Source organism: Rutidosis leptorrhynchoides, chromosome 2 (genome assembly GCF_046630445.1).
Source record: "Rutidosis leptorrhynchoides isolate AG116_Rl617_1_P2 chromosome 2, CSIRO_AGI_Rlap_v1, whole genome shotgun sequence".
Taxonomy (NCBI): domain Eukaryota; kingdom Viridiplantae; phylum Streptophyta; class Magnoliopsida; order Asterales; family Asteraceae; genus Rutidosis; species Rutidosis leptorrhynchoides.
The window spans coordinates 445,233,056-445,305,144 of NC_092334.1; the positions used below are offsets into that span (position 1 = coordinate 445,233,056).

A 72,089-nucleotide genomic window follows, 5' to 3' on the forward strand; every position below is an offset into this window, starting at 1 on the left:
TAGAAATGTGAGATTACAAAAGAATTTAAAAATAAAACAGTGGCTTTCATTGATTTTCTAATTGAATATATTATAATTTTCTCTTGATCATTTCCCTTTACTTATTATTATTATTATTATTATTATTTTATTTTATTTTTTATTTTTTATTTTTTGTTTTTTTTTGAATCAATATAAAGTCAAGTCAAAGTTAGCAAAAGAATCATTATTAATTAATGCATATATTATTTATTTATTATCTATATCTATAATCTATCTATAATATCTTTAATATATAATAATATACGTAGTATAAAATATATGCATGTGCATGTGAAGTAGAGACGAAAATGATTAGATCAATATGAGGATCCAAGTTGACATAGATTTGGTTTTATGATAACACAACGTAAATATCGTGTTGTGTTTCTTTCACACTCTATCTTTAAAGACGTCAATATTATTATATTAAATAATTATTTATATTATATATATTCTTTATTAATGGCATTTTTGGAGGAAAACAACATTATAATCATGCTAAAATACTTACTTCACGGTAATATAATAATAATAATAAAAATAAAAATAATAATATTGTCAAGCCCGGCGGTCGTTAATCTCGGATGAGTTGGTTGGTTCTATTACCGGGGTCGTTAATCTCTTTCTAGCTAGAAGGTGCCCTATGGAATTAGGAGAGTATATAGCTAGTGCTCCCCTCACACCGCTTGTCAAGCCCGGCGGTGGTCTTCGTCCTGTAGCTGTGGGTACTGTTTGGCGACGTCTTGTTTCGAAGGTTGGCGATGCTATGGTTGGCCAGTCTTTGGGAAGTTACTTCGATGGTCTTCAATTTGGTGTTGGTGTTTCTTCAGGTGGTGAGGCAATTCTTCATGCTGTGAATCGGTTGATTGAGGATCGTGGCTCTGATGTTGGCCTCTCTATGTTAATAGTTGATTTTCAAAATGTCACGTCTCCTTAATTTTCTCCGTAATTCACGGGATCTTTGGAAGTATGTATAGATATTCTATATAAAATTAGAATATCATTCGATATTTTAAAATCATTTCATATCAAAACCCTTTAACTGGTCGTGAGAGATGGATCTTACACCTAACCTGGATTCCATTAGTTCCGGAAGCGATTTCGAGATGTATATTGAAGCAGACTCCGAAATCAATGAACCAGAAGTGCCTCAACCATTTAGTTATTTTTCTTTCTGGAGGAGATAGGGGTGGGTTCGAGATTTACTCACTCGATGGAGAAATGAAGAAGGCGAGCCCTACCGCGAACTAAACTTACCTCCTAACATCGGAGAAAACGATGTACTCACCGGTGAACCTATGCGCAACACTGTATTCACCCTTCTTGCTAAAGTTTTCCACCTCGAAGGTCGCATTACTGCAATTTCAGAAAATATTCAACCTCTACTTCCGAATACCAATCGAAGGGGAATATTAGAAGAAGTTAGGGAACTTCGAATTGATAATCAAGATCTATCGAATCAGATAAGTGGATGGATAGAAATGATAGAGGGTAGAATAGAAAACCTGACCAGAATGGTGCGTGATCTACAAGCCATATTTACTACACCAACATCATCACCAACCTCAGCACCAACAACACTTGTAGCACCGACAGCAACAGTACCACCATCAGCAGCACCAGCAGCATAATCAGTACCAACCACAGCAACATCATCACACGTCTCAATCTCGCAGTCTATACCTCAAGCATAATCATCGTTCTACATAAACTATCTTCGTCCTTCATGGCGATTATGTAATCTCTAATGTTTTAGAAATTATGTACTCCAGTTCTAGCCGTAAATCTGATGAGTTTAATATCACATTGACTCATTAAATCCATGATTACATCTGAAGAAAATATATATGTATGTATGCTTTCATAAAGATTGTAATTAAAAATTCTTTCGTACAAACTGTTAATGGTGAAAATATTTTAACGGGTAGGTATTATCCGAGGAATATTTAGATTTCACATTAATAAGTTATATTGTGCATTCTTCGAATCTGATTCATGTGAAGACCCGTCCTAATCCATCCAGAAGAAATCCATATCGATTATAAACGATTCACAACAGTTGATTACATCGCGAGGTATTTGACCTCTATATGACACATTTTACAAGCATTGCATTCAATTTTAAAAGACATTCTTTCTTTACAACGAAAATTGACGGCATGCATACCATTTCAGAATATATCCAACTATAATTGACTTAATAATAATCTTGATGAACTCGACGACTCGAATGCAACGTCTTTTGAAATATGCCATGAATGACTCCAAGTAATGTTTCTAAAATGAGCAAATGCACAGCGGAAGATTTCTTTCATACCTGAGAATAAACATGCTTTCAATTGTCAACCAAAAGGTTGGTGAGTTCATTAGTTTATCATAAATAATGATTTCATAATTTTAATAGACCACAAGATTTCATATTTCCATTTCTCATAAACATACGTCCCATGCATAGAGACAAAAATATCATTCATATGGATTGAACACCTGGTAACCGACATTCACAATATGCATATAAGAATATCCCCATCATTCCGGGATCCTCCTTCGGACATGATATAAATTTCGAAGTACTAAAGCATCCGGTACTTTGGATGGGGCTTGTTGGGCCCGATAGATCTATCTTTAGTGTTCGCGTCAATTAGGGTGTATGTTCCCTAATTCTTAGATTACCAGACTTAATAAAAAGGGGCATACTCAGTTTCGATCATTCAAACGTATAATGTAGTTTCAATTACTTGTGTCTATTTCGTAAAATAGTTATAAAAATAGCGCATGTATTCTCAGTCCCAAATATATATATTGCAAAAGCATTTAAAAGGGGATTAATGAAACTCACCTAATTTATTTTGTAGTAAAAATACATATGACTATATTGAACAATGCAAGGTTGGCCTCGGATTCACGAACCTATATCAATTGTATATTTATTAAAACATATAATCGTAATCGAGCAAGTTTATATATATTATTATTAATAATATACTTGTTATATTTCATGTTATTTGGATCATTTTAATATATTTAATTTATATATTTTATATAGTTAATATTTATCATTATTTATATTATACATATATATGTAAGGTTTTATATATGATAACAATATATATTTGTGTATTAACTGATACATTTTATATATATAATTTAGTAATTATCATTTTAATAATAACCATATAATGATACGTAATATTAATATTATTGTAATGTATTGTTGTATAAAATATCTATTTGTAATAATACCAGTATTGACAAGAATGATAATAGTAATGATAATAATAATAGTAATAATATTAGTAGTAATAGTATCTATTTTAATGTATATGGTAATCTTAATAAAAATGCTAATTTTGATAATTTTAATTAAAATGATACTTTTAGTAAATGATAATAATATCAGTGCTAATAATACATATCAGATTTATCCTAAGTTTCTTATAATTTCTAAACTTATGACTACAGTTTCTATAACTTAAATTTGTAATCGTATTCATAATTGTACCTATATTCAAATAATTATGACCATTTTTCATAATTTTTATCGTATCACTTTTATTATTAATTTTGTAACATGAATGTTGTTAATATGTTCATGATCATCTTAATGACGATAATCATAATATTACAATAATAATCTTATCATAATAATATTAATAATAATAATAATAATACTAATACTAGTAATAATAATAATAATAATAATATAGTGATAATAATAATAATAATAATAATAATAATAATAATACTTAATGATAATATTAGTAATAATAATAATGATAATACTATTAATTAGATAAATGATAATAATAATAATTATACTTTAATTCTTAGGAACTAATAACACTTATCTTAATAATAACCATAATCAATAATAATGATAACAATAATAATAATAATAATAATAATAATAATAATAATAATAATAATAATAATAATAATAATAATAATAATAATAATAATAATAATAATGATAATGATAATAATAATAATAATAATTATAATAATAATGAAGTAATAACAACAACAATAAAAGACTACTACCTTACAAGAATAGGTTCCAAAAAGAATATAATTGCCCTTGCCCGGACTCGAACCCGAGACCTCTCGGATACACACAAACAACCTTAACCAACTGATCCATTCGATTTTTACTGATTATAACTCTTCTAAATATTATTTAACCTATTAACTTCTGTTTCCCTTTCATCTTCTCTTCAAACATATAAATCGGCCAAGACAGTTTTAAATTGTCCCAATTAAGATATTTTAAAACATTTGTAAATAATAGAAATCAGATGTTAGCATTAAAAGGAAAACGAGAAAAAAAAATAAAAAATAAAAAAATAAAAATAAAAACTGCTACTGCAGTCTCGACGCATACAGAAAAAAAAAATCTTGATTTTTAATTAGAGATCGTTTTAACAAAAACTTACTTCATGAAATAGGTTGCAAAACCCCTTTAGAAACTATCTGTGTACCTAATTGAATCTGAAACATCGAATTAAAAATGAATTTTGAGAAGAACTATTATTTTGACTTTTGAAAATATATCTTTGACTTCGAAATTCGACTTTGATTTTATGAATTAAGAACTGAAACTTTATATATAGATTAAATGAAGGATTTCTAACAATCCTCCATTTATAGATTTTTAAATGCGACACAGAATCGTGATTTGGCTCAAAAGTTGAAGAACGGGTTTTGCAGTCTGTTTAAAAAAAATATTATTAATTTAACTAATTTAACAGTATTGGGTTGTTGAAATTGATATTGGAAATGGAAGGTAGTTCGAATGGATCCAATATTACAATGAATTAGTCAATCTTATAATGGAATCAGTCGACAGCCAGTACAAATATAACAGGAATTAAATAAGAAAAAAATATATAAAAGCAGATTACGTTATCTATTGAGTTTGGATGTTTTCTATTGATTGAATCACAATAGGGGACAGAAACAAGATAATGCTACAGATTGAGAGCTACTGATAACAGATCCTTATTCCAAATGAGTACGTTCTATAATATAATGTATATTAATATATTAATTATTAGTAATTATAATTAATTAAAATCTTATTAATAATTGAATTAATAATAATAATAGTAATAATAATAATAATGTTAATATTATCAAATAATACTAAAAATGATATCAATAATAATTTATAATAATAATAATACTAATTATTAATGGTAATAATAATATCCAATAATAATACTAATATTAATCATAAATACTAAAATTAAAATTTTATTATTAGTTATAATACTAATGATATTAATAATCTTAATAAAGATAATAATAATACATAACCATTTATAGTAATTAAAATTATAATCTTACAACTAATTATGATATGAATAATGATAACAATAATACTAATAACACTAATATTAATAGTAGTTATGTAACAATTCAGTTGTATCAATTTCATATTTATGTAATATACAAAATATTAATAATAACTTTGTTATTAATATTAACTACATATTCTAATAATAGTAGTGAAAGTAATATTAATATTAGTAAAGGTAACAACTTAATTGCATTAGATTTCTTATCTATATCTATTATCTATAACAGTATAACTAATACTGATATTAATTATTAATATTAATATTAGTATTAATAATAATAATGAAAGTAATAAAATCTTATTTAATTTGTTTAATAATATATTGTTAATTATGTAATATTTAATAATCATATAATATATTATATAGTAACTTTTACTGAATCTTTATCATTTAACTATATATATTATTTAATAATATACATAAATCTCATATGTCTATATATTCATTTTAAATTTTACTTATTTTGTATCTTATTTAACATATCTAATTACAATGTTTAAATTATATTTTATAATTTTAAATTACTGCACATATTTATATTTACATATATATATGTACAATTTTATTTACAAACAATGGTTCGTGAATCATCGGAATTAGTCAGAGAGTAATTGATTACGTGACTATAGTTCCAAAACTTTTGAGGTTAAAAATTACAGACTTTGCTTATCGTGTCGGAAACATATAAAGATAAAGTTTAAATTTAGTCAGAAATTCCTGGGTCGTCACAGTACCTACCCGTTAAAGAAATTACGTCCCGAAATTTGAGTATGGTCGTCATGGTTAACAATAAAAATGTTTTCCTGACGCATATGAGTTGATAAATAGAGTTTTATCATTATTGATTAATACAGAAAAAATAATTCGATTATTCGAAGAGCACGAATGAAGCTATCACAATAAAGTGAAATGAATAAATGAAGTTTCGTTTTAACTTTTGACGTTGCCTGGGTTGAATTCCGGAATTCTTGGAAATCTATAAGATCTTATTCTTCGGCGAATAAGGAAATTAAGATCTCTCTAATTAAATACGATGATCTGCTTCGATTACTCTATCTGATATTTCCATTATAAATTAAACTCTTCCGTTCCATTATTTTCACCATTCCTATACTTTCCTTCTTGTTTCATACATCCAAAAGATTCTGAAAGTGCTTAATCCAGTTTCGATCCTTGTCATTATCCTTTCTATCGCAGCAATCATACTCCTTTTCCAACTTTCACCAGAGGAATCTGCTTTCTTCTACTTCGCCCTTGGGGTTATAGTGTTTTTAATTCTCCCGTGTCTTTATGTTGCGATAAACATCGACATACACGGTTTGTAATTTCGGTGTTGTTGTTGGGCTTTATATTTTCCCCTATGTATTGGAGCTTCATACTTTTGTTTTCTCTTCCCGACTTTAAGTCAAGCGAATAATGGTCCAGAATTCGTAGATATGAATTTCGAAATGAACATAGTTAATGTTCTAAGATAGAAATGGTAATAGCACGATCTTGATTCGTCAAATTACCAGAATATCCAGGAAAGATAGAACTATCAAGAAAAATATGTTCTTGATATGTTTATAGATTAGACAGAACGTAAGAGTCATGTAACATAGCACATGATGACGTTGTAATCTGTGAATCATCACATTCCATTTAGAAACTCAGCATGACTTACTGTAATATAATCAGGTTGATCAAGTGTCATTATATTATACTAACTCATGCATCAGTTCCCAACACTACTTCAAAAACATTCATATTTTAAATTCGAAAGTTTACAGAATATAGAAACTAACAGTTTCTATATGATGTAACACTGATAGCACGAAGAGATTAATGATTTCAGATAAGAATAGTTATGAAAATATATTCAGAAATATCAAGGATATTTATAATGAAAGATACGATAATATCTCGGAATATCTAAGATCAGAGGATGATAGAAACTATTGTCCGCAAGGGTTTAGAGTAAGGAGCGTGATATTCACTAAAGACTTTAGCAGACATTGAATCATTTGGATTCTTTGAAGTCAAACTTATTCTTTGTGATTTTTCCACGGCTTTCTTCATAGTTTCGCATAATCTGCTTTTCGGTACTAAATTTTTCTATTGAATGTTTCCAATATAATGACACACAGGAAGCACGAAGAGGTATATAATTTCGGATGAGAATATTTATGAAAATATCCTCAGAAATATCGAAGATATTGATGATGATATTTTGGAATTTCTAAGTTCGATGGTTGATGGAGAAAGATTTCCGCAAGATTTTAACATGACTCCGGAGCAAGATATTCTCTAAAGATTTCAACGGATCCAGAATTACCTGAATCCTTTGAATATAGGGTTTGGTCCTTGTATTTGTCCTTGGTCTCCTTCATGGGTAGCTCAATCTGTTTTTCAATACCCAATTTCGAGCATTCCTAACACTCCTTTCTTTATCATCAAACTTTTGGCCGTTTAGACCATCTACCATTATTCTGTTTCTTCTGCATTTAATGCTATGATATCTGAATCATCGGTTATTAATCCGAGGTGGTTTCAGGAAAATTATGTTTTTAGATGATTAAACGCTGATGGTAATATGGTGGAATATCAAAGGTTCCCTGTTAACAATAAAAGAGCACTCGTATATATCAACGTTATAATAAGGTTGTTTCGTACGAAAAGTCGAAGTTGTCTTGCTGGAGCTGTGGCAAAATTTGGTTATTTTGAAGAAGAACTGCAAAGTTATTTTGGGTAATAATAACACTAAAGAAATTAGCACAGTTATGTATTGAACGTTTACTCAGTTTCCGAGAGTCTTTCAAGTGCATTACTATATGCATCAATCTTTTCTTCCGTAAATGAAGTGCGGTTGGTTCATCCTCTCGATTGAGGTGTTTTCAAGAATCATGAAAGGTTTGAACGCAGAATGTAATCGTGAAGATACAAATGTTGTTTAAGGCGAAATCAAGTGGCAAATTGAAGAATTGTTTAGTTTCATATATTATAATCAATATTTTAATTCATTTTAATTGTCCAATGTTATTAGTCCACAGTCGATAGTCCACAATTGACAGTCCAATAATTCATATATAGTTTAATATATAATATTCGTATTAATTAATACGTGTCGTGACCCGTATACGTCTCAGACTCGATCACAACTCAAACTATATATATTATTGTAGAATCAACCTCAACCCTGTATAGAGAACTCGATCATTACTGCATATAGAGTGTCTATGGTGATTCCAAATAATATATATAGATGCGTCGATATGATATGTCAAAATCTTGTATAGGTGTCCCGATATTTAAAGTGCGTAAAATATATAACAGAAAATTAAATAACGATAAATAAAGTGCGTAAAGTAAATAACAGAAATTTAATGACGATAAATAAAATTGCGAGAATGTAAATTGCGATAAAATAAATTGCGATAAATAAAATGTAATCAGTTAGCTAGGATTTTGTTAGCGTGGATTCTTAACAAAATTTCTCATAGTTAATTTGTTTGTTTCTAACAAATTTTATTTTGTCCAATATTTTCTTCATTATGCCACTTGTCAGATTCTGATAGGTCAAAATCCAAATATGAAATTGAATGAAAATGGTTATTCTGTGATGAACGGATTCGTATAGCTGTGGTTGCAAGTAGGATAGTAAATGACTGTTGAATCAGATTCGAAGAATGTACAGTGTAACTTATTAATGCGAAATCTAAATATTCCTCGGGTATTACCTACCCGTTAAAATATTTTCACCATTAACAGTTTGTACAATAAAAATTTTAATTACAATCTTTATGAAAACATATATACATATATATTTTCTTCAGACGTAATTATGAATTTAATGAGTCAATATGATATTGATTTACCGTTAGAATAAGAATATATAATCTCTAAAACATTAGAGATTACCTAATCACCATGTCGAACGAAGATAAATGATGTAGAACGATTCGTAGAACGATGATTATACTCGAGGTACAGAATGAGATGTTGAGGCATGGATTGTTGAAACTTGGGTTGTTGGTTGTATTGGTCCCATTGGTGCTGAGGCTGGTGATGGTACTGGTGTTGGTGATACAGCTGGTGCTTGCAAATTGTATATCGTGCTCTCTAAAGTTAATACTCGAGCTCGGAGTTCTATAACTTCTTCTACTAACCCTGGTTGATTATTAGTGTGAGGTAGTGGTCGGATATCTTCTTTAGTTCCGTTAATGGTAGATTCAAGACGAAAAATTCTTGCAAAATAGGGTATAAACGGTGTTGCGAACGGGTTCGTCGGTGAGCGGGTCAAGTACTCCAAGGTTAGGTGGTAGATTCGATTCATGATATGGAGTACCTTCTTCCCTTCTCCATAGGGTGAGTATGTCGCGAACCCACCCCCATTTTCTCCAGTAATCACGGTAGTTGATTGGTTGGTGTGCTCCTGTCACGCTGTCTTCGGAGTCAGAGGAACTTGTTGATTCGTAGAGGCCATCTTACGCGATCTCAGGAAAGATTTTTGGTATGAAGAGTTTAGTGACAGCAATTTATAGTTGGATGGTATTCTCAATGCATAATTTGCATAGATATATATAGTACCAGGATCCCTTAAATTAAGGAGAAATTTACGAGAGATATCAGGCAAGGTCTACAGTAACAGATACGCTAAGATATGAATTGTCAGATACGCTAAGATATGAATTTTTTCTATACACTATTCATGCAGTCAATGCAGCAAGACGTGTCTAGACTAAGAATGATAAGCAGATAATTTTCGACACAAAATGATAAGCAAAACTTTTTGACATGCAGACACGGTCGAAGTCCAGACTTACTAATGCATCCTAACGACTTATCAGTTAGACACACTAATGCAAACCTGGTTCGCTAAGACCTCTGCTCTGATACCAACTGTGAAGACCCGTCCTAATCCATCCGGACGAAATCCATATCGATTATAAACGATTCACAACAGTTGATTACATCGCGAGGTATTTGACCTCTATATGACACATTTTACAAGCATTGCATTCAATTTTAAAAGACATTCTTTCTTTACAATGAAAATTGACGGCATGCATACCATTTCAGAATATATCCAACTATAATTGACTTAATAATAATCTTGATGAACTCGACGACTCGAATGCAACGTCTTTTGAAATATGCCATGAATGACTCCAAGTAATGTTTCTAAAATGAGCAAATGCACAGCGGAAGATTTCTTTCATACCTGAGAATAAACATGCTTTCAATTGTCAACCAAAAGGTTGGTGAGTTCATTAGTTTATCATAAATAATGATTTCATAATTTTAATAGACCACAAGATTTCATATTTCCATTTCTCATAAACATACGTCCCATGCATAGAGACAAAAATATCATTCATATGGATTGAACACCTGGTAACCGACATTCACAATATGCATATAAGAATATCCCCATCATTCCGGGATCCTCCTTTGGACATGATATAAATTTCGAAGTACTAAAGCATCCGGTACTTTGGATGGGGCTTGTTGGGCCCGATAGATCTATCTTTAGAGTTCGCGTCAATTAGGGTATCTGTTCCCTAATTCTTAGATTACCAGACTTAATAAAAAGGGGCATACTCAGTTTCGATCATTCAACCGTATAATGTAGTTTCAATTACTTGTGTCTATTTCGTAAAATAGTTATAAAAACAGCGCATGTATTCTCAGTCCCAAATATATATATATTGCAAAAGCATTTAAAAAGGGATTAATGAAACTCACCTAATTTATTTTGTAGTAAAAATACATATGACTATATTGAACAATGCAGGGTTGGCCTCGGATTCACGAACCTATATCAATTGTATATTTATTAAAACATATAATCGTAATCGAGCAAGTTTATATATATTATTATTAATAATATACTTGTTATATTTCATGTTATTTGGATCATTTTAATATATTTAATTTATATATTTTATATAGTTAATATTTATCATTATTTATATTATACATATATATGTAAGGTTTTATATATGATAACAATATATATTTGTGTATTAACTGATACATTTTATATATATAATTTAGTAATTATCATTTTAATAATAACCATATAATGATACGTAATATTAATATTATTGTAATGTATTGTTGTATAAAATATCTATTTGTAATAATACCAGTATTGACAAGAATGATAATAGTAATGATAATAATAATAGTAATAATATTAGTAGTAATAGTATCTATTTTAATGTATATGGCAATCTTAATAAAAATGCTAATTTTGATAATTTTAATTAAAATGATACTTTTAGTAAATGATAATAATATCAGTGCTAATAATACATATCAGATTTATCCTAAGTTTCTTATAATTTCTAAACTTATGACTACAGTTTCTATAACTTAAATTTGTAATCGTATTCATAATTGTACCTATATTCAAATAATTATGACCATTTTTCATAATTTTTATCGTATCACTTTTATTATTAATTTTGTAACATGAATGTTGTTAATATGTTCATAATCATCTTAATGACGATAATCATAATATTACAATAATAATCATATCATAATAATATTAATAATAATAATAATACTAATACTAATACTAGTAATAATAATAATAATAATAATATAGTGATAATAATAATAATAATAATAATACTTAATGATAATATTAGTAATAATAATAATGATAATACTATTAATTAGATAAATGATAATAATAATAATTATACTTTAATTCTTAGGAACTAATAACACTTATCTTAATAATAACCATAATCAATAATAATAATAATAATAATAATAATAATAATAATAATAATAATAATAATAATAATAATAATAATAATAATAATAATAATAATAATAATAATAATAATAATAATAATGATAATAATAATAATAATAATAATAATTATAATAATAATGAAGTAATAACAACAACAATAAAAGACTACTACCTTACAAGAATAGGTTCCAAAAAGAATATAATTGCCCTTGCTCGGACTCGAACCCGAGACCTCTCGGATACACACAAACAACCTTAACCAACTGATCCATTCGATTTTTACTGATTATAACTCTTCTAAATATTATTTAACCTATTAACTTCTGTTTCCCTTTCATCTTCTCTTCAAACATATAAATCGGCCAAGACAGTTTTAAATTGTCCCAATTAAGATATTTTAAAACATTTTTAAATAATAGAAATCAGATGTCAGATGTTAGCATTAAAAGGAAAACGAGAAAAAAAATAAAAAATAAAAAAATAAAAATAAAAACTGCTACTGCAGTCTCGACGCATACAGAAAAAAAAAATCTTGATTTTTAATTAGAGATCGTTTTAACAAAAACTTACTTCATGAAATAGGTTGCAAAACCCCTTTAGAAACTATCTGTGTACCTAATTGAATCTGAAACATCGAATTAAAAACGAATTTTGAGAAGAACTATTATTTTGACTTTTGAAAATATATCTTTGACTTCGAAATTCGACTTTGATTTTATGAATTAAGAACTGAAACTTTATATATAGATTAAATGAAGGATTTCTAACAATCCTCCATTTATAGATTTTTAAATGCGACACAGAATCGTGATTTGGCTCAAAAGTTGAAGAACGGGTTTTGCAGTCTGTTTAAAAAAAATATTATTAATTTAACTAATTTAACAGTATTGGGTTGTTGAAATTGATATTGTAAATGGAAGGTAGTTCGAATGGATCCAATATTACAATGAATTAGTCAATCTTATAATGGAATCAGTCGACAGCCAGTACAAATATAACAGGAATTAAATAAGAAAAAAATATATAAAAGCAGATTACGTTATCTACTGAGTTTGGATGTTTTCTATTGATTGAATCACAATAGGGGACAGAAACAAGATAATGCTACAGATTGAGAGCTACTGATAACAGATCCTGATTCCAAATGAGTACGTTCTATAATATAATGTATATTAATATATTAATTATTAGTAATTATAATTAATTAAAATCCTATTAATAATTGAATTAATAATAATAATAATAGTAATAATAATAATAATAATGTTAATATTATCAAATAATACTAAAAATGATATCAATAATAATTTATAATAATAATAATAATACTAATTATTAATGGTAATAATAATATCCAATAATAATACTAATATTAATCATAAATACTAAAATTAAAATTTTATTATTAGTTATAATACTAATGATATTAATAATCTTAATAAAGATAATAATAATACATAACCATTTATAGTAATTAAAATTATAATCTTACTACTAATTATGATATGAATAATGATAACAACAATACTAATAACACTAATATTAATAGTAGTTATGTAACAATTCAGTTGTATCAATTTCATATTTATGTAATATACAAAATATTAATAATAACTTTGTTATTAATATTAACTACATATTCTAATAATAGTAGTGAAAGTAATATTAATATTAGTAAAGGTAACAACTTAATTGCATTAGATTTCTTATCTATATCTATTATCTATAACAGTATAACTAATGCTGATATTAATTATTAATATTAATATTAGTATTAATAATAATAATGAAAGTAATAAAATCTTATTTAATTTGTTTAATAATATATTGTTAATTATGTAATATTTAATAATCATATAATATATTATATAGTAACTTTTACTGAATCTTTATCATTTAACTATATATATTATTTAATAATATACATAAATCTCATATGTCTATATATTCATTTTAAATTTTACTTAATTATTTTGTATCTTATTTAACATATCTAATTACAATGTTTAAATTATATTTTATAATTTTAAATTACTACACATATTTATATTTACATATATATATGTACAATTTTATTTACAAACAATGGTTCGTGAATCATCGGAATTAGTCAGAGAGTAATTGATTACGTGACTATAGTTCCAAAACTTTTGAGGTTAAAAATTACAGACTTTGCTTATCGTGTCGGAAACATATAAAGATAAAGTTTAAATTTAGTCAGAAATTCCTGGGTCGTCACAATTCAACGGTCATTTACTATTCTATTTACAAATACCGATATACGTATCCGTTCACCAAAGAATAACCATATTCATCCAATTTCACATTTGGATTTTGATTTATCAGAATCCAACAAGTGGCATAATGAAGAAAACATATGACAAAATAAAATTTATTAGAAACAGACTAATTAACTATGAGAAATTGTGTTAAAAATCCACGCTAATTGTTCCTAGCTAACTGTGAACTAATCAATTGAGGACTACCAGCAGTAGACAATTAAAATGAATTAAAATATTGATTATAACATATGAAACTAAATAATTCTTCAAGTTTTCCACTTGATTTCATCTTAAACTTCATTTGTATCTTGACGATTACAATCAACGTTCAAACCTTTCATGATTCTTGAAAACACCTCAATCGAGAGTATGAACCAGCCGCACTTCATCTACGGAAGAAGAGATTGACGCATATAGTTATGCACCTGAAAATACTCGGAACCTGAGTAAAACGTTTAACCCGTATCTGTGTTAGCTCCTTTAGCATTATTAATACCCAAAATAACTTGGTAATCCCTTTCAAAGTAGCAAATTTTGTCACAGCTCCAGCAAGTCAACTTCGACTTTTCATTTGAAGTAGCCTTACTATAATTCTGATATATACAATTACCCTTTTTATACCGGAGGATTCTTTTATATTCCACCACATTACCAGCAAATGTACCAGCAACCTTGTCGCTCCTTAGTTTAAATTCCTCCGACAAATCACTATATTTATCTATTGAAGTCTCGTCATGTACTCATCCGCATCTTGTAATGAGAACTACCATAATAATTACCAGGAATCAGCAATCAGTACTTTGAAAACTCACAGCATATCTACATCAACAGTTATATGTATGACATTTATCTCTTAGAATTATGATCTCTCCTTATGGAATTCTGAAAAGCACTCAGTCACAAATCAATACTCTAAATGTTGAAAAAGCTGAATGAAGCAGCAGAAACCATAGACAACCGTAAACGACCAAAATCATTGAAAGTTTGATGATAAAGAATAGTATGTTGGAAAAGCTCAGAAAAGTTAGAACTGGAAAACGGATTAAGCTAACCACGAAGGAGACCAAGGACAAATACAAGGACCATACCATATATTCAAAGAATCCAGGTAATTCTGGATCCGATGAAACCTTCAACGAATATTTTGCTCTGTACTCATGTTAAAATCTTGAGAAAAATCTTCCTCATCAACCATTGAACTTAGAAATTCCAAAATATCATCAGCAATATCTTCAATATTTCTGAGGATATTTTCATAAATATTCTCGTTTGAAATTATATACCTCTTCGTGCTTCCTGTGTATCATTATATTGAAAACATTCAATAGAGAATTTAGTACCGAAAAGCAGATTATGCGATACTATGAAAGAAACCGTGGGCAAATCACAAAGAATAAGTTTGACTTCAAAGAATTCAAATAATTCAATGCCTGCTGAAGTCTTTAGTGAATATCTTGCTCCTTACTCTAAACCCTTGCGGACAATAGTCTCCATCATCCTCTGATCTTAGATATTCAACATATTTATCGTATCTTTCATTATAAATATCCTCCATATTCTGAAGATATTTTCATAACTATTCTTATCTGAAATCATTTATCTCTTCGTGCTATCAGTGTTACATCATATAGAAACTGTTAGTTTCTATATTCTGTAAACTTTCAAGCTTAAAATATGAATGTTTTTGAAGTAGTGTTGAGAACTGATGCATGAGTTAGTATAATATAATGACACTTGATCAACGTGATTATATTACAGTAAGTCATGCTGAGTTTCTAATGGAACGTGATGATTCACAGATCATAACGTCATCATGTGCCATGTTACACGACTCGTTCATCCTTTTTCTCCTCCGAACATATCAAGAAAAATATATTCTTGACAGTTCTATTCTCAGTGATTCTGGTAATTTGACAAATCAAATCGTGCCATTACGATTTCCTTCTTAGAACCTTAACAATGTTCATTCCGAAGTTTATATCTGCGAATTCTGAACCATTACAAGCGGTATTTGATCGCAAGAAGAAGAAACGAAGGGACAAAGCTCCAAAATATAAGAGAAAATATAAAGCCCAATAATAACACGGAGGTTACAAACCGTGGATATTAATACGAATAACAATATAAAGATATGGTATAATTAAGGATAGTATTACCCCAAGGTAATAGTAGGAATAAACAGATTCTTCTGGTGGAAGATTGAAAAGAAGGATGACAGAGATAATAATTAAGAAAACATCAAGGATTAGAACGGGATTAAGCATTTCACAATCTTTTGGATGTATGGACTAAGAAAGAAAGTATATAAATGGTGAGAATAATGAAACAGGAGAGTTCGATTTATAATGGAAATATCAGACAGAGTAATCGAGGCAGATCACGGTATTTAATTATAGAGATCTTAATCTCCTTATTCGCCGAAGAATCAAATCTCTTAGATTTCGAAGATTTTCTTTTAAATTCCTTGGATTCCGGAATTTAACTCTGACTCTGTCAAAAGTTAAGACGAATCTTTACTTTCCTATTTCATTAATTGGTGATAGCTTCATTCGTACTCTTTGATTAATCGAATTATTTTATCCATATTAACTCAATAATGATAAAACCCTATATATCAGCTCATATTCGTCAGGAAAACATATTTATTGTTAGCCATGATGACCTCACTCAAATTTCTCAGATAAAGTCTACAGTGACAGATTTGCTAAGATATAGATTTTGTCTATACACTATTCATGCAATCATTGCAGTAAGATGTGTCTAGACTAAGAATAATAAGCAGGTAATTTTCTAAGGTTGATAAGTAGATGATTTTCGACTAGAAATGATAAGCAAAACTTTTGACATGCAGACACGGTCGAAGTCCAGACTCACTAATGCCTCCTAACGACTTATCAGTTAGTTACACTAATGCAGACCTGGTTCGCTAAGACCTCTGCTCTGATACCAACTGTAGAGACCCGTCCTAATCCATCCGGACGAAGTCCATATCGATTACAAACGATTCACAACAGTTGATTACATCGCGAGATACTTGACCTCTATATGATACATTTTACAAACATTGCATTCGTTTTTGAAAAGACAATCTTTCATTACATCGAAAGTTGACGAAATGCATACCATTTCATAATATATCTAATTAAAATTGACTTAATAATAATCTTGATGAACTCAAAGACTCGAATGCAACGTCTTTTGAAATATGTCATGAATGACTCCAAGTAATATCTCTAAGATGAGCAAATGCAGAGCGGAAGATTTCTTTCGTACCTGAGAATAAACATGCTTTAAAGTGTCAACCAAAAGGTTGGTGAGTTCATTAGTTTATCATAAATAATCATTTCATAATTTTAATAGACCACAAGATTTCATATTTTCATTTCTCATAAACATACGTCCCATGCATAGAGACAAAAGTATCATTCATATGGATTGAACACCTGGTAATCGACATTCACAATATGCATATAAGAATATCCCCATCATTCCGGGATTCTCCTTCGGACATGATATAAATTTCGAAGTACTAAAGCATCCGGTACTTTGGATGGGGCTTGTTGGGCCCGATAGATCTATCTTTAGACTTCGCGTCAATTAGGGTGTCTGTTCCCTAATTCTTAGATTACCAGACTATATAGGGGCATATTCGATTCGATCATTCAACCATACAATGTAGTTTCGATTACTTGTGTCTATTTCGTAAAACAGTTATAAAAACAGCGCATGTATTCTCAGTCCCAAAATATATATTGCAAAAGCATTTAAAAAGGGATTAATGAAACTCACGCATATAAATATTTTAAAACAGTTAATAAAGTATTTGCATGTATTCTCAGCCCAAAAACGTAAAGAGTAAAAGGGAGCAAATGAAACTCACCTAATGTATTTTGTAGTAAAAATACATATGACAACATTGAGCAAGTGTAGGGTTGGCCTCGGATTCACGAACCTATATCATTTGTATATATATATATATATATATATATATATATATATATATATATATATATATATATATTAATATACATATCGTAATCGAATAAATTTGTATATATATAATTTACTATTTATGTCATTTATATTAATAATATATATACGTCTCATATATTCATTTTGTATATAAAATATTAATTTTGTTATATTATAAATATTAAATATATTTTATATACATATCATTTGTTTGTTAAGATAGTTATTATAGTAATACTTAAGTAATATTTGTAATGATAAATATGATAATGATAATACTTAATATTAGTAAAAATAATGGTAATATATTAATAATATACTTATGTTACTAGCACATTATTAGTGATAGTAACATCGATATTTATAATGTTACTTGTAAAAATATTAATTTTACAGTCGATGATAATTATGATAGTAATTTTAATAATAACAGTATTAATAATAATAATCATAATATTTATAATAATAAGTCTTTTACTATTTGTAGTAATAATAATCTTAACAATAATAACAATACCTATGTTGATCAATATCCCAGTCTTCATGTTTAATCTCCAAACTAATAACTAAAGTTGTTAAAATCTCAATTTATGATCATGGTCATAATGATAATATTTATAATAGTAATAATACTTAAATTGATAAACTTAAAAATAGTAATTACATTAATGATACTTATAATAATATTCTAATAGAATTAATAATAAGGATAATATAAATCATGATAATACATAATGATGATACTAAAATTAATAATAATCTTAGTTAAGGATAATTATAATAACAATAATAATAACATTTATTTATAATCATAATAATAATAAAACTGATAATAATAATAATAATAATAAAAATAACTAAAAACTACCTTAAAAGAAATCGTCCAAAAAAAATATTGCAGCTTCAGGGACTCGAACCCGAGACCTCTCGTCCCTTAACCCACTGCCCAACCATCCAAGCACCTTCTGTTTTTCTGATTTGTTATACTCCTAAAATATATTTAACCTATTTTGAATACCCATCATCTTCTTCATCAATATGGCCAAACTCAAAACCATTCAAAAACATCGAGCAATAAAATTGATTTTCGATTTTGCAACCGAAATATAACCAGACTTTAATGACTCTTGGATTAGTTAAAAGCAAAGAGGAAAAAAAATAAAAAAAATAAAAAAAAATGTTGTTGCCGACGGTATGAAGAAGGAAAAAAAAATTGATTGTTCAAAAGAAAACGTTTTAGCTCGATCTCTCAACACAGATTGTGTTTTAAATCACTCCTAAAAACTTTTAAAAGTGTCAATTTAACTGAAATTAAAACATATAACACGAATTTGATCAATTACAATTCGGTTGACTTTTTCTTCATAAACTTTGACTCGAAAATTCTATCTTGTTTTGAGGAATTGGAGTTTCATACTCTGCAGAAAGATTACATAGATAGATCCTAACAAAACTACATTATTACATTTTGAAATCTCATTCGAAATCGAGCTTTTGATATTTTGAAGCAAGAACAGAGATAAATAGTTATGTCTGAGTTTTCTTGTTTAAAAATAGATCAGATAATTGATAGGGGATGAAAGAAGTGATTTAGTTTACTAAAATCACGGATCAAAGTTACGGATTTAATATCCAATTCAGTCGACATAAATAATTCGATCAGTACAAGAAATATATAAAAAAAATAAAGAGAGAAACCCATAACTAACCAATTTTGTTTGTTTGCAATAATCATATTTGATTGTGTAGATAAAAAACAAAACTAGTATGCTGTGATTTTTGACAAAAGCAGATTCCAATTTGTAAATATTTGATTCTTTATAATTGCATAATATAACTAATATTAGTAAATAATTAAGTATATTAATAATAATAACCCTAATAATAATAATGATGATAATAATAATAAACTTATTAGTGATAATAATATTATTAGTAATAATAATAATAATAATAATAATAATAATAATAATATGATGTTATCAATAATAACAATAATAATAATCTTTAATTAGTCTAATATTAATTAATGATAATGATAGTAATAATAAAAATGTTAATAATAATAAAAGGTATTAGTTCCTAATAATAATACCGGTTAATAATTCTTAATAATAATAATATCTAATAAAAAAAAATATAACAAGTTACATGTATTCTATTTTCATACTAGAATAATGATATTAATAATACTGATATAGATATTAATGTTAATATCAATAAAAGTAACCATACCTTTTTAATACAGTTATTGATTTTAATATTAATAGTAAAAATGAAAGTAATATTAATATTTCTATAATAACTATAACTTAATTATAATTAAACTTATTTATTATTACATGTTATTGATTATGTAGTATATATATATTTACACTAAATATTTAATACACAAACATGGATTTCACATACATACATACATATATATTTATATATATATATATATATATATATATATATATATATATATATATATTGATAACAATTTAATAATTCTAAATATTAATTTGAATTTTTAAATTCTTAATTGGTTAAGGTGTAGTTTATTATTTCAAATTATAATATACATTTACATTTATATTTATATACATATTTATTTACAAACAATTGTTCGTGAATCGTCGGGCATAGTCAAAGGTCAAATGATTACATGAACACAGTTCAAAGTTTTTTTTTTTTTTTTTTTTTTTTGAGACTTCAATATTACAGACTTTGCTTATCGTGTCGAAATCATATGAAATTAAGTTTAAATTTGGTCGAAAATTCCCGGGTCATCACACAAAATGCCTTCAATCTAGTTGATCGTACAGTCATGTTACGTGAAGTTCGCCGCCTTTGTCCGAGCATTTCTCGGTGGGTTGAATTTTGCTACTATAATCCTGCCGGATTGTATTATGGGAACCACACATTATGGTCTTCTCAGGGATGCAACAGGGTGATCCCCTTGGTCCGCTGCTTTTTGCTTTGGTCTTACAACCCTTGGTTTCTAAAATCAGAGATAATTTTGAGGTTTGTCTTCAGGCGTGGTATTTGGATGATGGCACTATTATTGGGGACACTTTGGTGGTGGGGAAGGTTTTGCATTTGATTATGGACGATGGGCCTCGTTTTGGGCTACATCTCAACGTTGAAAAAATAGAAATTTTCTGGCCTACGGAGGACCCTCGCAGCAGGCAAGTAGGTGTCTTTCCTCCTAATATTGCTCGGCCTTTAAATGGTTTAAGTTGCTTGGGGCCCCCGCAAGTTCCGATCCTGGTTTTAGTAGTGAACTGGTGATGCAAAGGGTGACCAAGTCCATTGCGCTTATGGATAAGGTTGCTAAGATTGATGATTCTCAGTGTGAGTTGTTGTTGCTTAGGTCAAGTACGGGAGTTTCTAAACTCTACTTTACCTTGCGTACTTGTCCTCCTTGTTTATTTGAGGCGGCTCAGCGCGCTTTCGATGGAGCCCTTCGATCTTCCTTGGAGCGTATTGTTACTGCTTCAGGGCCTGGGTTTGGTGATTGGCAGTGGCGGCTTGCCACCTTGCCATTTGCATTTGGAGGGCTTGGTGTTTATTCTGTGGGAGATGTTCGTCATTATGCTTTTCTGGCTTCTCGATTACAGTCTGCTGGGTTGCAGACCAAGCTCCTACGTCATGCGGGTATTGTTGGTCTTGGTCGTGATTTTGAAGATGCATTGGGTCTGTTTAATAAAACGGTTGGGTTTGATATTTTAGGTAATCCGAGTGAGGTCGCTTCCCCAATACTCATGAAGAAATTGACAGATGTTTATTTCACAAAGGTTACCGCTTCTGCAGAATCCACTTTTTCGTTATCTCCCCGACAATCGGCCTTATGGAAATCACAGCAGAGTGATCACACCTCTGCTTGGCTAAGGGCAGTCCCTATTTTGGGGTTGGGTGTAACGACCCGTCAAAATCGCTATTGACGCGGCACGTTAATCATTGATTTCACAGTGAGGTTTTGACCTCTATATGATACGTTTTGATAAAATATTGCATTCATTAAAATAAGTGACTTTCTAAACATAGAAAGTTATAAACATGTGGGCGAGTGCTTAGGTATAAGCAAAACCCCGAAATACATAAGTTTTTAATTTACAGGTTGACATCACAGTCCAATTATTTATTACACAACGCAGTTTTATTTTGAATGCAATAAACTTTGTACAAAGCATGAGAGACTCCATGTAGGCAACAAGCACATCACAGCGGAAGCATTCTAAGGACCTGAGAATAAAACATGCTAAAAAGTCAACACGAATGTTGGTGAGTTATAGGTTTAATTGCTCGAGTCATAAACATATATAAAGATAGACCACAAGATTTCATCAAAAGTTTATCAATAGATTCTACGTAACAGAGCACCCTGGTAACTAAACTTAACGCTATAGTGATAATTACCCCATTCGTTTTAATACACGCAAACCAACGTGTCTTAAACTCAAATAACATACGTCCGTTAAAAGGCTAGCGCTCTAGCTCGGACGGGGATGTCAAGCCCTATGGATCCATATACAATTATTCGCGCCCACCAGTCCATATCCTATGTACTGGCAGCTACTAGTTACCAAAGCTAAGGGATTTTCGGTTTAACTCAGTGTAGAATTTAGTATGTACTTGTGTCTTATCGCGTTTAAAATAAATTGCATGTATTCTCAGCCCAAAAATATTTAAAGTATTTAAAAAGGAAGACTATAAACTCACAGTTCAATATTGAGACTCAATATTGTAGGCAAATTGCGTAAACGTAATGATGGTAGATGACTGTATGGTTGGCCTTGGATTCAAGAACAATACCCCGAACAATACCCAATACTTCCTTAGCTTAAAGCGATTTGAAACCCGAATTAAAAACACCTTCGTATATACCTTATTATTATTAAACTTAAACTTAAATTTAAAATTATAATTATAATATAAATATAAATATTTAGAGAAAGAACGATAATTGTGTGATATTTTTCGTCGAACTAGCTGGCCTTTTATAGGCATATTTCCTGAATTTGGTCCTCATGCGATCGCATGGGTTTTCAGTGCTTTTGCCATGCGATCGCATGGCTAGGCTGGACAGCTTTGTTTTCTAGTTCGTCGACATCAAATAGTGTTTACTGTAGCAAATAGTGTTTACTGTAGCAAACAGTGTTATACTGTAGCAAATAGTGTTTTACTGTAGCAAAGTAATTTTTACTGTAGCAAATAGGGTTTTACTGTAGGAAAGTCGTTTTTACTTGTACATATATATATATACATACATATAATTGTTCATGAATCGTCGAGAGTAGTCAAAGGTAATTGTATATATGAAACAGTTCTAAAATTTTGAGACTCAATCTAACAGACTTTGTTTAACGTGTTAAAATAATAAATCGTATAGAGAATTGGTTTAAATAAGTCAAAAATTTTCTGGTCATCACATTTGGTCAGACGATGAACGCAAAGACTTACAGATGTGTGTTGTGCTACCGGTTAGGTGTTCCATTGTTCTCTATCTCGACGGCATGCTCTGCCTGTTCAAGGGTTTTTACTGGAGATATTTTCGGGGATCACGCGGTGTCTTGTGCTGGTATGGTGGGTATTAAGCATCGACATAATATTGTTCGGGATTCCCTTGTTGATGTTTGTTATCGATCTGGGATTTTAGCGAGAAAGGAGGTTGACATTGGGTTGTCTGGAGGGAACGACAGGGCCCTCAGACCGGCGGATGTGTTACTTTATTCCTGGGATTGTGGTCGCGATGTTTGTGTTGACTTGACAGGGTCTTCTCCTTTGACACAGTCTGGGCTTTCTGACTTTGTCCCTGGACGTGCTGTGGTTGTTGCGGCTCGTCGGAAGCGGGTCAAGTACGAATCTAGCTGTCAGGCGATTGGCTATGGTTTCATTCCTTTCTCATTTTCTTCCCTTGGGGAATTAGAGAAGGAGGTTGTTTCTTTGCTAAAGCGGGTTCAGAAGAGTTCGATGGCGCAAGATATTGGTGCCGGTACTGCTGCTCATATTTTTACTAGGATAGGTTTTGCTATTGCTAGAGGTGTGGAGCCCAGATTGTCTCTAGGCTTCCCACTAATTTTTTGTAAGTTTTAAAACTTTTAAGTTTATAATAATAATAATAATAATAATAATAATAATAATAATAATAATAATAATAATAATAATAATAATAATAATAATAATAATAATAATAATAATAAGCGGTGTCTTGTGCTGGTATGGTGGGTATTAAGCATCGACATAATATTGTTCGGGATTCCCTTGTTGATGTTTGTTATCGATCTGGGATTTCTGCGAGAAAGGAGGTTGACATTGGGTTGTCTGGAGGGAACGACAGGGCCCTCAGACCTGCAGATGTGTTACTTTATTCCTGGGATTGTGGTCGCGATGTCTGTGTTGACTTGACAGGGTCTTCTCCTTTGACGCAGTCTGGGCTTTCTGACTTTGTCCCTGGACGTGCTGTGGTTGAGGCGGCTCGTCGGAAGCGGGTCAAGTACGAATCTTGCTGTCAGGCGATTGGTTATGGTTTCATTCCTTTCTCATTTTCTTCCCTTGGGGAATTAGAGAAGGAGGCTGTTTCTTTGCTTAAGCGGGTTCAGAAGAGTTCGATGGCGCAAGATATTGGTGCCGGTGCTGCTGCTCATATTTTTACTAGGATAGGTTTTGCTATTGCTAGAGGTGTGGGAGCCCAGATTGTCTCTAGGCTTCCCACTAATTTTTTGTAAGTTTTAAAACTTTTAAGTTTATTATTATTATTATTATAATAATAATAATAATAATAATAATAATAATAATAATAATAATAATAATAATAATAATAATAATAATAATAATAATAAATAACAAGAAAATCATGGCAATTTATATAAAGCAAAGTCTCTTATTATTAAAAGAGAGGTAACGGATAAAAAATTTTCTATTCCAATAACATGAAGAAAGGGTTTATTTTACTTATATGTATATATTTTATGTATGTACGAACGTGGTGATATGTGACTAATCCATAACTCCAAGATTTGTTATTTGAAGTTTGGACTCGATAATTCTTGTTAAAAGATGTCATAACTTTAAAACTATTAGACTAGTAATGGTTTAACATTAACCCTTAGAATAAGTGCATAATAATATCTACCCATCAGCAATTATAACTAGCTACGGAGTAATTCATGTTTGAAAATAATACTCCTATACGTACAAATTTCCAGAGTTCGATTAGAATATTTCTTCGAGAAGAGCTTAGTCAACCATTTTCATTCAAAGTCAACTATATGTATTTGTGACTTAGTATAGACATGAAATATACATGTACAACTAGTCGTATTACAAGAAGCCACAAAGCAAGTTCCAAAAAGCCATACCGTCATACCATATACCATATATAAATATAAATATATTTACACATACACTCTCTTACATCTAACCTGTTTTTCAAAAACACCTTATTCCAAATCATTTCATTTTCAACATATAAAAACACAATGAAATTAAATAATCAACTATTAGTATGCAGTATATTTCTACTATCAATATTTAATCTCAACTCAAACGTTGATGCCAAGATTCGACATTACCGATGGGAAGTTAAATACGAGTTTAAATCACCAGATTGCTTCAAGAAACTCGTTATCACCATCAACGGAAGAAGCCCGGGCCCCACCATATTAGCGCAACAAGGTGACACCGTCATCGTTGACCTCAAAAACAGCTTGGTGACCGAAAATGTCGCCATTCATTGGCACGGTATCAGACAGGTAAAATTACTACTCCAATTTAACTTAGAAGTTCAGTTAATAACAACCCTTATAGTCACCATTTTAACAATTAACGGTATATATAGTTAAGTATCATCAACCATTACAAGACAGTCTAGTCGCTTGACCCTGATTTCTTCACCAGAAGTCGCAGGTTCAAAGATCACTAGCTAGCGTATGTTTGGGGTGGCCTAAGAAAAGGGTCGGTACTAGCAACATATTTTGGGTTGGGGAAAAAACATCGAAACGATCACAACATCTGTTACTAGCAACATATGTTGGGGTGACCAGATAAAAGGGCCGCTGATCAAGAAAAAGAAAAAGGGTCAGATTTGGTCACGGGATAACCTGTTTAGATTGTACTTTTACCTGGTAGTTTGAACAGAGAAAATTTTATTTGTTTACTCATTTATTGAAATTAGATTAATTAATGATCTGCAGATTGGAACTCCATGGGCTGATGGAACTGAAGGTGTAACACAATGTCCAATTTTACCGGGTGACACATTTAGATATCAGTTTATCGTTGACAGGGTAAGATATCAGTTAACTTTGCTGTGTTTATTTGTAATACAATTAGTACAAATAATGAAATGGTATTGAGTTTAACTGAATTGATATGTGTTGTGCAGGCAGGGACATACATGTACCATGCGCACTACGGTATGCAACGAGAAGCTGGATTGTACGGATCGCTTCGTGTAGCGTTACCGGATGGTGAAGTCGAACCGTTTTCATATGATTACGACAGAAGCATAATTTTAAACGATTGGTATCATAAAAGTACATATGAACAGGCTGCCGGTCTTTCTGCTGTTCCCTTTGTTTGGGTCGGTGATCCTCAGGTATATATAATAAATTATCAAAATTAAAAGTATTGCTTTAAGTCTTGATCAATTAGTTTATTAAAGTTTATAAAGAAGAATCCAATGACATAAATATAAATATATAAATAAGTTATGGAGAATGGGACTAGTTGTCATACACTCAACTTTGATTATTATAAAAATAAGAATATAATCAAAACCGCATTGTTTCGTTAAAAATATTAAAAAGTCGTAGTTCATTTGTCAAGACCTTTAATAACCATGAGCAAAAATTCTGAAAAATAAAAATCGAATCGGTATAGGTACCGAAAATGATTCGATTTAGGTTTTAGTTCATGATTTGGAACGAGTTGGGTTATGGTACCATTCGATTCGGTAATGGTTTCCGGTTTTGAATGTTGTTAATTCAAGCAAGGATTTTTGGCTTTGTAGTTTCATGAGTTTTTTTCTAATCAGTTTGTGTGTCATGTTGTTTGTCGAGGTCGTGTAGTGAGTAGCGTGAGGTCGTGATAATTGTTGTATTTTTCTTTCTGTGTTGTATTTCTAGTTTCTGGCTAGTTTTTTCATTTATAATATTCTTGTCTTTCGAAAAAAAAAAAAATGAATTTTTTGAATTTTATGATCCGCGTTAAAATCCATTTGTTTTTATTAGGCACATATTTTCAATCATCATGACAAATACTACAAAAAAATCATTTGTTATTTTATTAATTTTTGTTATTTGACAACTCACAATAAAACTATAGTTAGATGTGTTTCCTATGCGGAAAGTTCGACAAAATATAAAATAAGAAATGTTTAAAGTAAATTAAGTTCATATATTGTGAAAACTCATGGTTTATGATTTTGTTTTCAGTCACTATTGATCCAAGGTAAAGGAAAGTTCGATTGTAGCAAACCGGGGGTTGCAGCGACCGATTGTAACGCCACGAATCCCGAATGCTCGCCGTATGTTTTCACAGTAGTTCCTGGGAAAACATATCGCCTTAGGATCGGAAGTTTAACTGCGTTGGCTGCTCTCAGTTTCGAAATAGAGGTAAACTGAAATGCTAATGCATTACTCCATCAAACTAGAAAGTAATTAGTTACATGGTTGGCCGTCTACTCCTCGATTAGTCGGGATTTTAAAGTAGTCCAACTAGTGTTCGACTTGGCCGATTTATTTGGTTAACGTTGTCAAAAATTTAATTTAGTCGTTGAAAGTTAGATTTACAGTATTAGTTTAAAGTTGTACTACGTAATTCATTCGGTCAAAATTGGTCAAATTATGTTAAACTCGGGCAAAGTCAAAATTGATCAACATCTTACTAGCGCACGATTTGACCGATTTTTAGTCTAGCGAATTTTACAACCTTTACTTGGATATAATTACTGATTTCATTAAATCATTTTGGACTTGTTTATACTAGTATTAGTATTTGACTAATATTTGATTGACTTTGTCATGAACTTGAATAAAGCATAAAAGACATACAAAGCAGGAGTCAAAAGTGCTTATATTATTGAACTTGAACTGTTGCTAATCTATTTCTATTCTGCTATGAAAAACAGGGGCATAACATGACTGTAGTTGAAGCCGATGGTCACTACGTCGAGCCATTTGTCGTAAAAAACTTGTACATTTACTCTGGTGAAACATACTCAGTTTTAGTCACAGCTAACCAAGACCCATCACGAAACTATTGGGCTGTCTCAAAAATGGTGAGTCGCAACAACACAACTCCAAATGGTTTAGCCATCTTTAACTATTACCCCAACCATCCAAAAAGGTCACCACCAACGGTCCCACCAAGTGGACCTTGGTGGGACGACGTTAATTCAAGGGTCAACCAAAGTCTCTTAGTTAAATCTCATCCTAACTACATACATCCTGTCCCTAAAACATCAGATAGAGTGATTGTTCTTTTAAACACACAAAACCGAATTGATGGAGGTATCAAATGGTCCATTAATAATGTCTCTTTTACCCTTCCTCATACCCCGTATCTCGTATCACTTAAACAAAACCTACTTCACACATTCGAACAAACCCCTCCTCCTGACGTCATCAATGGGTATGAAACCTATAACATTAGTGAGGTCGCTCCAAATGTTAACGCGACTACTAGCAACTCTTTATATAGACTAAAGTTCAATTCAACAGTCGATATTATTCTACAGAATTCAAACACGTTGAGCGTTAAAAACAGTGAAACGCACCCGTGGCATCTACATGGACATGATTTTTGGGTCCTTGGGTATGGAAACGGGAAGTTCAACGCTACGGAGGATCCAAAGAAGTATAATTTGGTAAACCCGATTATGAAGAATACAGTAGCGGTCCATCCGTACGGGTGGACCGCTTTGAGGTTTGTTGCGAATAACCCGGGGGTTTGGGCATTTCATTGCCATATTGAGTCTCATTTTTACATGGGTATGGGGACAGTCTTTGAAGAAGGGATTGAGAAAGTTGGGACATTGCCATCATCTATCATGGGTTGTGGTGATACCAGAAGATTTATTAAGCCTTAGATATCTTTTATTTTTCTTAGTATTTTTTATTTTTTTTAAATGAATATATACGTGATTGTAGCGTCAATTTGAGCCCGGGCTACTTATGTAGAGAAAATTTTAGCCACAATGTTTATGTGTTTCTATTATGAGTATTATTATATATAGTATGTCTATAAACAAAATTGGCCATTTATATGTAGCTTATTACAAATTATAAAAATAGTATTTTGAATATAAGTATTACGGAGTATTATATTATAATAAGTTTATATCCTATAAATCATAACAGGTCAGGCCCATTTTCATTATACACGCTCCTAGTGTCCAAAACTAAAAAGAATTGAACAATTCTTGAAAGAAAAAAAAAAAAAGTGAGCCCAACCCGTTATAATTGAATAATTGATTAAACTGACCTATTTTTTTTGGTTGTGAATCACAGTATATGTCATGTTTGTTTCTTCCAACAATACTTTAACTAATTTGCTGAACAATAACACAAACATGGTTAACAATGAAAGTGATCCAAATCAGAGACTTGTGTAGTACTGTAACTAGTAAGACATAATCGAATCCTATCTCCTTCAAATATATATAGTATTGTTGTTAAATGTCCACATGGACCTTCAATTGTGACTAATTCACATGTTCAAAGAACGGTAAGTGGATAACAATGTTCATGTTTTTTTGGGTTCACAAAGCAACAATCACATTTCGTCCCTACTAGCGAGTAACTAAACTGTTGACTAAGTCAACTGTTAAATAATGTGGCCTTTTATGCAAAAACTGCGATAGTAATTTTTACAATGTTTTTACATAGATATCCAATTGTATTACGCTCTTGACGATTAATCTAAAAGTTGTAGAAAGACTTGCTCTCTTCACAAAACATGGTTTCCATGTTCAAAGTTCCCGGACAACACAAATGGAGTTGGGAGCTTGGATATGGGAAACTCATTTCGTTCGGAATGATTCACGGGTTTACAAATCTTCTTTAAGAAATAGATTTCCTGTCTTACTTCGCTTGTCCAGAAATCGAGAAGGTAAGATTTCTCACTTTTATTCCATAGATTTTGAATTTTGATACACATGTGGTATGGAATTTGGATATTCAGCTGACGGTGCCTGAGACGGTGCCTGAGTATAAATCACGACATGTTTAGGAAGTCTTGGACATTCTAAATGGCTTAGTGGTATACCCGACACGAGAACATAAAATTGTTTGGATCCCCTCTACTAATGAAGTTTATTCGGTTTTGGATGGTAACACATAACAATGCTATTCGTTTGGAATGGGTTGGAAAGTTGTAGAACGACGAAGTTCCCTCAAAAATTTTGATCTTCGTTTGGCTCGCTATATAAGGATGAATTCCTGTGAAATATATGTTATGGGGAAGATAAATTTCCTCGACGGGTGATGATACAAAATGCATGGAACAAGAGACGGTAGAACACCTTCTCCTACAATGTTCCTGATCATTGGAGATTTGAATGACTTTGTTTAAAGGGTAAATGGTCCGAAAAGGTAACCTATATTATTCAATTTGACAATCAAGGTAACCCCCAATTTGCCTAAGTCCGAAAAGGATTTCAATTTTATTTTTGCTCAAGAAAAGGACTACGATTTAAAAAAGTATTAAATTGGGGTAATCTTTGTCAAATTCATTAACGGTCGTTAGTCAAAAATACACAATTGGTCCCTGAAGTTTTATATTAATTACACCCATCGTCCTTTTCATCATCTTATCCAAAATAATTTAAACAATTGATAGAATATCATTAGAGAAAGTTCTTAAACTCAAAAGTATATTCACATTTCGTTAATTACATAAGATATGAGCATAGATCTAAGTTTAAAACATGAGTTCTTCATTTTCATCACAAACTCAATTTCTAAAATCTTCATGTGATGTTCAAAACAAGATATTGTAACACCCCAAATTCCTATGTCAGGGGGAGCCGCGCCATAGGTATTCGGGCCGCGCCGCGCCTATACACCATATCTGATGGTGAGTTTGTTGAAAAGCTTCTGATGTCAAATTGTGTTTCGAGCCGCGCCACGGGTATTTGGGGCTGCGTCGCGCCTCTTGCTTATAGCTGATGGATTGTTTTGTGGCACAATTTGATGTCGAAATACACTACGAACCGCGCCGCGGGCTTTGGGAGCCGCGACGCGGCTATACGCGGAACTGGATGCCCTTTTGTGTTTTAAAAGGGTTTTAAGTGGGGGCAAATTGGTCTTTTCACACATGGACGGCCAAATAGCTGGTGGATCAGTTTTAATTCCACTTCAATTGCATTTTCAACTCACACAAACCCTCTCTAACATTCTAGAGTGAGAAACCCATTTCTTGAGAGAGAAAGCTTGATTTGGGAAATAAGGAGGTTGAATCTCACCAAAGTGCAAGAGTTAACCTTGTGCATCTTGTTTCTAGCTATCTTGTGATACTAGTGGTAGGTCCTAACTTCGATTTTCTTTCAATTTGGTGTTAGGGTTTGAACTTGCGTGTTCTTGATAAAATCCATCTAGCTCACAAATGGGTGTTTGAAGCTAGTTGTGGGTATTGTTGACCCTTGTTGGTGGGTTTTGAGTTGGAAAACGTTTTGGTCATGTGTAGACTTGCATTTTGGGCATACTCACTAGTATTATTGATTAGATTGATGTAAGGAACCCAAATGGGTGTCTTTGGAAGTTGATTTTGGGTGTAAACCTAACTTGAGTCAAAATGAGTCATTCGGTTGAATTGGGTCATGAAGTGCTCCTAGCACTTGACCATGAGTTGTATTTTGTTGAGTCGGGGACCAAATCACTAGCTTTGGGTGACTTGGGGTATTTGGGTCAAGTTAGACCTAGTTGGTGGTTTGGGTGCAATTTGGGTCAAATTTGCCCTTAAGAGTTTTTGGGTCAGGCTACTAGTGTTGATAGCTTGATGTTGTGATTTATGATTAGGTGACTTGCTCTTAGATCAATATTGAAGTCCTAGAGAGTTTGTGACTCATATAATTGCTCAAGGTGAGTGGAGTATTTATATGTGCATGTATATAATATTTTTGCTTGCGGCTTTTGTGGCGAGTACTATCCGGTTGTAAAGGATTTACTCTTTGTTGGCCACTTGGTGCATAGTGGTGAGTGATGTCTCTAATGTATGACTCGCTCTTTGTTGGCCATAATGCGTTCGGGGAAAGTGGTGAGTGAAGTCATTGATGACTCGCTCTTTGTTGACCACATTGAGTTTGGGGAAAGTGGTGAGTGTGATTACTTAGAAGTCCACTCTTTGTTGGCCACTTATGAGGATGTGGTAAGTGTCAATAATGGGTACACTTTTTGTCGGCCACATTCGGGTGTATATGATAGTGTTATCTGAGAGGTGCTTTTGTTGGCCATATACACGGGTTGTAGGTGCTATTCATTTGATGACTAGTACATTTGGGAATTGTTAACCATTTTGCTTTCATATGTTGTATATTGGTATTCTAGCGTGTTATATTATTGTTTATGCAATCTAACATGCTAGCTTGTACTCGGTTGTGTTATATGCATTAGTGATATTAACTTGTATGCGGTTTTGTGTAAGTTGCGCAAGTAAGTGGTTTATGTATGTATGCATATAAGTATTGCACTCACTAAGCATTGTAGCTTACTCCTTCGTTGTTTACATTTTTATAGATTGTGGCACATCGAAGGAAAAGGGTAAGTGATTGGCCTAGCTTGCTTGCGGTGGATTTTAGAAGGCTCTTTTTGGTAATGGTCCCGACGGTCATGCTCACTAACGGGTCGTTTTGGTTAAACAATTGGTTAAGACTTAAGGGACTTGAGTTCTCGATGATGTAAACTCTTATCTTGTTGTATTTTGAAACTTGTGTTAACATTTGAACAAGTAATGTACTCAAACTTGTGATTGTGGTGGTTTATATCAATGTTCAAAAGGGGGGGGGGGGGTGATTAGTGTCAAATTTTTATAAGTTAATTGTTAAATTGGTTTGGGATCGTTTCAGATATGAGCATAGATCTGAGTTCAGAAACACAAATCGAGCGTTTGTGCATAATTAAATCCTTTTAACGGCAACAAAATCAAATCGATTCTGATTGTGCTCATCTTCAACCGAAAACTAAATCGATTTGAGCTCCGGAACGATTCAGATTGATATAGCGAAAAGTAAAAATTGCAGTTGTGTTCTAAATGATCTCGTGAAGCTTTCTGTAAAGTATCAGATCCTAACATCATGAATCGAGTTCAAATTTCGAGGTCAAACTTCCAATTCAAAAAGTCAACTGCATCCTTTTGAATCAAAATCGCAAATTGAGTGATGTTGCAGGCTATGTAACATATTACATTTAAATGAATTTCCATCAAGTCCAGCATGATAACGCATTATGTTATACATATAATTGCTCTGCAATTAATTAGTAAAGGCTAAACTGTTACACTATGATCAGCAATAATTTATACTTTCCATATATTTAAACCTATTAGATTTTGTTACTTGTTAGTACTAGATTATAAGTATCAGTTTATAAGCTTTAACAAAGATGCATAACTAATTAGATTATAAGCATCGGTACATTTTTTGATTATGATAATGAAGATAATAATGAAGATGAGATTTGAAGATGATGTAGAGGACTATGGGTGTAATTTTTAAAATATTTCAGGGACCAATTGTGTATTTTTGACTAGCGATCATTAATGAATTTGACGAAGATTATACCAATTTAACACTTTTTTAACTCATAGTCCTTTTTTGAGCAAAAATAAAATTGAATTCTTTTTCGGGCTTAGGCAAATTCGGGATTAACATCAGAATTAGAAGCAGAATCCTTCTCATCTAAGTTTCGTTTTCAATTGATTCCATCTCCTTTTCCGTACGAATTCATAAATTGAGGTAATTCACTTCAACAAAAGGTTAGTAATAAAAAACCCTAGCAATTTCACCATCTCTTACTGCGATCTGTATTTTAATTTCATCCAAAACCCTAGTTTTCTCTGCTTCTTAACTCGTTTATTTCCTCGTGTAAACCCGAGTATACTTCATCGCACTGCAGATTCACCGCAGAATCTAAGCATCAGATTTGTGATTTCTCTTTCTTCGCCTGTTAATTGATCGGAAATCCCTCACTCAATCGCAGTTAATTCTCGAATTCAATTCAATTCATTTCCATTCAATTCCATTCTATCCTTTTTCTTAATTTAAATAAAAAAAAAAGAAAAAAAAATCATGTGTGTGAGAGAGAGTGTGAGGAGAGAGAGTCATGCACACAGGTTTATTACGACAGGGCAGAGAGATCGTGGAGAGAGAAAGCCTAGGGTTCCGGCGACAACAAAGTTTTTCGGACATCGTTTGGCTTCATTTATGTTCTTTAATTTCGGTGACCATTGGGCCATTTCTGATCTTTGGCGGGTCTTCAAGCAATTCGGTGATCTTAGGGACATCTATTTGGCAGGCAAACGACTAAGAAATGGACTCAAGTTCGCTTTTGCCAGGTTCCATGGTGTTGGAGATGAGGCACAGCTTCTTCATCGACTAGAAGGCTTAAAGTTTGATTCAAGGCCAATTAGGGTTTTTCAAGCCGTCAATCGTTCGCATAACCCGGTCTCAAATCGTTTCAATACCAGGCCTGTTTTTCAAGGTAATGGAACAAAAGATAATACTGGTGGTGCTGTCTGGATACCGAAGGGGTCATCAAAGATGGGCACTAGTCGTGGAGATGATTTCCCTGCTCTTAATGAGGTTTTTGGCGGATCTAAATCTAGGTTATTCAATGAACCTAAACCTGTAGAAGATTTAAGAACATTGCTGACCAAATCTAGATCGAAAAAGGCCTGGAAATCGAAAGAAGCTGAAAGGTTTCGTACGGTGGAAGTTGAGGATAACTCTCCATTGGTTGGGATGGAAGATTGTATTATCGTTGGTGAACTGAAAAACTTTGGTGCACTTAACCTTATTTCCACGATAGGGCTGGTAAACGGATTAGATGGTATTCATATTAAGTACATTGGTGGCCTACATGTGTTACTGATATGTGACAACAGTGTTATGGCCAAAAATATTGTAAGTGTGAAAAAGTGTTTTAATGAGTTAAAACTGTGGGATGGCCGTTCAGTCAATTCTGGTAGATTAACATGGGTCGAGATCATAGGAGTTCCGTTCAAATACTGGTCTTGTAGTACCTTTAAATCAATTGCGGAGTGGTGGGGGCCAGCCCTGTAGTTCAAAAATTGCAATATTATTCATGGGAATCAAAATCTAGTTTCCGGAAAAGTCCTGATCCATACTAAGAATGACGAACGCATCAATGGAATAGTAAAATTGGTGGCAGGCATATGGTGCAAACATGTTGGTATTCTTGAATGTGATGATAAAGTAGAACTTGATTTGGAAAATGTTTCACAGTCGGATTGGGATAGTTCAGAAGATGAGGAAGGAATTCCGGATTCTTTGTCCGGTGATGAAGCTTCTGATGAACTTGAAGATGGGGAGTTTCGATCGGAAAAAGGTCAGGAGATTAGTGGCGATCATGGCGGCTTACCAGTGTAGATGGAAGACGATGGGTCTTCCTGCATGGGATTTAAGCAACTTTTTGATAAAGATATGAATGACGATGCTTTTTTGTCCAACGTGAAAGAATCACCTATAGCCGCAAATCTCTCCAAGTCCAAGATTCCAGTTACCAAGGTGAAGAATGATAGTTTGCTTGGCAACTCAAACGTCTCGGGTAAAAAAGTAAACCCTGAGGGTTGTTATTCGGGTGCCAGTGTTGGGCCAACTCACCTCAACTTAAATGGGCCCAACTTCAATAAATCTGGCCCAGTAACTCGTGATAATCCAGCAAAGGAGACTAGTGTTGATGGGTCTAATAATCAAAATAATTCTAATGTCATTAGTTCGGCCGATCCAAGAGATAATGTGGTGATAGAGGACCTCGGGGATACCGATTGCTCAACGAATGAAGATGATTGTAACAGTCCTGTTAAGAATTTCGATGGTGACGGGGTGGAGAAGGCTAACATTTCCGGTGATTCATCCTCTTTGAATGTTATGGATACCGCTAACAACTATTTGCCTAAAAAAGCAAGTAAAGGGGGGTGTTTACGCTTCTGATTCATCCAATTGCTGCTGGAATTCCATCGGCAACTGGAAAGCTTCTTCAAAAATTTTACATGCGAAGAGATCGAGTAGGAAAGGAAAAGGCGTTGAGGAACCAAGTAGGATTAATTGTGTGACATGTGGTAGTAGAAGATCGAAACTGAGTAAGAAGTCATCGTCATCTAGGAATAGCAAGAAAAAGGAGGTGAACCAATTGATATCGGAAAGCAGTATTGGAGTAGAGGAATTCAGCACCAATCTTGGTCTAAAATGAACCAAGAAAGATATGTAAGTGTCTTTTTTCTCTGTTCGTATCTCCTTTTTATTAATGAAGATTATCTCCTTAAACATTCGTGGGTTCGGGTCCGGGAAAGAAAGTAAAATTGGTGATGTTAAAAGCTTATGTTTCGTAGAAAGGCCCTCTATTCTAGCGTTGCAAGAAACGAAATGTCATAACCTAGTCGACAATTGGTTATTCGGGCTTTGGGGTTCTAGTGATTGTGGGTATGTTCAAAAAGAAATGGTTGGTAAGTCGGCGGACAATTATTAATTTGGGATAAAAACATCTTCGAGGTTTCTAGTGAGTTAATTGGTGACTTTTTTATTGCTATACGGGGAAAATGAAAAAAGTCGGGTAATGAATCGATTATTGTCAATGTGTACGGCCCGCATGATGACGTTAACAAATGTAAATTTTGGGATTCGCGTGACAAAATTTTGTGTATTGATGGTGTGTCGTGGGTAATTTGTGGGGACTTTAACGAGGTTAGAGATAAGTCAGAAAGATTGAATTGTGAATTTTTTGATAATCAGGCTAAGAGGTTTAACGAGTTCATTGACAGAAATAGTTTAGTGGACATTCCTTTGGGTGGGAGGAAATTTACTAGGGTTAGTGATGATGGGATGAAAATGAGTAAGCTAGATAGATTCTTGGTTTCGGACGACTTTCTTAACCTTTGGACCGATCTAAAAGTGGTGGCTTTAGATAGAAGTGTATCGGACCATTGTCCTATTTCGTTGACGGATGGTGAGGTGGATTTTGGGCCTAAACCGTTCAAAATCTTTGATGATTGGTTCGTGGTTGAGGGTATTGACAAGGTTATTGCCGATTCTTGGTCTGGTCCAATGGGGGGTAACCGGAAGGATTGTGTTTTCCGTAACAAGTTAAAAAGATTAAAAGGTGACCTTAAAGAATGGAGTAAAGTTCACTTTGGTAAGCTTGATAGTGAGATTGAGATGGTTAAAAAGGTAGTAACGGATCTTGAATTGAAAGCTGAAGTAGGTTGTTTAAATGATGAAGAGCGAGCTAAATGGCTAAACTCGAGAAAAACACGGATGGAAAAGGAAAAATTAAGACAGGGATGCTAAAGCAGAAAGCCCGTGTTCGATGGATGATTGATGGAGACGAAAACTCAAAATATTTCCATAATTCCTTAAAGAGAAAATATAATAAAAACAACATCTGGGGGATTAATGTTAACGGGTCTTGGTGTGAAAATCCTAACACAATCAAAGAAGTTGCTTTCAACCATTTTAAGAGCATTTTCGAGGAGCATAATTCGGATGGACCAAGCCTTGAAGGGCTATTTTCTGAATCGATTACATCAGCGGATAATGAGCTCTTAGAAGCTCCCTTCACGGAAGAGGAAATTTGGGAATCGGTTAAATGTTGTGGTAGTTCGAAGTCCCCGGGACCGGATGGGTTCAACTTTGGTTTTTTCAAAAAGTTTTGGTCCATAATCAAAGATGATTTGGTAGGTGCAATCAACTGGTTTTAGGTTTTTGGTGAGTTTTCAAAGGGTTGCAATGCTTCTTTTGTTTCCCTTATTCCGAAGAAATCGGATCCGCTGAGTTTTAGTGATTATCGTCCGATTAGTCTTATATGCAGTTATTATAAAATTATAGCGAAAATGTTGTCCTTGAGAATTCGTAAAGTGGTACCTCGTCTTGTAGGGATGGAACAAAGTGCGTTTCTTGGGGGTAGATATATTCTTGATGGTGCGTTAGTTGCTAATGAAGTGGTCGAAGATCTTAAATGAAACAAAAAGCACGGCCTAATTTTTAAGGTAGACTTCGAGAAAGCCTTTGATTCGCTTAATTGGGATTATCTTCTTGTAGTGATGAAATGTATGGGGTTCGGTACCAAATGGTGCAAGTGGATTTCCTCGTGTCTTAAATCGGCTACAATCTCCATACTCATAAACGGGTCTCCGACAAGTGAGTTTAATCTTAAGAGGGGCGTTCGCCAAGGTGATCCTTTATCGCCTTTTCTTTTTATTATTGCAGCGGAGGGACTTAATATCCTAACGAAAGTGGCGGTTGAGAGAGGAATGTATAAAGGGGTGGAGGTAGGTAAAGATAAAGTCGTCATCTCCCATTTGCAATACGCGGATGATACGATTTTTTTTGGCGAATGGAGTAGACGTAATGCGCGAAATTTAATGTACCTGTTGGAATGTTTTGAACGGGCTTCGGGGTTGAAGGTTAATTATAATAAAAGTCAATTATTTGGGATAGGCATTAGTAATGATAACGTGGAATCTCTTGCGTCTTGGTGTTCGTGTCTCGGCGGTCGATTGCCTTTCATGTATTTGGGTATTCCCGTGGGTAATAGGATGAAGAAATTGAATGATTGGTCCCCGATTATCGAGAAATTTAACAACAGGTTAGTGGATTGGAGAGCAAAAATGATTTCTTTCGGTGGACGGTTAACTTTGGTTAAGTCGGTTCTCTATAGCCTACCTCTCTATTACTTCTCGCTCTTTGGTGCCCCTACTTGTGTGCTTAATTTTCTCGAGAGTGTGAGACGGAAATTTTTTTGGGGCGGGACGGGTTCTAATTCTAAAATGTCATGGGTCAAGTGGGAAAAAATCCTTCTTCCTCACGAAGAAGGAGGTTTAAATATCATGTCCTTAAAAAGTAAAAATTTGGCTCTTCTTTGTAAGTGGTGGTGGAGGTTTAAAACCGAAACTAACACTTTGTGGGTCACCGTTATTCGTAGCATTTATGGTTCTAATGGAGGTCTTGTGCTTGGTAATGGGCGTGCCCGGAATCCAAACACTAGCCTTTGGAATTCTATTTGTGATGCAGGAAAACAGGTGGACGGGTTAGGGATTTCTTTCTCTAATTCTTTCGTACGCTCAATCGGGGACGGGAAAAGCACTTCTTTTTGGGATGACATTTGGGTGGGGAACGCAAGGTTTAAGGACAGATTCAAAAGACTATACAGGCTAGAGATTGACAAAGATATCAACATCAGTAGCAAAATCGAAGAATTTAAGGGAGATGGGCTCGGCAATTGGGCCTATCCACCGATGGGCCGAACGAATAGTGAACTAAATGAGTTGCGTGATACTGTTCGGAACTTGCAGCTGACCGAAGGTAAAAAAGACTGTTGGAGCTGGAATCTTAATTCGAAGGGCATTTATACAGTCAAGGACTGTTCGGTTCTTATCGAGAAAGTCATTCTACCACGGGCGGTTAATTCTATTGAGTCGTTGAGAAATGGTTTGGTTCCAAAAAAGGTGGAGGTGTTTATTTGGCGGGCGAGATTAGGACGTATACCGGTAAGATTCGAGTTAGATAAAAGGGGCATCGACTTGAATAGTGTTAGATGCCCGATTTGTGATGGTGACATTGAGACGGTGGAGCATATACTTTTTTCCTGTCAAGTGGCAAAAGACATTTGGGCTAAAGTTCTTAAATGGTGGGGGTATAATTCGGCTATATTCGGATTTGAGGATATTTTTAATGGTACTTTCGGTGGTGTAGCACAGGATCATAAAAAGAATCAATGGCAAGCGGTTTGTTGGGTGGTTTGCTACATTTTATGGAAGAATAAAAATGCAAAGGTGTTCAAGAATAAGCTCGAGACAGTTCCATCTTTATTTAGCGAGGTTCAAGTTCTTTCATATGATTGGATTTCACGACGTTGCAAGGGTCATATTATGGATTGGCTACAATGGTTTTCACACCCTTAGTTTTAACTCTTTTTGTTAGTTGCAGTCTTTGCAATTAGCTTAGGGCGATGTAATTTGTTATCCTAATTTCTTTCGTGATGTATCGTGCTGTTAAGGTTGCACAGTCAACCATGTACTATTCGTGATTGTTTAATATAAGTCTTTCTTGCTTTTTAAAAAAAAAATTGGGGGTTACCTTAATTGTCAAATTGGGTAATATAGATTACTTTTTCGGGACATTTGTCCTTGTTTAAATGGTGGAAAATCAATTGCGTAATCTCATACTCACAGCAAAAATTCTTCTCTGATTGGCATTGGAGAATGGTCATTCACGATAACAACTTTTGACCTTTTTTAGGTCCGTGTACAATTTTCCATTTGTAGTTATAAAAGCAATGCGTTATTTCTCGGAGAATCTTCACGTTGGGTGACCTCGGTAAGACATTTGCAACTAAATAAAAACGGTTTCGAGAAAAATTTGTTAAGTTATTTTTGTTAACAAAATACATACCATTTATTTGTCTGTGGAACTCAAACTCTCGATCTCAATGTTCATAAGTTCTTTTAATACCGTTAGATTAGAAGCACTTCAGTTAGTGGCGGAATTTAGTGGAGACGGCATCCGTTCCGTATGGACTTTAAACAAAAGTTTACACTAAAAAAAAGAAAATATTTTTTCTAAAATAATAAAATTTTTATTAGCGTTTAATCCCGCTGTCAATGGAAAATTTATTAAGTACACCGATCTCATTTGCATTCTGGTTAAAGCTGTTACCGAGCTCAACGGATCTTGTATCTTTGGTCGTCCCATTTTTTTGGGGAGACCAAGAAAGCCTATATCAGGCAGCTTTGTTAGGTCGAAAAGTGTTTTTGGTCCAAGAATTCAGTGTAAATTATTCCCCAACGAATCGGTTATGATAGAACACAACTTGTTGTTTTAATGGTTGACTTGGTCCCGTTGGTAAAATCGAAAGTTTTGAGCTTCTTGATATCGTGCAATGCTCAAGTTCGCTCAAGTTCATAGATTTCTTTGGTTCGTTTGGGTGCATTTGTTTGCGAGTAGTTTCAACAACGTTATCAATTCTAGTTCCAACGATTTTGCGTTGATTTATCCTCTTGCAGATACGGGATCGAAGTTTTTCAGGTTTGTGTGGATCGAGATTACATGGATCCCGATTTTATGTGCTTCTGAGAAGAGTGTATCAAAAGTGGCTTGTTTATTGGGTGAGGTAATCAACGTGGCTAGTTCGTCCTCGACTTTAGATAGTGTGGGGTCGTTTTTCGCTTTTATAAAAACTACTAGTGTTAAACATGTGCACGGGATTGTAGAGTCTGATATCGAGGATTCTTTTTGTAATAGAGTTGACGTTTGGGTTTCCGAAATCTTGGATACATCTAGTGTGAGTCGTTTGATTTTTAATTCGTTCGATAATAATTTGTTGCTTTCCACCAAAAGATATGTGGTCTCTAGTGGCCCGAAGGTTGTTGATGGGTTTCGTACCAATGTTGAGATGGTTAACCGAGAACAGCCTAATGTAACAGTGTATGATAATCATCTCGACGAGGCAAGTGTTGGGTTGAAAAGAACCTCGATAGTAGCTGGTAAGCGACCTGTTTTGACAGGTGATTTGCAACGGGCCTCTTCTTCGTCGGGCTTGATTTTCGGGTCAATGGGTGAGGTATTTCTGAATGGGAATGAGTCGATTTCCCATGGTCCAACAAAGGTTTCATCTAGTGGTGGAGCGGTTAGATTTGACGATATTAAGAAGAAAATGGATAATAGAGCTTGTGTCGTTGAGGTGATTGTTCCCGAGTCTGCACAAAAGAGTGCTCCTGAATCTGCACAAATGGTTTATGATTCTGAGTATGGGTTAGGGGTCGCCCCTCACAAATGGTTAATAAACTTGATGACAACATGCTTCCGAAAGTTGCCGATAGTTTAACTCATATGGGTAACTCTTCACAGATGGTTAATGATAGTACTCTAAATGAACATATATTTAGTATCAATATCCTTCCAATATGTAAAGCTTTTAGTTGCAATTGTTCTATTTTTATGTAATAATCGTTTAAATAAATAAGTGCGAAGACAAAAGAAGAAAACGAAGATTTGAAGACGCAAACGTCCAAAAAGCTCAAACGTACAAGTTAAACTCCAAGTGGTTCAATTTATTGATGATTATCGTCTAAATATTGATAAGAGTACAAGTCGCGGAACGTAAAGTACAAGATATTAAATCATACGAAAAGGCGTTCGAAAATCCGGAACCTAGACATGTACCAACTATCAACGTACGACTCAACGGGCCTAAAATTACGAGTTAACAATGCACAAGAATATAATATAATATATAATTAATTATATATATTATATATTATAATATATATATTATATATTATATTATACAAAGCCGCCCACATTTTGGAACCATTTGATGAGCTGGAATCCAACATCTCGCGATCGCGGAGCTCCTAGGCCTTATTCCATCGCGATCGCGGAGCCCACTATTTCAAAATCTGCCTATAAAAAGCCACGAGTTTAGCCGATGAAAACACACCTTTTTCTATCTTTCTTTCTCAGTTTATATTTATATATTATAATTTTAATTTTAATTTAAGTTAATAATAATAAGGTTATTGTAAGAATATTTTACGGGTTTTAAGTCGGAACTCTATCCGTGTAACGCTACGCGATAAATAATCACTGTAAGTTATGTTCAACCTTTTTAAATTAATGTCTTGTAACTAAGTTATTATTATGCTTATTTAAGCCGAAGTAATCGTGATGCTAGACTAAATATTAAAGACGGGGTTATTGGATTCTGTACCATAATTAGGGTTTGGACAAAAGACCGATATTTGTGATCATTGGACTATTGAATATTAATAGGTGGGGGTATTGTCTAATTGAATGACAACTCATTGGAACCTGTCGAACCTATCTTCAAATTAGTTAATCTAATAATTATTAAATTGATTACGAATGTCCCATTTAGTGACGTTTATACGACATCGTTTACAATCATTTAATTAATCAATTGGATTGGGTAAATGATTATTCATTATGGCCAAGTGAATAAATTAATGTATAATGGACTAATTAAAACAGGGGTGGATTACATACAAGGATAATTGGTGTAATTGTTAACAAAGTATTAAAACCTTGAATTACACGCAGTCGATAACCTGGTGTAATTATTAACAAAGTATTAAAACCTTGTGACAGTTCGAATCCCTAATTAGTTGGAATATTTGACTTTGGGAATAAGGTTAATTTGACGAGCATTTTATATTTATGATCGATGGACTATTATGGGCAAAATCCAGATAGGTATCAAATAAGCCAGGACAAAGGACAATTAACCCAGAATAATGAATTAGAATCAAAACATCAAACATCATGATTACGGAAGTTTAAATAAGCATAATTCTTTTATGGAATTTCTCATCGTACTTTTAATTATTGTCATTTAATTTATTGCAATTTTATTTTACGCATTTTAATTATCGTCATTTATCTTTACACTTAAAAATATAAAATCGACAAACCGGTCATTAAACGGTAAAACCCCCCTTTTATAATAATATTACTACTTATAATTATATATATTATATAAATATAGTTGTATAAAAATATAGTACGTAATCACTAGCTCCCTGTGGAACGAACCGAACTTACTAAAAACTATACTACTCTACGATTAGGTACACTGCCTATAGTGTTGTAGCAAGGTTTAGGTATATTCCATCCGTAAATTAATAAAACTTATATCGTATTTCGTCATATTTCGTATTAAAAATAATACTATTTCGTATACACCGCTGCAAACATCAAGTTTTAGACTTTTAAGTTTCGACGCTTTACTTTCTTATTAATATTTTTCAACTTTTTGTTTTTCGACCTCTTATTTTTCAACGCGCTTTTTCTTTTTCATTTCTACGCTCTATAGTTTTTAGGACATAGATTTTTTATCTTCTTTAAATTTCAACGAAAAATTATTGTAAGCGATTAATTTAATAGACACCAATTTTCTGGTTCGTAGTAATAGTTGGATTTTTTAGTGGCGAGTTGTGGGCTTCCGATTTAAAGGGTCCTGGCTACCTGCTGCATCTATTGGCTATTCGAAACGTGGGCAAAATCAGAAAGTCTATTAATTTGATAACTTATATAATTTTTATATTTATAACTAATAGAATATTCAGTGAATGAACAGAGCAAAACGTTCACCACCTTTAATACGTTCACCACCTGTAACTCGATCAAGACATCTAGCCAATATTATCGCCGTTGATTTTTCTTTAGAATCATCATCTAGTCGAACAAGTACTCCAATTCAAATTTCCGATAATCCATCTTTTGAACCCGACTTCACAATTGAGAACCCGGAGGATATTCAAGGACAATTCCAAGATCATGAACCACTAATCATTCCTCCTGAACCACAAACCGTTAAATTGAAATCCTCTAGTGATTCGTATTCAACAAATTCAATTATGGAAGTAACGGAACCTCAAAGTATGGAAGAACGAATGAGAGCCACATGCACGGGCCAAGGTCACGCCATTATTCAGCCAGATGTTAATGCGCCAGATTTTGAAATCAAAGGACAAATCCTACACATGGTCACCAATCAGTGCCAATTTAGTGGTACAACAAAAGAAGATCCAAACGAACATCTTCGAACTTTTAATAGGATTTGTAATCTATTCAAAATCAGAGAAGTTGAGGATGAACAGATCTGTCTCATATTGTTTCCCTGGACTTTAAAGGGAGAAGCCAAAGATTGGTTAGAATCGTTACCTGAAAGAGCGATTGACACATGGGATGTTTTAGTTGAGAAATTTCTTAAAAGATTCTTTCGGGCATCTAAAGCCGTGAGAATTCAAGGAGAAATTGTTACGTTCGCGCAAAAGTCAAATGAAACATTATATGAGGCGTGGACAAGATTCGGAAAGTTGTTGAGAGGATGTCCTCAGCACGGTTTAGACACTTATCAAATAGTACAAATATTCTACCAAGGTGTCAACATTACCACACGAAAAGACATCGACACAGCAGCTGCTGTGTGACGACCCAGAAATTTCCGACCAAATTTAAACTTAACCTTTATATGTTTCCGACACGATAAGCAGAATTTGTAATGTTAAATCTCAAAAAGTTTGGAACTACATTCATGTAATCAATTACCCTTTGACCGTGTCGACGATTCACGAACAATTATGAGTATATAGATATGTATATATAATATTTAATATTAACTGAAAACATTAACAAAGTATTAGATATATGACACTTTACATGAACATATTTGTTTCGATATATTTATCGACAGAATTAAGAGATAATATCAAATGATTGAATTATCAGATACATTATGATATGATTACGGGCCTATGTTATGAGGTCCACTGTGATTTAAGAAATCTATTCTTTTTGACAACATTCGGAAAATGGTAAAGTGATTTATAAGTAAGAACAAATATGTCAATTAACGGGAACTAGACAAGGGTTAGTGAAAATTCCTATTTAATTTCCAAGACATGTTTTATAATATTTTCCTCGCGACCTTGATAAGATAACTATGTTAACTTTCATTTTATTTAATATAAGATTAAGAACGTGGAGTGTAAATAACTTAGATGTTGGATATCGACAAGTTAAGTAACTCGACATTTTTCATTAAGATGATTTCATACGTTTATTCAACCTTTGGACTTTATCCCATGCTTCACCAACAGACTGTAATTTAAAAACTTGAAACCTATTATGAATTTATATAATTCTACTTTTCTAAAATGTTTTATGATATAACGATTTCCATTATTTTAACCTTTTAACAAAATGATTCTTAAATATATTTAGTTTTGGAAAACAAAATTATCATATTTATTTGATTTAGTTTCAAAAGTACAAAAAACGTTTTCAGTTTAAAAAGAACTTTATTATTAAAACGTATATATCTTTTATAAATATCTAGAATCACTTTTGACAACTCATTACTTAACCAGTATGATAAAGATAACGATATTTATATTTTATTTTATTAAATATATATAACGATTTAAATTAATATTATATATATTTATACGCGTATTATACGTACATAGTTTTATACTTTTACTATACTTTAACTAGGGATGGCACCCGCGGGTAACGGGCACGGGTTTTATGTACCCGCGACCCGCCCGTCGGATTTCTTTTTTGCACGTTGAGACCCGTTACCCGCCCGCGGGTACAAACTTTTCGCCCATGCCCGTGACCCGCGGATACCCGTGACCCGCGGGTAATAATAATAATATACAACTTTTTATTAAAAATCCAAATAATTTTATTAATTATAAAACCATATGTACAAGTTGTATGTATAATGACGTAAAAATTAAGTTTTTTACTTGTATATAATATTATATTTTTAATCATTATTAAAATACTAGTAATATAACTTTTAAATTTAATAATTGTAAGTATTAATTCATGGGTAAATTAATAAAAGTCTCATGTATTCACGGGTCAGGTTTTACCCGCGACGGGTAGTATATACCCGCGACCCGCCCGCGACCCGTCGGCGGGTATAAAATTTTACCCGTACCCGTGCCCGCGGGTAAGATTTAATGATTTTACCCGCCCATCGTGGATCGGGTACCCGCGGGTCACGGGTTTTTTCTCGCCCATTGCCATCCCTAACTTTAACTTTACCTTTACTTTATTTTTACTTTACTTTAACTTTAATAATTCATACTTTAATAATTCACTTTAATAATTCATACTTTAATAATTCACTTTAATAATTCATACTTTAATAATTCACTTTAATAATTCAAAAATCTATTATAAATAGAATTCAATAGGTTTCATTATTTCATAGAAACTTGAAAATATATTTCTCTAAACTCTCTCAATCGAATTACATATATATATTTTCTTTGTATTATTTCAAGATATTATTAGTATACATCTAATACTACGACGGAGTTATATTCAGACGATTTCAAAATAATTTTTCAAACGGGATAGAGTTAAGGAAATTATGGGTTATAGCTATGGAGGTTATGGGTATTGATCGAGGGTATTGCTCGTGAGGTCAACCTAACATTTATCATTTTCGTTGCGTCTACGTACTTTCCTGCAATATTGAATCACAATATTGATACGTTCGTGAATCCGAGACAAACCCTGCACTTGTTCAATGCCGTCATATACATAATTGCTACGAAATACAGTATTGTGAGTTTCATTACTCCCTTTTTATATATATTTTTGTGCTGAGAATACATGCGCTGTTTTATAAATGTTTTACGAAATAGGCACAAGTATTAAAACTAATTCTATGTGGGTTTAAACCAGAAATATACCCTTAGCTTGGTAACATTAAACTACTTGTCTATGTACGGTAGGCGCGAATCCTAAAGATAGATATATTGGGCCTGACGAACCCCATCCCGACTATGGGATGCTTTTGTACTTCGAGGTTATTTTAAACACACCTGATCTGGTGTACTTCAGAGGGTAAAACATGAACGTTAAGGCTTGTTACCGGGTGCCTACAACTTATAGATTACTTTTATACACTTGCGAGTGTACATATATTTATAAACGGAAATCTTGTGGTCTATTAATATATTGAAATGATTGATATGATAAACCTATGAACTCACCAACCTTTTGGTTGACACTTTTAAGCATGTTTATTCTCAGGTATTAAAGAAATCTTCCGCTGTGCATTAGCTCATTTTAAGGATATTAGCTGGAGTCATTCATGACATACTTTGAAAGACGTTGCATTCGAGTCGTTGAGTTCATCAAGATTAATATTAAGTCAATTATAGTTGCATGTAATATGAAATGGTATGCATGCCGTCAATTTTTGATGTAAAGAAAGTTTGTCTTTTAAAAACAAATGCAATGTTTGTAAAACGTATCATATAGAGGTCAAATACCTCGCGATGTAATCAACTATTGTGAATCGTTTATAATGTATATGAACGGGTCCTTTCAGTTGGTATCAGAGCTGGTTTAACCTTAGCTGTAAAGGTAGTACCGCGCGCCGGCTGTCATGTCGGGCACCCCAACGGACTATGCTTTTTGGCGGGTTAATCGTAGATGGGGTTCTCACAGTGTTACCTGTGACGAAGCATTGGCTCTTACCCCTTGCGATCCCTTTGGAGGAGGGTTGGCTGGCTTGGCAGAGATGCGAGCAGTAAAATCAGTGTCTGAGGTACGCTCAGTGGTCACCAGGCGGTTAACGCAGAAGGCGCTGAGTGGGATGCGTCCCCAACTTTCAGTTGGTATCAGAGCGGTGGTCTTAGCGAACCAGGTCTTGCATTAGTGTGTCTAACTGATAGTTGTTAAGATGCATTAGTGAGTCTGGACTTCGACCGTGTCTGCATGTCAAAAGTTTTGCTTATCATTTTTAGTCGAAAATCATCTACTTACCATCCTTAGGATATTACCTGCTTATCATTCTTAAGTCTAGACGCGTTTTCCTACATTTATTGCATAATAGTGTATAGACGAATTCTTATCTTAGCATATCTGTTACTGTGAACTTTGACTGACATCTTTCAAAGATTCCTCCGTAATTTATGGAATTTTGGTATTATATATACATATGTAAATTATGTATTGAAGAATACCAAATCTAAATTCTACAATCTATTTCATACAAAAAAAAAATTCTTTCCCTGATCATACAAGATGGATCCCTCAACCAGTTCGAGTTCCTCGGATTCCGACAGCTATGCCGATATGGATTTCCACATGTGCTCCGAAAGCAGCGTGACCGGAATGGGTCAACCAATTAGCCATCATCTATTCTGGATGAATTGGGGATGGGTTCGTAATCTACTTAACCATTGGAGATAAGAATAAGGTGATCCCTTTCATCCACCACATTGCCCTCTTGGCAATGAACCTGAAGCACTTACCGGCGAACCTGTCCGAAACACCATTTTCTCTCTCATTTCCAGAGTATCTCGTCATGATTATATACTACACCAAATTCTAGATCTTATTTATCCGCTCGTCCGAACCGACAATCACCCCGGTGTAATAGAAGACGTCAACGAGCTTCGCGCTCGGGTAGTGGCTTTGGAGAATATGGTGTAAAGGTTACAAACACCAGCAGCAGCACCAGCAACATAACCAGTACCACCATCAACAACAGCAACAGTACCATTACCACCACCAACAACAACCGCATCGCAAACCTCAACTTCACAATCTGTCCCACGAGCATCGACGTTATATGCCGGTTACCAAGGAATACCACAACGATGAAGTATTGATTCATAACTTCATTGGGGAAACATTCTACGACGATTATGTAATTTCTAAAGTTTAGAAATTATCTATCCTAGCCTTAACCATAAATCAAATGAGTTTAATTTAATATTAACTCATTAAATTTATATTACATCTGAAGAAATATACACATATATATTTCCATAAAGACTGTAATAAAAAAATTTTTGTACAAAATATTAATTGTGAAATTTTTTTAACGGGTAGGTAATACCCGAGAGATATATAAATTCACAATTAATATGTTATATTCTTCGAATCTGATTCAGCAAGTCATCCATTATACTCCCTACTTTCACAACAATATACATTCTTTTATAGAAATCAAAACAACCATACTCATTCAAAATCTAATTACATATTCTGATTTTGAAATCTCAGAATTCGATTCAAGATATAACCGAAATCATCACTCTTAGATTCATACATCTTTCAAAACTATACTTTGACTTCAAAACTGTCCTAGAACCTCATTTCTATTCATGGAACTCACAAAAATATTTGTATCATTCAAAATCTTAGAACATCATATGTATATTAACAATTACAATATGTGTTCAAACACTTCAAAATTCCTAAAGACATGCGAGATGATGATCCAACCACACATTACCCACTGTCATGCACCTGAAAAGCTCTCGAAACCAAAGTTATAGTTTAACACGTATCCGTGTCAGATCCTTTGATATTTATTACCAAATATAATTTTTCAATCTCTTTTCAAAATAGACAGTTTTGTCTCAGCTCCAGCAAATCACATTCATTTGTTTATACGAATAAACCCTTCATCATGGTTACCGGGGAACCTTTCATATCTCGCCACATTAGCAGTAAACTTATCAACAACTTCATTTACCTTCAACTTAAGCCTCTCCGAAAAGCCACTATACTTATTCATTAAAACCCCATCATGTACTCACCTACATCCTGTAACAATAATTGTCACACCAACTACTGGGAATTAGCAATCAGTATTTTGAATTTCGCGACAATTTTACGTCAAAAGTTATATGTATACATATAACATCTATCTCCTAGACTTACATACTTCGAATGTGAATTTTCTGAAAAACATCTCAAACTATGAACTAGTTCTCCGAAATTGGAAAAATGTTGATGAAGCAGCAAAAACTGTAAACGACTTTAACAGTCAAAAGTTTGATGATAAAGAATAGTATGGTGGTAAAGCTGAAAAAAAAGAAGGTTTGAAACTGGAAAACGGATTGAGCAGACCATGAAGGAGGCTGTGGACAAATCACAAAGACTAAACCTGCCTTCAAAGGATCCAAATGATTCAGTGTCTACTGAAATCATTAGCAAACACCTTACTTCTTATTCTAAACATTCACAGACAAATCTTCTTCATCATCCATCTATGTTAAGAATTCTAAGATATTATCGTATCTTTTATTATAAATATCTTCGATATTCCTGAAGATATTTTCACAACTATTCTTATCCGAAATCTTTTATCTCTTCGCAATATCTGCGTTACAACATAAAAAGAAACTGTGTTAGTTTTTAAATTCTGAAAAGAAAAAAAAAATTCGAATTTAAAATAGGAATGTTTTTAAAGTAGTGTTGGGAACGGAAGCATGAGTTAGTATAATATAACGACACTTGATCAACGTGATTATATTACAGTAAGTCATGCTGAGTTTCTAATGGAACGTGATGATTCACAGAACATACCGTCATCATGTACTATTTACACGACTCTTACATTCTACCCAATTTCCAAACATATTAAGAACATATCATCTTGATAGCTCTATATTTTCGGATATTCTGGTCATTTGCCAAATCAAGATCGTGCCATTACGATATTCTTCTTGGAACATTAACTATATTCATCCAAAAATTCATATCTACGAATTCTAGACCATTATCCGCTTGACTTAAGGCCGGGAAGAGAAAACGAAAGCATGAAGCTCCGAAATATAATGGAGAATATAAAGCCCGATAATAATCCTGGAATTACAAACCGTGTATATCAATGCGTATAGCAATATAAAGACACGGGAGAATGAAAAACACAATAACCCCAAGGTAATGGTATAAGAAAATAACTTCCTCCGGTGGTAGATGAAAAAGAAGAATGACAGATATGAAAGTTTAGAGTATATCAAGAATCAATACTGGATGAAGCATATTAACGAATGCTTTAAAGTATGAATTGGGGAGAAAGACTAGAAGGTGTGAGCTGTGGAAATAAAGAAACGAAGGGGGTGGATTTATAGTAAAATATCAGACAGAGAAATCGAGACAGATTATCGCATTTTATCAAAGAAGATCATGATTTCCTTAATCGCCGAAGAACCAAATCCTATTGCAAAGATTTTCTTTAAATCCCATGAATTCCGGAAATCAATCATAACTACGTCATCGGTTAAAACAAATATACGTTTACTCATTTCACTCTCTTGCGATAGCTTCACTTATACTCTTCGCGTAATCAAATTGTTTTATCTATATTACTCAATGATGATAAAACTCTATTTATCAACTCATATTCGTCATGAAAACATTTTTATAGTTAGCCATGACGACCTCGATCAAATTTCGGGACGAAATTTCTTTAACGGGTAGGTACTGTGACGACCCAGAAATTTCCGACCAAATTTAAACTTAACCTTTATATGTTTCTGACACGATAAGCAGAATTTGTAATGTTGAATCTCAAAAAGTTTGGAACTACATTCATGTAATCAATTACCCTTTGACCGTGTCGACGATTCACGAACAATAATGAGTATATAGATATGTATATATAATATTTAATATTAACTGAAAACATTAACAAAGTATTAGATATATGATACTTTACATGAACGTATTTGTTTCGATATATTTATCGACAGAATTAAGAGATAATATCAAATGATTGAATTATCAGATACATTATGATATGATTACGGGCCTATGTTATGAGGTCCACTGTGATTTAAGAAATCTATTCTTTTTTACAACATTCGGAAAATGGTAAAGTGATTTATAAGTAAGAACAAATGTGTCAATTAACGGGAACTAGACAAGGGTTAGTGAAAATTCCTATTTAATTTCCAAGACATGTTTTATAATATTTTCCTCGCGACCTTGATAAGATAACTATGTTAACTTTCATTTTATTTAATATAAAAATAAGAACGTGAAGTGTAAATAACTTAGATGTTGGATATCGACAAGTTAAGTAACTCGACATTTTTCATTAAGATGATTTCATACGTTTATTCAACCTTTGGACTTTATCCCATGCTTCACCAACAGACTGTAATTTAAAAACTTGAAACCTATTATGAATTTATATAATTCTACTTTTCTAAAATATTTTATGATATAACGATTTCCATTATTTTAACCTTTTAACAAAATGATTCTTAAATATATTTAGTTTTGGAAAACAAAATTATCATATTTATTTGATTTAGTTTCAAAAGTACAAAAAACGTTTTCAGTTTAAAAAGAACTTTATTATTAAAACGTATATATCTTTTATAAATATCTAGAACCACTTTTGACAACTCATTACTTAACCAGTATGATAAAGATAATGATATTTATATTTTATTTTATTAAATATATATAACGATTTAAATTAATATTATATATATTTATACGCGTATTATACGTACATAGTTTTATACTTTTACTATACTTTAACTTTACCTTTATTTTATTTTTACTTTACTTTAACTTTAATAATTCATACTTTAATAATTCACTTTAATAATTCATACTTTAATAATTCACTTTAATAATTCATACTTTAATAATTCACTTTAATAATTCAAAAATCTATTCTAAATAGAATTCAATAGGTTTCATTATTTCATAGAAACTTGAAAATATATTTCTCTAAACTCTCTCAATCGAATTACATATATATATTTTCTTTGTATTATTTCAAGATATTATTAGTATACATATAATACTACGACGGAGTTATATTCAGACGATTTCAAAATAATTTTTCAAACGGGATAGAGCTAAGGAAATTATGGGTTATAGCTATGGAGGTTATGGGTATTGATCGAGGGTATTGCTCGTGAGGTCAACCTAACGTTTATCATTTTCGTCGCGTCTACGTACTTTCCTGCAATATTGAATCACAATATTTATACGTTCGTGAATCCGAGACAAACCCTGCACTTGTTCAATGCCGTCATATACATAATTGCTACGAAATACAGTATTGTGAGTTTCATTACTCCATTTTTATATATATTTTTGGGCTGAGAATACATGCGCTGTTTTATAAATGTTTTATGAAATAGGCACAAGTATTAAAACTAATTCTATGTGGGTTTAAACCAGAAATATACCCTTAGCTTGGTAACATTAAACTACTTGTCTATGTACGGTAGGCGCGAATCCTAAAGATAGATCTATTGGGCCTGACAAACCCCATCCCGACTATGGTATGCTTTAGTACTTCGAGGTTATTTTAAACACACCTGATCTGGTGTACTTCAGAGGGTAAAACATGAACGTTAAGGCTTGTTACCGGGTGCCTACAACTTATAGAATACTTTTATACACTTGCGAGTGTACATATATTTATAAACGGAAATCTTGTGGTCTATTAATATATTGAAATGATTGATATGATAAACCTATGAACTCACTAACCTTTTGGTTGACACTTTTAAGCATGTTTATTCTCGGGTATTAAAGAAATCTTCCTCTGTGCATTAGCTCATTTTAAGGATATTAGCTGGAGTCATTCATGACATACTTTGAAAGCATTCGAGTCGTTGAGTTCATCAAGATTAATATTAAGTCAATTATAGTTGCATGTAATATGAAATGGTATGCATGCCGTCAATTTTTGATGTAAAGAAAGTTTGTCTTTTAAAAACAAATGCAATGTTTGTAAAACGTATCATATAGAGGTCAAATACCTCACGATGTAATCAACTATTGTGAATCGTTTATAATGTATATGAACGGGTCCTTTCATGCTGGTTCCATTATGAAGAAAACCGCAACCAAAGCTCACAAGATCATTGATAACACAGCCTCCCACTAGCATGAGTGGCACCAGGAAAAAGATATCTTTCGTTCATCTAAAGCGACTAGAGCCGATTCTTGCCATGACTTTGATTCCGTTTCTGCAAAAATAGATGCTTTCGAGAAACGAATGGAAAAGATGACTAAAGATATTCACGCAATACGAATCAGTTGTGAGCAATGCTGAAATGTCCCGTTCTTATTGATTAAAAACGTTCCATATTAATTGATTTCGTTGCGAGGTTTTGACCTCTATATGAGACGTTTTTCAAAGACTGCATTCATTTTAAAACAAACCATAACCTTTATTTCATCAATAAAGGTTTAAAAAGCTTTACGTAGATTATCAAATAATGATAATCTAAAATATCCTGTTTACACACGACCATTACATAATGGTTTACAATACAAATATGTTACAACAAAATAAGTGTCTTGAATGCAGTTTTTACACAATATCATACAAGCATGGACTCCAAATCTCATCCTTATTTAAGTATGCGACAGCGGAAGCTCTTAATAATCACCTGAGAATAAACATGCTTAAAACGTCAACAAAAATGTTGGTGAGTTATAGGTTTAACCTATATATATCAAATCATAATAATAGACCACAAGATTTCATATTTTAATACACATCCCATACATAGAGATAAAAATCATTCATATGGTGAACACCTGGTAACCGACATTAACAAGATGCATATATAAGAATATCCCCATCATTCCGGGACACCCTTCGGATATGATATAAATTTCGAAGTACTAAAGCATCCGGTACTTTGAATGGGGTTTGTTAGGCCCAATAGATCTATCTTTAGGATTCGCATCAATTAGGGTGTCTGTTCCCTAATTCTTAGATTACCAGACTTAATAAAAAGGGGCATATTCGATGTAACGACCCGTCAAAATCGCTATTGACGCGGCACGTTAATCATTGATTTCACAGTGAGGTTTTGACCTCTATATGATACGTTTTGATAAAATATTGCATTCATTAAAATAAGTGACTTTCTAAACATAGAAAGTTATAAACATGTGGGCGAGTGCTTAGGTATAAGCAAAACCCCGAAATACATAAGTCTTTAATTTACAGGTTGACATCACAGTCCAGTTATTTATTACACAACGCAGTTTTATTTTGAATGCAATAAACTTTGTACAAAGCATGAGAGACTCCATGCAGGCAACAAGCACATCACAGCGGAAGCATTCTAAGGACCTGAGAATAAAACATGCTAAAAAGTCAACACGAATGTTGGTGAGTTATAGGTTTAATTGCTCGAGTCATAAACATATATAAAGATAGACCACAAGATTTCATCAAAAGTTTATCAATAGATTCTACGTAACAGAGCACCCTGGTAACTAAACTTAACGCTATAGTGATAATTACCCCATTCGTTTTAATACACGCAAACCAACGTGTCTTAAACTCAAATAACATACGTCCGTTAAAAGGCTAGCGCTCTAGCTCGGACGGGGATGTCAAGCCCTATGGATCCATATACAATTATTCGCGCCCACCAGTCCATATCCTATGTACTGGCAGCTACTAGTTACCAAAGCTAAGGGATTTTCGGTTTAACTCAGTGTAGAATTTTGTATGTACTTGTGTCTTATTGCGTTTAAAATAAATTGCATATATTCTCAGCCCAAAAATATTTAAAGTATTTAAAAAGGGAGACTATAAACTCACAGTTCAATATTGAGACTCAATATTGTAGGCAAATTGCGTAGACGTAATGATGGTAGACGACTGTATGGTTGGCCTTGGATTCAAGAACAATACCCCGAACAATACCCAATATTTCCTTAGCTTAAAGTGGTTTAAAACCCGAATTAAAACACCCTCGAATATACCTTATTATTATTAAACTTAAATTTAAAATTATAATTATAATTTAAATATAAATTTTTATTACTGAAGAAAAAATATGTGAAATTCGTCGAGCAAAACAGGCGTATTTATATTACTTTTCCGTTTACTGTAGCTCATGCGATCGCATGAGTTTTCAGTGTTTTTGCCATGCGGTTTCACTGTAGCACTGTAGCAAAATACGGTTTCACTGTAGCAAATAGTGTTTTACTGTAGCAAAGTCATTTTTACTGTAGCAATTAATGTTTTACTGTAGGAAAGTCGTTTTTACTTGTACATCTTATAATATATATATATATATACATACATATATGTATATTTACATAATATTAAATCATAAAGAGAATTGGTTTAAATTAGTCGAAATTTTTCGGTTCATCACATTCGATTTCGATAATTCAACCATAGAATGTAGTTTCACGTACTTGTGTCTATTTTGTAAATCATTTATAAAACCTGCATGTATTCTCATCCCAAAAATATTAGATTTTAAAAGTGGGACTATAACTCACTTTCACATATTTTTTACTTCGTCGGGAAGTAAGACTTGGCCACTGGTTGATTCACGAACCTATAACAATATATACATATATATCAAAGTATGTTCAAAATATATTTACAACACTTTTAATATATTTTGATGTTTTAAGTTTATTAAGTCAGCTGTCCTCGTTAGTAACCTACAACTAGTTGTCCACAGTTAGATGTACAGAAATAAATCGATAAATATTATCTTGAATCAATCCACAACCCAGTGTATACGTATCTCAGTATTGATCACAACTCAAACTATATATATTTTGGAATCAACCTCAACCCTGTATAGCTAACTCCAACATTCACATATAGAGTGTCTATGGTTGTTCCGAAATATATAGATGTGTCGACATGATAGGTCGAAACATTGTATACGTGTCTATGATATCTCAAGATTATATAATATACAATACAAGTTGATTAAGTTATGGTTGGAATAGATTTGTTACCAATTTTCACGTAGCTAAAATGAGAAAAATTATCCAATCTTGTTTTACCCATAACTTCTTCATTTTAAATCCGTTTTGAGTGAATCAAATTGCCATGGTTTCATATTGAACTCTATTTTATGAATCTAAACAGAAAAAGTATAGGTTTATAGTCAGAAAAATAAGTTACAAGTCATTTTTGTAAAGGTAGTCATTTCAGTCGAAAGAACGACGTCTAGATGACCATTTTAGAAAACATACTTCCACTTTGAGTTTAACCATAATTTTTGGATATAGTTTCATGTTCATAATAAAAATCATTTTCTCAGAATAACAACTTTTAAATCAAAGTTTATCATAGTTTTTAATTAACTAACCCAAAACAGCCCGCGGTGTTACTACGACGGCGTAAATCCGGTTTTACGGTGTTTTTCATGTCTCCAGGTTTTAAATCATTAAGTTAGCATATCATATAGATATATAACATGTGTTTAGTTGATTTTAAAAGTCAAGTTAGAAGGATTAACTTTTGTTTGCGAACAAGTTTAGAATTAACTAAACTATGTTCTAGTGATTACAAGTTTAAACCTTCGAATAAGATAGCTTTATATGTATGAATCGAATGATATTATAAACATCATTACTACCTTAAGTTCCTTGGATAAACCTACTGGAAAAGAGAAAAATGGATCTAGCTTCAACGGATCCTTGGATGGCTCGAAGTTCTTGAAGCAGAATCATGACACGAAAACAAGTTCAAGTAAGATCATCACTTGAAATAAGATTGTTATAGTTATAGAAATTGAACCAAAGTTTGAATATGATTATTAACTTGTATTAGAATGATAACCTACTGTAAGAAACAAAGATTTCTTGAGGTTGGATGATCACCTTACAAGATTGGAAGTGAGCTAGCAAACTTGAAAGTATTCTTGATTTTATGTAACTAGAACTTGTAGAATATATGAAGAACACTTAGAACTTGAAGATAGAACTTGAGAGAGATCAATTAGATGAAGAAAATTGAAGAATGAAAGTGTTTGTAGGTGTTTTTGGTCGTTGGTGTATGGATTAGATATAAAGGATATGTAATTTTGTTTTCATGTAAATAAGTCATGAATGATTACTCATATTTTTGTAATTTTATGAGATATTTCATGCTAGTTGCCAAATGATGGTTCCCACATGTGTTAGGTGACTCACATGGGATGCTAAGAGCTGATCATTGGAGTGTATATACCAATACTACATACATCTAAAAGTTGTGTATTGTACGAGTACGAATACGGGTGCATACGAGTAGAATTGTTGATGAAACTGAACGAGGATGTAATTGTAAGCATTTTTGTTAAGTAGAAGTATTTTGATAAGTCTATTGAAGTCTTTCAAAAGTGTATAAATACATATTAAAACACTACATGTATATACATTTTAACTGAGTCGTTAAGTCATCGTTAGTCGTTACATGTAAGTGTTGTTTTGAAACCTTTAGGTTAATGATCTTGTTAAATGTTGTTAACCCAATGTTTATAATATCAAATGAGATTTTAAATTATTATATTATCATGATATTATCATGATATTATCATGTATGAATATCTCTTAATATGATATATATACATTAAATGTCTTTACAACGATAATCGTTACATATATGTCTCGTTTAAAAATCATTAAGTTAGTAGTCTTGTTTTTACATATGTAGTTCATTGTTAATATTCTTAATGATATGTTTACTTATCATAGTATCATGTTAACTATATATATATCCATATATATGTCATCATATAGTTTTTACAAGTTTTAACGTTCGTGAATCACCGGTCAACTTGGGTGGTCAATTGTCTATATGAAACATATTTCAATTAATCAAGTCTTAACAAGTTTGATTGCTTAACATGTTGGAAACATTTAATCATGTAAATATCAATCTCAATTAATATATATAAACATGGAAAAGTTCGGGTAATTACAGTACCTACCCGTTAAATAAATTTCGTCCCGAAATTTTAAGCTGTTGAAGGTGTTGACGAATCTTCTGGAAATAGATGCGGGTATTTCTTCTTCATCTGATCTTCACGCTCCCAGGTGAACTCGGGTCCTCTACGAGCATTCCATCGAACCTTAACAATTGGTATCTTGTTTTGCTTAAGTCTTTTAACCTCACGATCCATTATTTCGACGGGTTCTTCGATGAATTGAAGTTTTTCGTTGATTTGGTTTTCATCTAACGGAATAGTGAGATCTTATTTAGCAAAACATTTCTTCAAATTCGAGACGTGGAAAGTGTTATGTACAGCCGCGAGTTGTTGAGGTAACTCAAGTCGGTAAGCTACTGGTCCGACACGATCAATAATCTTGAATGGTCCAATATACCTTGGATTTAATTTCCCTCGTTTACCAAATCGAACAACGCCTTTCCAAGGTGCAACTTTAAGCATGACCATCTCTCCAATTTCAAATTCTATATCTTTTCTTTTAATGTCAGCGTAGCTCTTTTGTCGACTTTGGGCGGTTTTCAACCGTTGTTGAATTTGGATGATCTTCTCGGTAGTTTCTTGTATAATCTCCGGACCCGTAATCTGTCTATCCCCCACTTCATTCCAACAAATCGGAGACCTGCACTTTCTACCATAAAGTGCTTCAAACGGCGCCATCTCAATGCTTGAATGGTAGCTGTTGTTGTAGGAAAATTCTGCTAACGGTAGATGTCGATCTCAACTGTTTTCGAAATCAATAACACATGCTCGTAGCATGTCTTCAAGCGTTTGTATCGGCCTTTCGCTCTGCCCATCAGTTTGTGGATGATAGGCAGTACTCATGTCTAGACAAGTTCCTAATGCTTGCTGTAATGTCTGCCAGAATCTTGAAATAAATCTACCATCCCTATCAGAGATAATAGAGATTGGTATTCCATGTCTGGAGACAACTTCCTTCAAATACAGTCGTGCTAACTTCTCCATCTTGTCATCTTCTCTTATTGGCAGGAAGTGTGCTGATTTGGTGAGACGATCAACTATTATCCAAATAGTATCAAAACCACTTGCAGTCCTTGGCAATTTAGTGATGAAATCCATGGTAATGTTTTCCCATTTCCATTCCAGGATTTCGGGTTGTTGAAGTAGACATGATGGTTTCTGATGCTCAGCTTTGACCTTAGAACACGTCAAACATTCTCCTACGTATTTAGCAACATCGGCTTTCATACCCGGCCACCAAAAATGTTTCTTGAGATCCTTGTACATCTTCCCCGTTCCAGGATGTATTGAGTATCTGGTTTTATGAGCTTCTCTAAGTACCATTTCTCTCATATCTCCAAATTTTGGTACCCAAATCCTTTCAGCCCTATACCGGGTTCCGTCTTCCCGAATATTAAGATGCTTCTCCGATCCTTTGGGTATTTCATCCTTTAAATTTCCCTCTTTTAAAACTCCTTGTTGCACCTCCTTTATTTGAGTAGTAAGGTTATTATGAATCATTATATTCATAGATTTTACTCGAATGGGTTCTCTGTCCTTCCTGCTCAAGGCATCGGCTACCACATTTGCCTTCCCCGGGTGGTAACGAATCTCAAAGTCGTAATCATTCAATAATTCAATCCACCTACGCTGCCTCATATTCATTTGTTTCTGATTAAATATGTGTTGAAGACTTTTGTGGTCGGTATATATAATACTTTTGACCCCATATAAGTAGTGCCTCCAAGTCTTTAATGCAAAAACAACCGCGCCTAATTCCAAATCATGCGTCGTATAATTTTGTTCGTGAATCTTCAATTGTCTAGACGCATAAGCAATCACCTTCGTTCGTTGCATTAATACACAACTGAGACCTTGCTTTGATGCGTCACAATAAATCACAAAATCATCATTCCCTTCAAGCAATGACAATATAGGTGCCGTAGTTAGCTTTTTCTTCAATAACTGAAACGCTTTCTCTTGTTCATCATTCCATTCAAATTTATTCCCTTTATGCGTTAATGCAGTCAAGGGTTTTGCTATTCTGGAAAAGTCTTGGATGAACCTTCTGTAGTAACCAGCTAGTCCTAAAAACTGGCGTATGTGTTTCGGAGTTTTCGGGGTTTCCCACTTTTCAACAGTTTCTATCTTTGCCGGATCCACCTTAATACCTTCTTTGTTCACTATGTGACCGAGGAATTGAACTTCTTCCAACCAAAATGCACACTTTGAAAACTTAGCGTACAATTCTTCCTTCCTCAATACTTCTAACACCTTTCTCAAATGTTCACCGTGTTCTTGGTCATTCTTTGAGTAAATAAGTATGTCATCAATGAAAACAATGACAAACTTGTCAAGGTATGGTCCACACACTCGGTTCATAAGGACCATGAACACAGCTGGTGCATTAGTTAAACCAAACGGCATGACCATAAACTCGTAATGACACGTAACGTGTTCTGAAAGCAGTCTTTGGAATATCATCTTCTTTCACCCGCATTTGATGATACCCGGAACGTAAGTCAATCTTTGAATAAACAGACGAGCCTTGTAGTTGATCAAATAAGTCGTCGATTCTCGGTAGTGGGTAGCGGTTCTTGATGGTAAGTTTGTTCAACTCTCGGTAGTCGATACACAACCTGAATGTACCATCTTTCTTCTTGACAAACAAAATAGGAGCTCCCCACGGTGATGTGCTTGGTCGAATGAAACCACGCTCTAAAAGTTCTTGTAATTGGCTTTGCAGTTCTTTCATCTCGCTGGGTGCGAGTCTGTAAGGAGCACGAGCTATTGGTGCAGCTCCTGGTACAAGATCTATTTGAAATTCAACGGATCGATGTGGGGGTAATCCCGGTAATTCTTTCGGAAATACATCGGGAAATTCGTTTGCAATGGGAACATCATTGATGCTCTTTTCTTCAGTTTGTACTTTCTCGACGTGTGCTAAAACAGCATAGCAACCTTTTCTTATTAGTTTTTGTGCCTTCAAATTACTAATAAGATGTAGCTTCGTGTTGCCCTTTTCTCCGTACACCATTAAGGGTTTTCCTTTTTCTCGTATAATGCGAATTGCATTTTTGTAACAAACGATCTCTTCTTTCACTTCTTTCAACCAGTCCATACCGATTATCACATCAAAACTCCCTAACTCTACTGGTATCAAATCAATCTTAAATGTTTCGCTAACCAGTTTAATTTCTTGATTCCGACATATATTATCTGCTGAAATTAATTTACCATTTGCTAATTCGAGTAAAAATTTACTATCCAAAGGCGTCAATGGATAACTTAATTTAGCACAAAAATCTCTACTCATATAGCTTCTATCCGCACCCGAATCAAATAAAACGTAAGCAGATTTATTGTCGATAAGAAACGTACCCGTAACAAGCTCCGGGTCTTCCTGTGCCTCTGTCGCATTAATATTGAAAACTCTTCCGCAGCCTTGTCCATTCATGTTCTCCTGGTTCGGGCAATTTCTAATAATGTGGCCCGGTTTTCCACATTTATAACAAACTACATTGGCATAACTTGCTCCGACACTACTTGCTCCACCATTACTCGTTCCGACACCATTTGTTCCTTTCGTTCTATTAACCCCTGGTCCGTAGACCTCACACTTCGCCGCGCTATGACCATTTCTTTTACACTTGTTGCAAAATTTGGTGCAGAACCCTGAGTGATACTTTTCACACCTTTGGCATAGCTGCTTCTGATTGTTGTTGTTGTTGTTGCAGTTATTATTGTTGTTGGGATGATTGTTGTAGTTGCTGTTGTTGTTGTTGTTGTTGTTGTTGTTGGGCCGTTTGTTGTAGTTGCGATTGATGTTGCGATTGTTGGGATAATTGTTGCGATTATTGTTGTAATTGCTGTTGTTGTTGTATTGGTGATTCTTATCACCGTTTTCCTCCCACTTTCTTTTGACTTGCTTCACATTGGACTCTTCAGTAGTCTGTTCTTTAATTCTTTCCTCAATCTGGTTCACTAGTTTGTGAGCCATTCTACATGCCTGTTGTATGGAGGCGGGCTCGTGTGAACTTATATCTTCTTGGATTCTTTCCGGTAATCCTTTCACAAACGCGTCGATCTTCTCTTCCTCATCTTCGAATGCTCCCGGACACAATAGGCACAATTCTGTGAATCGTCTTTCGTACGTGGTAATATCAAATCCTTGGGTTCGTAACCCTCTAAGTTCTGTCTTGAGCTTATTGACCTCGGTTCTGGGACAGTATTTCTCGTTCATCAAGTGCTTGAATGCTGACCACGGTAGTGCGTACGCATCGTCTTGTCCCACTTGCTCTAGATAGGTATTCCACCATGTTAACGCAGAACCTGTGAAGGTATGCGTAACGTACTTCACTTTGTCCTCTTCAGTACACTTACTTATGGCAAACACCGATTCGACCTTCTCGGTCCACCGTTTCAATCCGATCGGTCCTTCGGTTCCATCAAATTCCAAAGGTTTGCAGGCAGTGAATTCTTTGTAGGTGCATCCTACACGATTTCCTGTACTGCTAGATCCAAGGTTATTGTTGGTATGTAGCGCAGCCTGTACTGCGGCTATGTTTGAAGCTAGAAAAGTACGGAATTCCTCTTCATTCATATTCACGGTGTGTCGAGTAGTCGGTGCCATTTCCTTCAAAATAGTCAAATGGAACAAGTTAATCATACAGAATATTAAGAGTAGTTAATAGTATTTCGTAGCATAATATGAACTCATTTATAAAAGCTTTTTCTTCATATTAGCATTTTATAAGTTTAAATTCGGGTAGTACCTACCCGTTAAGTTCATACTTAGTAGCTAATATACAATTCAACTACTACAATTCTATATGAAAAACTGATTATAATAATATTTCGCGTTCAAACTTTTACACAATATTTTACAAACTTACAATACCGTTTATTTTACATATAGCATGAAATATAGCACACAATAAATTTGATACAAGATGGTTGTGAAGATAATTCTAGCTAGTACACAAGTCGTTCAGCAAAGGCAATAAAGACACGTAATTCATACGTCCAGAAACAAGTCATGCATTATGGTTTTACTAGGATTACTTCCCATCCTTGGTCTTGTGGAACATAACCGTTATGGCCGTTGATAAGACATCGTGTTGTAACGTCGTCAAAGGGACGAGGGTTACGTAATGTCCAACAGTCCCGTAACAATCTAAAAACCTCATTTCTTACCCCAATTACCGACTCCGTCACTTGTGGGAACATTTTGTTTAATAGTTGTAGCCCGATGTTCTTGTTCTCACTTTGGTGAGAAGCGAACATTACTAATCCGTAAGCATAACATGCTTCTTTATGTTGCATGTTAGCCGCTTTTTCTAAATCACGAAGTCCAATATTCGGATATATTGAGTCAAAATAATTTCTTAACCCATTGCGTAAAATAGCATTTGGGTTCCCCGCAATATATGCGTCAAAGTAAACACATCGTAACTTATGGATTTCCCAATGTGATATCCCCCATCTTTCGAACGAAAGCCTTTTATAAACCAAGGCATTCTTGGAACGTTCTTCGAATGTCTTACAAACTGATCTCACCTTAAATAGTTGTGCCGAAGAATTCTGACCGACTCTAGACAAGATTTCATCAATCATGTCTCCGGGTAGGTCTCTTAAAATATTGGGTTGTCTATCCATTTTGTATTTTTATACTGTAAAATAGACAAGAGTTAGATTCATAAAAAAAAATACTTATTAATACAAGCAATTTTTACATATATCATAAAGCATAAGCACACTATATTACATATATTACACCACACGAATACAACTATCTTATTCCGACTCGCTTGTTTCTTCTTCTTCGGTTTTGGTTCGTTTTGCCAAGTTTCTAGGGATATATGATGTTCCCCTAATACGAGCCGTCGTTTTCCACATTGGTTTAGAAAAACCTGGTGGTTTAGAGGTTCCCGGGTCATTGTTACAACTTAAGGACTTCGGGGGTTGACGATACATATAAAGTTCATCGGGGTTGGAATTAGATTTCTCTATTTTTATGCCCTTTCCCTTATTATTTTCTTTTGCCTTTTTAAATTCAGTTGGGGTAATTTCTATAACATCATCGGAATTCTCGTCGGAATCCGATTCATCGGAGAATTGGTAATCCTCCCAATATTTTGCTTCCTTGGCGGAAACACCATTGACCATAATTTACCTTGGTCGGTTGGTTGAGGATTTTCTTTTACTTAACCATTTTATTATTTCCCCCACCGGTTCTATTTCTTCATCCGGTTCCGATTCTTCTTCCGGTTCCGATTCTTCTTCCGGTTCCGACTCTTCTTCCGGTTCCTCTTCGGGAACTTGTGAATCAGTCCACGAATCATTCCAATTTACATTTGACTCTTCATTATTATTAGGTGAGTCAATGGGACTTGTTCTAGAGGTAGACATCTATCACATAATATCAAACGCGTTAAGAGATTAATATATCACATAATATTCGCATGTTAAAAATATATAGTTTCCAACAAAATTTGTTAAGCAATCATTTTTCAAGTAAACACGGTCGAAGTCCAGACTCACTAATGCATCCTAACAAACTCGATAAGACACACTAATGCAAAATTCTGGTTCTCTAAGACCAACGCTCGGTGTAGTGACCCGAACTTTTCCATGTTTATATATATTAATTGAGATTTATATTTACATGATTAAATGTTTCCAACATGTTAAGCAATCAAACTTGTTAAGACTTGATTAATTGAAATAGGTTTCATATAGACAATTGACCACCCAAGTTGACCGGTGATTCACGAACGTTAAAACTTGTAAAAACTATATGATGACATATATATGGTTATATATATAGTTAACATGATATTATGATAAGTAAACATATCATTAAGTATATTAACAATGAACTACATATGTAAAAACAAGACTACTAACTTAATGATTTTGAAACGAGACATATATGTAACGATTATCGTTGTAACGACATTTAATGTATATATATCATATTAAGAGATATTCGTACATCATAATATCATGATAATATAATAATTTAAAATCTCTTTTGATATTATAAACATTGGGTTAACAACATTTAACAAGATCGTTAACCTAAAGGTTTCAAAACAACATTTACATGTAACGACTAACGATGACTTAACGACTCAGTTAAAATGTATATACATGTAGTGTTTTAATATGTATTCATACACTTTTGAAAGACTTCAAGACACTTATCAAAATACTTCTACTTAACAAAAATGCTTACAATTACATCCTCGTTCAGTTTCATCAACAATTCTACTCGTATGCACCCGTATTCGTACTCGTACAATACACAGCTTTTAGATGTATGTACTATTGGTATATACACTCCAATGATCAGCTCTTAGCAGCCCATGTGAGTCACCTAACACATGTGGGAACCATCATTTGGCAACTAGCATGAAATATCTCATAAAATTACAAAAATATGAGTAATCATTCATGACTTATTTACATGAAAACAAAATTACATATCCTTTATATCTAATCCATACACCAACGACCAAAAACACCTACAAACACTTTCATTCTTCAATTTTCTTCATCTAATTGATCTCTCTCAAGTTCTATCTTCAAGTTCTAAGTGTTCTTCATAAATTCCAAAAGTTCTAGTTACATAAAATCAAGAATACTTTCAAGTTTGCTAGCTCACTTCCAATCTTGTAAGGTGATCATCCAACCTCAAGAAATCTTTGTTTCTTACAGTAGGTTATCATTCTAATACAAGGTAATAATCCTATTCAAACTTTGGTTCAATTTCTATAACTATAACAATCTTATTTCAAGTGATGATCTTACTTGAACTTGTTTTCGTGTCATGATTCTGCTTCAAGAACTTCGAGCCATCCAAGGATCCGTTGAAGCTAGATCCATTTTTCTATTTTCCAGTAGGTTTATCCAAGGAACTTAAGGTAGTAATGATGTTCATAACATCATTCGATTCATACATATATTCGAAGGTTTAAACTTGTAATCACTAGAACATAGTTTAGTTAATTCTAAACTTGTTCGCAAACAAAAGTTAATCCTTCTAACTTGACTTTTAAAATCAACTAAACACATGTTCTATATCTATATGATATGCTAACTTAATGATTTAAAACCTGGAAACACGAAAAACACCGTAAAACCGGATTTACGCCGTCGTAGTAACACCGCGGGCTGTTTTGGGTTAGTTAATTAAAAACTATGATAAACTTTGATTTAAAAGTTGTTATTCTGAGAAAATGATTTTTATTATGAACATGAAACTATATCCAAAAATTATGGTTAAACTCAAAGTGGAAGTATGTTTTCTAAAATGGTCATCTAGACGTCGTTCTTTCGACTGAAATGACTACCTTTACAAAAAAGACTTGTAACTTATTTTTCCGACTATAAACCTATAATTTTCTATTTAGATTCATAAAATAGAGTTCAATATGAAACCATAGCAATTTGATTCACTCAAAACGGATTTAAAATGAAGAAGTTATGGGTAAAACAAGATTGGATAATTTTTCTCATTTTAGCTACGTGAAAATTGGTAACAAATCTATTCCAACCATAACTTAATCAACTTGTATTGTATATTATGTAATCTTGAGATACCATAGACACGTATACAATGTTTCGACCTATCATGTCGACACATCTATATATATTTCGGAACAACCATAGACACTCTATATGTGAATGTTGGAGTTAGCTATACAGGGTTGAGGTTGATTCCAAAATATATATAGTTTGAGTTGTGATCAATACTGAGATACGTATACACTGGGTCGTGGATTGATTCAAGATAATATTTATCGATTTGTTTCTGTACATCTAACTGTGGACAACTAGTTGTAGGTTACTAACGAGGACAGCTGACTTAATAAACTTAAAACATCAAAATATATTAAAAGTGTTGTAAATATATTTTGAACATATTTTGATATATATGTATATATTGTTATAGGTTCGTGAATCAACCAGTGGCCAAGTCTTACTTCCCGACGAAGTAAAAATCTGTGAAAGTGAGTTATAGTCCCACTTTTAAAATCTAATATTTTTGGGATGAGAATACATGCAGGTTTTATAAATGATTTACAAAATAGACACAAGTACGTGAAACTACATTCTGTGGTTGAATTATCGAAATCGAATATGCCCCTTTTTATTAAGTCTGGTAATCTAAGAATTAGGGAACAGACACCCTAATTGACGCGAATCCTAAAGATAGATCTATCGGGCCCAACAAGCCCCATCCAAAGTACCGGATGCTTTATTACTTCGAAATTTATATCATATCCGAAGGGTGTCCCGGAATGATGGGGATATTCTTATATATGCATCTTGTTAATGTCGGTTACCAGGTGTTCACCATATGAATGATTTTTATCTCTATGTATGGGATGTGTATTGAAATATGAAATCTTGTGGTCTATTATTATGATTTGATATATATAGGTTAAACCTATAACTCACCAACATTTTTGTTGACGTTTTAAGCATGTTTATTCTCAGGTGATTATTAAGAGCTTCCGCTGTCGCATACTTAAATAAGGACGAGATTTGGAGTCCATGCTTGTATGATATTGTGTAAAAACTGCATTCAAGAAACTTATTTTGTTGTAACATATTTGTATTGTAAACCATTATGTAATGGTCGTGTGTAAACAGGATATTTTAGATTATCATTATTTGATAATCTACGTAAAGCTTTTTAAACCTTTATTGATGAAATAAAGGTTATGGTTTGTTTTAAAATGAATGCAGTCTTTGAAAAACGTCTCATATAGAGGTCAAAACCTCGCAACGAAATCAATTAATATGGAACGTTTTTAATCAATAAGAACGGGACATTTCAGTTGGTATCCGAGCGTTGGTCTTAGAGAACCAGAAAATTTGCATTAGTGTGTCTTATCGAGTTTGTTAGGATGCATTAGTGAGTCTGGACTTCGACCGTGTTTTCTTTAAAAATGATTGCTTAACATTTTTGTTGGAAACTATATATTTTTAACATATGAATATTATGTGATATATTAATCTCTTAACGTGTTTGATATTATGTGATAGATGTCTACCTCTAGAACAAGTCCCATTGACTCACCTAATAATAATGAAGAGTCAAATGTAAATTGGAATGATTCTCGGACTGATTCACAAGTTCCCGAAGAGGAACCGGAAGAAGAGTCGGAACCGGAAGAAGAATCGGAACCGGAAGAAGAATCGGAACCGGAAGAAGAAATAGAACCGGTGGGGGAAATAATAAAACGGTTAAGTAAAAGAGAATCCTCAACCAACCGACCAAGGTTAATTATGGTCAATGGTGTTTCCGCCAAGGAAGCAAAATATTGGGAGGATTACCAATTCTCCGATGAATCGGATTCCGACGAGAATTCCGATGATGTTATAGAAATTACCCCAACTGAATTTAAAAAGGCAAAAGAAAATAATAAGAGAAAGGGCATAAAAATAGAGAAATCTAATTCCAACCCCGATGAACTTTATATGTATCGTCAACCCCCGAAGTCCTTAAGTTGTAACAATGACCCGGGAACCTCTAAACCACCCGGTTTTTCTAAACCAATGTGGATAACGACGACTCGTATTAGGGGAACATCATATATCCCTAGAAACTTGGCAAAACGAACCAAAACCGAAGAAGAAGAAACGAGCGAGTCGGAATAAGATAGTTGTATTCGTGTGGTGTAATATATGTAATATAGTGTGCTTATGCTTTATGATATATGTAAAAATTGCTTGTATTAATAAGTATTTTTTTTATGAATCTAACTCTTGTCTATTTTACAGTTTAAAAACACAAAATGGATAGACAACCCAATATTTTAAGAGAGCTACCCGGAGACATGATTGATGAAATCTTGTCTAGAGTCGGTCAGAATTCCTCGGCACAACTATTTAAGGCGAGATCAGTTTGTAAGACATTCGAAGAACGTTCCAAGAATGCCTTGGTTTATAAAAGGCTTTCGTTCGAAAGATGGGGGATATCACATTGGGAAATCCATAAGTTACAATGTGTTTACTTTGACGCATATATTGCGGGGAACCCAAATGCTATTTTACGCAACGGGTTAAGAAATTATTTTGACTCAATATATCCGAATATTGGACTTCGTGATTTAGAAAAAGAGGCTATCATGCAACATAAAGAAGCATGTTATGCTTACGGATTAGTAATGTTCGCTTCTCACCAAAGTGAGAACAAGAACATCGAGCTACAACTATTAAACAAAACGTTTCCACAAGTGACGGAGTCGGTAATTGGGGTAAGAAATGAGGTTTTTAGATTGTTACGGGACTGTTGGACATTACGTAACCCTCATCCCTTTGACGACGTTACAACACGCTGTCTTATCAACGGCCATAACGGTTATGTTCCACAAGACCAAGGATGGGAAGTAGTCCTAGTAAAACCAGAATGCATGACTTGTTTATGGACGTATGAATTACGTGTCTTTATTGCCTTTGCTGAACGACTTGTGTACTAGCTAGAATTATCTTCACAACTATCTTGTATCAAAGTTATTGTGTGCTATATTTCATGCTTTATGTAAAATAAGCGGTATTGTAAGTTTGTAAAATATTTTATAAAAGTTTGAACGCGAAATATTATTATAATCAGTTTTTCATATAGAATTGTAGTAGTTGAATTGTATATTAGCTACTAAGTATGAACTTAACGGGTAGGTACTACCCGAATTTAAACTTATAAAACGCTAATATGAAGAAAAAGCTTTTATAAATGAGTTCATATTATGCTACGAAATACTATTAACTACTCTTAATATTCTGTATGATTAACTTGTTCCATTTGACTATTTTGAAGGAAATGGCACCGACTACTCGACACACCGTGAATATGAATGAAGAGGAATTCCGTACTTTTCTAGCTTCAAACATAGCCGCAGTACAGGCTGCGCTACATACCAACAATAACCTTGGATCTAGCAGTACAGGAAATCGTGTAGGATGCACCTACAAAGAATTCACTGCCTGCAAACCTTTGGAATTTGATGGAACCGAAGGACCGATCGGATTGAAACGGTGGACCGAGAAGGTCGAATCGGTGTTTGCCATAAGTAAGTGTACTGAAGAGGACAAAGTGAAGTACGCTACGCATACCTTCACAGGTTCTGCGTTAACATGGTGGAATACCTATCTAGAGCAAGTGGGACAAGATGATGCGTACGCACTACCGTGGTCAGCATTCAAGCACTTGATGAAAGAGAAGTACCGTCCCAGAACCGAGGTCAATAAGCTCAAGACAGAACTTAGAGGGTTACGAACCCAAGGATTTGATATTACCACGTATGAAAGACGATTCACAGAATTGTGCCTATTGTGTCCGGGAGCATTCGAAGATGAGGAAGAGAAGATCGACGCGTTTGTGAAAGGATTACCGGAAAGAATCCAAGAAGATATAAGTTCACACGAGCCCACCTCCATACAACAGGCATGTAGAATGGCTCACAAACTAGTGAA

At 33.3% G+C, this 72,089-nt stretch overlaps 1 protein-coding gene across 1 annotated transcript; it reads left to right on the forward strand.

The window, feature by feature from the left end:
• The first annotated feature begins 25,809 nt into the window (after positions 1-25,809).
• LOC139892452 (L-ascorbate oxidase-like) lies at positions 25,810-29,640 on the forward strand. Its single transcript, XM_071875544.1, has 5 exons — positions 25,810-26,125; positions 26,567-26,659; positions 26,758-26,970; positions 27,809-27,988; positions 28,504-29,640. Exons 1-5 carry the CDS (start codon positions 25,853-25,855, stop codon positions 29,461-29,463), a joined length of 1,719 nt encoding a protein of 572 aa, XP_071731645.1. The 5' UTR covers positions 25,810-25,852; the 3' UTR covers positions 29,464-29,640.
• The last annotated feature ends 42,449 nt before the right edge of the window (positions 29,641-72,089 follow it).

Bases quoted from the DNA above. Each gene is read 5' to 3' on its own strand.
- LOC139892452 (XM_071875544.1), top strand. From the start codon at position 25,853: ATGAAATTAAATAATCAACTATTAGTATGCAGTATATTTCTACTATCA. The intron at 26,660-26,757 runs GTAAGATATCAG...TGTGTTGTGCAG, and splicing joins ATCAGTTTATCGTTGACAGG to GCAGGGACATACATGTACCA. The intron at 27,989-28,503 runs GTAAACTGAAAT...TATGAAAAACAG, and splicing joins CTCTCAGTTTCGAAATAGAG to GGGCATAACATGACTGTAGT.